The 71511-nt window shown below is 44.3% G+C and overlaps 11 protein-coding genes across 11 annotated transcripts; 4 read left to right on the top strand and 7 right to left on the bottom strand.

The window, feature by feature from the left end:
- Positions 1–23880: 23880 nt before the first annotated feature.
- LOC309564841 (histone H4-like) lies at positions 23881–24193 on the bottom strand (the record flags this gene model as incomplete). Its single annotated transcript, XM_082269526.1, is given in 2 exon segments — positions 23881–24159; positions 24161–24193. Coding segments are annotated over 2 exon segments (312 nt in total).
- A 4069-nt stretch (positions 24194–28262) lies between these two features.
- Positions 28263–28919, top strand: LOC309564733 (uncharacterized protein; the record flags this gene model as incomplete). The annotated part of the gene is made up of 1 exon (XM_082269416.1): positions 28263–28919. The coding sequence occupies one exon, from the start codon at positions 28263–28265 to the stop codon at positions 28917–28919; it is 657 nt and encodes a 218-aa protein (XP_082125542.1).
- Positions 28920–29876: 957 nt separating this feature from the next.
- Positions 29877–30287, bottom strand: LOC309564756 (histone H3.2; the record flags this gene model as incomplete). Its single annotated transcript, XM_082269438.1, has 1 exon — positions 29877–30287. The coding sequence occupies one exon, from the start codon at positions 30285–30287 to the stop codon at positions 29877–29879; it is 411 nt and encodes a 136-aa protein (XP_082125564.1).
- Positions 30288–33455: 3168 nt separating this feature from the next.
- LOC309564807 (histone H2B 1.1) lies at positions 33456–33836 on the bottom strand (the record flags this gene model as incomplete). Its single annotated transcript, XM_082269489.1, has 1 exon — positions 33456–33836. One exon carries the CDS (start codon positions 33834–33836, stop codon positions 33456–33458), a length of 381 nt encoding a protein of 126 aa, XP_082125615.1.
- Positions 33837–34160: 324 nt separating this feature from the next.
- LOC309564779 (histone H2A type 1-like) lies at positions 34161–34553 on the top strand (the record flags this gene model as incomplete). Its single annotated transcript, XM_082269461.1, has 1 exon — positions 34161–34553. One exon carries the CDS (start codon positions 34161–34163, stop codon positions 34551–34553), a length of 393 nt encoding a protein of 130 aa, XP_082125587.1.
- Positions 34554–36069: 1516 nt separating this feature from the next.
- On the bottom strand, positions 36070–36381 carry LOC309564823 (histone H4; the record flags this gene model as incomplete). Its single annotated transcript, XM_082269506.1, has 1 exon — positions 36070–36381. One exon carries the CDS (start codon positions 36379–36381, stop codon positions 36070–36072), a length of 312 nt encoding a protein of 103 aa, XP_082125632.1.
- Positions 36382–49904: 13523 nt separating this feature from the next.
- On the bottom strand, positions 49905–50285 carry LOC309564801 (histone H2B 1.1; the record flags this gene model as incomplete). The annotated part of the gene is made up of 1 exon (XM_082269483.1): positions 49905–50285. One exon carries the CDS (start codon positions 50283–50285, stop codon positions 49905–49907), a length of 381 nt encoding a protein of 126 aa, XP_082125609.1.
- Positions 50286–50609: 324 nt separating this feature from the next.
- On the top strand, positions 50610–51002 carry LOC309564778 (histone H2A type 1-like; the record flags this gene model as incomplete). Its single annotated transcript, XM_082269460.1, has 1 exon — positions 50610–51002. One exon carries the CDS (start codon positions 50610–50612, stop codon positions 51000–51002), a length of 393 nt encoding a protein of 130 aa, XP_082125586.1.
- Positions 51003–52411: 1409 nt separating this feature from the next.
- LOC309564821 (histone H4) lies at positions 52412–52723 on the bottom strand (the record flags this gene model as incomplete). The annotated part of the gene is made up of 1 exon (XM_082269504.1): positions 52412–52723. The coding sequence occupies one exon, from the start codon at positions 52721–52723 to the stop codon at positions 52412–52414; it is 312 nt and encodes a 103-aa protein (XP_082125630.1).
- Positions 52724–55637: 2914 nt separating this feature from the next.
- LOC309564753 (histone H3.2) lies at positions 55638–56053 on the top strand (the record flags this gene model as incomplete). Its single annotated transcript, XM_082269435.1, has 1 exon — positions 55638–56053. Exon 1 carries the CDS (start codon positions 55643–55645, stop codon positions 56051–56053), a length of 411 nt encoding a protein of 136 aa, XP_082125561.1. The 5' UTR covers positions 55638–55642.
- Positions 56054–59985: 3932 nt separating this feature from the next.
- Positions 59986–60630, bottom strand: LOC309564735 (histone H1B-like; the record flags this gene model as incomplete). Its single annotated transcript, XM_082269418.1, has 1 exon — positions 59986–60630. One exon carries the CDS (start codon positions 60628–60630, stop codon positions 59986–59988), a length of 645 nt encoding a protein of 214 aa, XP_082125544.1.
- Positions 60631–71511: the final 10881 nt, after the last annotated feature.

Raw genomic sequence — 71511 nt, 5'->3', positions numbered from 1 at the left:
ATTGTTCCATTTTTGCTCTTTCTCACTCTTTTGGGGTGTACCCTCATTTAAAATTTTTGAAAAGAAGCAGTGTTGGCTACCTCGTCCTCCTCCTCAGGGCCAGATTAATGTAGGGGCTATTGGAGCTGCAGCTCCAGGCCCCTACCTTTTATATAGGCCCCGGGTTGGCCATATTCACTGTTACCGCTCTTCTGTCACTTGTAAACACAGAAGTCTGGCTTCTATGCTCGCTTCCCCAGGCAGCACCCTCAGAACCTCCCCACACAGCGTGAAGGCCGGACAAGGAGGGACAGTTGGCGATGCATGGATGTGTTTATGGGCTTCAGAGACAGCATCCCATGTTGAATTAGGCATGCATGGCTGCACCCTTCCTCCTCTGGGTGCATGGCAAGGCACGGCCCTTAAGGCCCTTCAAAATCCTCAGCACCAAGCCCATGATGCTGTTAATCCGGCCCTGGTCCTCCTCCACCGCCGCTTCCACCTACACCGCCCATAGGTGTGCGCAGCCTATTGCATTAAGGTGTGCACCCCAAAGTTGAAATACACATGCATGTGTTTGCCAGCAGGGAGAGTAATGTATCGGGGCCATGTACCTGTAGGCAAGGAGAAATAGAGCAGAGCAGGTCCCAGGGAGATCTTTCCCATCTCCTCACTGGCAATGCTATGTGCCCTAGGTGATTAGGGTGTGCCCAGGCACACCCAGCACACCCTGTGCGCACGCCTATGTCACCGCTAGGCTTGTGACGGTATCAGATTTTCATGCTGCGATTAATTGATTAAGGTTTTGCCACGGTATACGGTATTATCACGGTATTCTATTATTAAATTTAAATTATTAAATTTCCACCTCACTTCAATTTCATTGCTGAATTTAGGGGCTTTGGTTCACTTATGCACATTATTATATAGTCAGTCAGTACAGACTCTGTGAACCAGGCCTAAAATAGGTCATCAAGCAGTGTCTGGCCTAACTGGTGATAACTGGTTCTGGCGCTCGGCTCCGATCCGATGGCCTGGTCATTAAGAGGGCAAATCCTTGTGGTCAAGAAGTGGTTAAACCTGAAGGAGGTGTTGTTTATAAATTACTTTACTATTGCTTTAGGCCTGGTTCACATGTATGCGGGTTGGTGGTTCACATTTGCACAGGCATAGCAGCCCATTGATTTGAATGGGCTGCTATGCCCTCATTTTCCGCAGAAAAAAGGTGCATGCAGCATTTTTTTAAAATTCAGTGGCCTTGAAATCCATCCTGCTTTTGCACCATGCGACTAACCTGCAGTTCCTGCTCTGGCAAGCTTTCTGCATTTTTTGTATACGTGGGCACGGCATTTAAAAATAAACAGTTTGCGTGTGCAGCAAAGGCAGGTAAGTCGCATGGTGCAAAAGAAGGATGGATTTCATGGCCACTGCATTTTTTTAAATTCTGCATGCACCTTTTTTCAGCTGAAAACGCAGGCATAGCAGCTCAAGCCCATTCACATCAATGGGCTGCTATGCCTGTGCAAATGTGGGCCCCCAACCCGCATACATGTGAACCAGGCCTAAAGCAATAGTAAAGTCATTAATTGGTTAAACCTGCAGGAGGACCGGTGTTTTTATCTATTAATGACTTTACTATTGCTTTAGGCCTGGTTCACATGTATGCGGGTTGGGGGCCCACATTTGCACAGGCATAGCAGCCCATTGATGTGAATGGGCTTGAGCTGCTATGCCTGCGTTTTCAGCTGAAAAAAGGTGCATGCAGAATTTAAAAAAATGCAGTGGCCATGAAATCCATCCTTCTTTTGCACCATGCGACTTACCTGCCGTTGCTGCACACGCAAACTGTTTATTTTTAAATGCCGTGCCCACGTATACAAAAAATGCAGAAAGCTTGCCAGAGCAGGAACTGCAGGTTAGTCGCATGGTGCAAAAGCAGGATGGATTTCAAGGCCACTGAATTTAAAAAAAATGCTGCATGCACCTTTTTTCTGCGGAAAATGAGGGCATAGCAGCCCGTTCAAATCAATGGGCTGCTATGCCTGTGCAAATGTGGGCCGCCAACCCGCATACATGTGAACCGCCAACCCGCATACATGTGAACCACCAACCCGCATACATGTGAACCAGGCCTAAAGCAATAGTAAAGTCATTAATAGATAAAAACACCGGTCCTCCTGCAGGTTTAACCACTACTGGATCGCAAGGATTTGCCCCTTTAAAGACCAGGCCATCGGATCAGAGCGCCAGGACCAGTCATCACCAGGTAGGCCAGACACTGCTTGATGGCTATATAATAATGTAATGTGGGCTGCTAGGCGTGTGTGTGTGTATATATATATTTATTAGAGCTGCACGATTCTGGCCAAAATGAGAATCACGATTTTTTAGCTTGGAATAAAGATCACGATTCTCTCACGATTCTCTGTGTAACAAAAAAAAAAAAAAATTGGGATAACTTTACTGTTACGTTTTTTTTTTTTTTTTTATTCATTAAAGTCTAATCATTGCGTTTGAAAGACTGCTGCGCAAATACAGTGTGACATAAAATATTACAACAATCGCCATTTTATTCTGTAGGGTCTCTGCTAAAAAAATATATAAAATGTTTGGGGGTTCTAAGTACTTTTCTAGCAAAAAAAAAACTGATTTTAACTTGCAAACAGCAAGTGTCAGAAAAAGATCCAGTCTTTAAGAGGTTAAACTTCCTTTCTCCCTGGCAGAGGGAAGGAAAAGATACAAATGTAATCATTTTTGTTTATAGTTAGGAGACTTAATGCTGAAAGGTGTTAGCTGAGTGAGTGAATGAGTCATCCAGCTCACTGAAATGTATCAATTCACAAGTCAGGCAGACTTGACAGAGAAACTCGGTATTTTAAAAATGCCACAATAACAATACCGTGGCTATGCAATACCGCGATATATCGAATTACCGAAAACCGGCATATGTCTAGTCACCGCCACATCCACCACCACCTCAACCTCCCTCCTACTCCATATGGGCCTCGTCCTTCAGAGATGAAGAAGAACATTGTTTTATTTTTCTGTTTTTTTTTGTTGTTTTAAGTTATTTCCCTATCCACATTTGTTTGCAGAGCACTTGCCATGCTCTTAATTACGTTTTGCTGCCATTTGCAGCACTCTAGCCCTTTCCTTTGGTGTTTTAGAGCCATTTTAGTGCCTTAAAGTTCGGGTCCCCATTGACTTCAATGGGGTTCGGTGTCCGGGAAAAGTTCGGTAAAAGTCCGGGACACGGACCCGGACTTTTTTTTAAAGTTCGGCCGAACCCGTCGAACACGGACATCTAGGTGTTCGCTCAACCCTATCCACCATCAAATCAATGTTAAATATGCTGCATACATCACTTCAAGCTAACATTGTCTCTGCTATGACACGCTGCCAGAGGGAGATAGCCGACTTAGGAGACAGGGTCGATACAGTGGAGAACAAGATGTGTGAATTCACAACCTCCTACAATGCATTGGTCGATTCGCACGCAGTATACCAGGAGGATATGCGCCGAGTCCAGGCCAAACTAGCGGACTTGGAGGACAGATCACGGCGCAACAATTTGAAAATTAGGGGGATTCCTGAGTCGGTGACTCCTAATCAACTACCCCACTTTGTCCGTGACCTCTTTAAGAAAGCCGTCCCTGAACTCTCTCCATCTGATCTCACTATCGACAGAATCCATCGTATCCCCAAGCCGTCCTTCCTCCCACAAGAAGTGCCACGCGATGTCCTCATGCGCATCCACTTCTTTCAAGCCAAGGAACGCATCCTGGATGCATTTCGCCGCAAGGAACATCTCCCGGATCAAGCATCTACACTTCAGGTCTTGCCCGACTACTCGCAACACACTCTCCAACTGCGGAGGAATTTGAATTCCATTACGAAGGCTCTGAGGAACAATCGTGTTGTTTACAAATGGAAGTACCCCGCTAAATTATGCATCACTTACCAAGGCTCTACCTCCTACATATCTACCATAGATGAAGGCCTGCATCTCCTCCGTCAGTGGGGGATGGTCCCAGACCCTCCACCAAACCATCGCAATCTCAGTCACCCGCCTCCGAGACATGTTCAACCAGATTGGAACGTTGTCACTAAAAGGTCCGGATCCTCCCACGCTCAATCCTAGAGGACGTTCCCACTCTTCACCGGGATCTCCGGGCCCCTCTCAGGTACCAGAGTACCGCTCATCGTACTCTGACCCCCACAGGCTTTGCAGCCTCAGTTGCCCCTTGGTCTTTTGACCTTTTTTTAGTTTTTTTTTTTTTTTCTCTCTCCTTTTTTGTGCTTTTGATTGCTGTTTATCTCATTGCTGGTTCTCTTTGTCTGTTGGTTTTCCTAACACCTCTTTTGCAGTACCGCTCTTCTATCACAAGGACACGTCACCGATTCTGTACATCTTCCAAGGATCCTCTCCCTCACTTGCTTCACCTGATTGGACTACGCTCCTGAAGGACTGACTCTCTTTCCCACCTCGCTAACCGGATCGTGTGAGTGACTCATTTTGCATTTCAAAGTCTCAGGGAGCCCGATACTCCGGGTAGCTCACTGACATTTTGAATCCTCCCCGTGTCACTGCTTAATAGCCTATTTGCCCTCATCTTACTCGTACTCTTTCATTGTGCCCAAATGCCGTTACAGTGTATGTCTCTTAATGTTAATGGGCTGAACCATCCTGCCAAGAGGTTTTCCTTATGGTCTGAAGCCATACGCTCCAAGGCAGATATCGTAGCCGCCCAAGAAACACACTTTCATATCAAAAAAACCCCAACATGTCGCCATCCCAAATACCCTCATGTTTTCATGTCGTCCACTTCTGCCAAGAAGAGGGGTGTCTTGCTCGCTATAGCCGACTCTGTGTCCTTCACGGCCACTAAGGTGGTGTCGGACACGGAGGGCAGGTATATCATATTGGTTTGCCTCATTGACAATTGTCCCTATACCATTGTTAATCTTTATGCCCCTAACACACACCAATTACGCTTTGTCAAAAAGTTATGGGTCCAAATTAACAAACTTAAACAAGGAAAGCTGATTGTATGCGGGGATTTCAACATGGTGGTGGACCATTCATTAGACTCATCTTCTCCACGCACGTCTCGCCAGCCTAACTTGGCCTCCTTCATTAGCCTAGAGGGGGCTCATGATGTGTGGCGCTACCACCATGTTGAGGAAAGGGATTACACCTATTTCTCCCCACGCCATGGCACATATTCTCGAATAGATTTGTTTCTAGTGGATCTACCAACCCTTCAGGCGGTCACCAACACAAGCATTTCCCCGATTACTTGGTCGGACCATGCAGCTATACACTTGTCCATTAATAATGGCCCTTCTGCCCCGACATCCACTATATGGCGCTGCAACAACTCTGTCCTCACCGACCCCGAGTCTACCTCCGCCATTCAGAAACTCATGCGGGAATTCTTTGAAATCAATAATACACCTGATGTCTCCCCGACCATCCTATGGTTGGCTCACAAGGCTTACATTAGAGGTCTTCTGATCCAACTGGGGTCCAAATTGAAGAAAAGATTCACATCCAAATTGAATGATCTGCTGACGGAAATACAAACCCTAGATGCGCAGCACAAAACATCCTCTTCCCCCTCCCTTCTCTCCAAATTGACATCTTTGAGACTTGACCTTCGTAGACTTTTATGGGAAAAACATGACAAATTCCTGGCTCGACTTCGTACCACCTATTATACATCCCACAATAAAGCGGGGAAATTCCTGGCCTCTAGATTGAAAGCCCGTAGGACGAAATCTATAATCCAATCCCTGACGCACCCACACACTGGTGATTCCCTGCGCCATCCTCAAGCCATTGCGGATGCCTTTGCAGACTACTATGGCTCGCTCTACAATTTACAAACGGATGGGTCTACACAACAACCTACAGACTCCGCCATCTGTGATTTTTTAAAACGCATTAATGTCCCTGCGCTTACCCCTACAGCGAAAGCACTCCTTGACGCCCCGATTTCCCGACATGAACTCTCTCAAATTATCAAATCACTCCCTGTGAACAAATCCCCGGGTCCAGACGGACTTACAAATGAATATTATCGATCATTTTCTGACATCTTATCCCCATATATCCTAACCCTGTTTTCAGATACCATAGACTCAGGCTCCTTCCCCTCGGAAATGCTGCAGGCCCATATCGTGACTCTCCCTAAGCCGGGCAAACCTCCCAGTACCCCCGCCAACTTCCGCCCTATCTCATTGCTAAATACAGACGTTAAAATATACGCCAAACTGCTTGCAACTAGACTAGCCGTAGTTTTACCCGACCTGGTCGGTCCTGACCAAATGGGTTTCATTAAAGGCAGACAAGCCCCTGACGCTACTAGAAGGGTAATAAACTTAATACACCGGGCGGAGCGCGCTCGGGTGCCTTCTCTGCTTCTTTCCATTGATGCAGAGAAGGCATTTGACCGTGTCCATTGGGGATATATGCGAGCAGTACTCACCAAATTTGGGCTTTCAGGCCCCATTGCATCGGCTATCTTAGCGCTATACTCCTCCCCGTCCGCCAAAGTTCTGTCCTCCGGACTGCTTTCGAAAACGTTCAAAATCACGAATGGCACCCGTCAAGGGTGTCCTTTATCCCCCCTAATTTTCAACTTGATGATAGAACCCCTGGCCATCTCCATAAGAGAACACCCCATGATACATGGCTTTAAATTTTCCCACTCGCACCACTCCATCACCCTATTCGCAGATGATGTAATTCTCAGCCTCACTGACCCCATCACGTCCCTTCCCGCAGCTCATTACCTCCTCCAAACCTTTAGCAACATTTCCTATTACAAGGTCAATTTCACGAAATCCCTAGTATTAAGCATGGGAGTCCATCCATCGACTATCACGCACTTGAAATCCACCCTTCCTTACACATGGACGTCTGAGAATGTCCCCTACCTAGGTCTAAAGCTCGTTTACCCCCTGTCCAAAATTGTATCGTCTAACATGCAGCCTCTTATAGAATCAATCTCTGCCGACACACAAACCATAGCCCGTACAGAAATATCGTGGGCGGGTAGGATAGCAGCCTTCAAAATGGTATGTTTGCCTAAGATCCTATATGTCTTTCGCACCCTCCCAATCCATATTCCTGTGACATATATCAACACACTGACTAAGTTACTTCGCACATTGATCTGGCAGAAAAAAAGGGCCAGATGCAACTACTCCCATATGATACGCCACAAATCTGTGGGTGGACTGGGTCTTCCGGACCTACAGGATTACTACAGGGCAGCTCAACTTGCTCCCATTAGACAGTGGGCTCCTCACTCACCCTCCTCACCATGGGTGAAAATCGAGTCCGTAACCTCCAAATCTAGCGACCTTCACCTCCTCCTGATAGCAGACCTCTGGAAACCTATACCCCTCTTATCGCTCTCCATTACCACCCAAACAACACTGAAGGCATGGCGATCTCTGTGCGCCGAGCCCAAATCAGATCTCCCGACTATTCCAATCACTTACCCTTTGCACGTTCTCCAGGTTCTTATGCCTTTCACATCCATCTCCAAATTTATCACAGCTGGGGTCCAAACAGTGTCCCAACTCTACTCACATAACACCTTGAAAAGCTTTCAGCAACTCAAGACTGAATATGATCTCCCAGACTCGGCTAGGTTTCAATACAATTCCATTACTAGCTTCCTCTTGAGACACCCACCTCCCCTAACCTCCCTTCCGTCCCCTATATGGCAATATCTGTTTTCACCTCTCACCAAAATTAAGGGTATATCCCTATTCTACAACCACCTCCAGGGCAAAATGACGTTCCAAAAAACTTCTCATATGACTAAATGGGAAGGGGATCTCCGCACTTCCTTCTCTGCCACTCAATGGCAAACAGCCATTCGTAGCACCTACAGGGCCTCTGGATGTGTAACACATTGGGAGCAATCTCAAAAAATCCTAACCAGGTGGTACCTGACACCATATCGCCTGTCTAAATTTTACCCACAATCTGACCCTCTATGTTGGAGGGGCTGTGGTCAGGTTGGCAACATATACCACATTTTTTGGTCCTGCAAAAGCCTTCTGAGCTTCTGGAGGAGGGTGTCGGAGATCCTCGCAACAGTCACAGGCATTCTTAAACCTATCACCCCTGCCATGGCTCTCTTATCTCTAGGTTTGGATGGCCTCCCTGTCGACTTGCGCATAGTATACACTCATGTCTTGATTGCGGCCAGGTCCACTATTGCGAGAAATTGGAAAAATCCAGACCCCCCCTTCACACTTAGAGGTTATCCGTTTGATTAATTCTCACTACTCTATGGAAAAGGCACACGCTTTCTCTGTGTCCCAGGGGCCTAGGTTTACTCACAACTGGTCCCCTTGGACACATAGCAAATATTATATATCAGTCCTTTAAGCATATATGTTAGTGTTTGCATTCACCACACATGGTGTGGATGCAAGTCTCCTCCATCTATCTCTCTCTTCCCACTTATGTTATTTTTTACAAGGTTAATTCCTCACACCGAGAATGTAGCATTATATGATAACTTTCTAATGTTCTATACAGCTTCTTCTGCCATGAAACCGATCTGTTTCCCTGTTCCAGCTGTTCCATATTCTGTCATATTGCACAATATGTTTGTTTTTTGCAAAACTTAATAAAAATCATTGAAAAGAAAAAAAAAAAAAAAATGCTGTTTGTTGTTGAGGTTTTGCATACCAGAGCTCATGTTTTTACCTATACTTTTGTAGCAATAAAAAACTTTTTTTCTGTTTAAAAAAAAAAAAAATAAAAAAAAAAAAAAAAAAAAAAAGACAGTTGGACATTGGCTGCAGGTGCCAACTCTGACCTTTCTGCAGTAGACTGGGTGGGAGACAATGTGAAGGAACTGGAGGCACTGTCAGCAGCAAACCAATCTACTATCGCCTCTCTGTGTTCTGGCCTCATCACTTCTAGAGGCGTATGATGCCCTACCAAATACTGATGCAGGTTTTGTCGCCTACTAACACTTGAGGAAGGTGTTTCACTTGTGCGTGTAGCTGGCACAGATCGACCACCTCCTCTCCTTGCAACAGGAGCTCTACCAGCAGCACCACGACCCAGGCCACGGCCCCTATTTGACGGTCTCCTCATATTTCTGTAATTTATGATCTTGCCCTAGAAAGGTGTTTATTGAATAGCGGAACAAAACAACAACAGTATTGCACGGGTGTATATGTCAAATATGCAAACTATGCCGCAATTTAATGTTTTTTTACCCCAAAAGGGTGTATATTGAATAGCGGAATAGAAAAAAGGATAAAAAAACGGTGTATCTCACACGTACAAACACAGACTAGGCCCCGATTAAAATTTTTTGTACCCTAAAGGGAGGATGAGGAAGAGGAGTAGGAGGAGTTGGAGACAGGAGGCAAACTGAAGCGCCCTGCAATCCTTGGCGGTGGAAGGAGATGCGAAAAACAAATTTAAAAGGTGTATCTCACACGTACTGATACAGACTATGCCGTAATTTAATTTTCTTACACTCCAAAAGGGTGTATATTGAATAGCGGAATAGGAAAAATGTTATAATACGGTGTATCTCACACGTACAAACACAGACTAGGCCCCGATTACAATTTTTTGTACCCTAAAGGCAGGATGAGGAAGAGGAGTAGGAGGAGTTGGGAACAGGAGGCAAACTGAAGCGTCCTGCAATCCTCGGTGGTAGAAGGAGATGCGCCAAAAAAATTTAAAAAGGTGTATCTCACATGTACCGATACAGACTATCCCGCAATTTCATTTTTTACACTCCAAAAGGGTGTATATTGAATAGCGGAATAGGACAAATTTTACAAAACGGTGTATCTCACACGTACAAACACCAACTAGGCCCCAATTACAATTTTTTGTACCCTAAAGGCAGGATGAGGAGTAGGAGGAGTTCGGAACAGGCAGGAGGCAGACTGAAGCACCCTCAAATCCTCGGCAGTATGAGATGCGCCCCAAAAATTGGAAAGGTGTATCTCACACGTACCGACACAGACTATCACGCAATTTAATTGTTTATACCCAAAGGTTTTGATTACATAGAGGAATAGAAAATATGATCAAAAAAAAAGTGTATGTATATCACACGTACACAACCACACTAGGCCCCAATTACTATTGTTTGTACCCCTAAAGGCAGGATGAGGAGTAGGAGGAGTATGGAACAGGCAGCACTCTCAAATCTTCAGAAGTATGAGATGAACCCCAAAAACTTGGAAAGGTGGATCTCTCTCACACGTACCAACACAGACTATCCCCCAATTTAACTGATCCCCAAAGGTTTTTGATTAAATAGCGGAATAGAGAATATGATCAAAAAAAGTGTATGTTTATCACACGTACACAACCACACTAGGCCCCAATTACTATTGTTTGTACCCCTAAAAGGCTGGATGAGGAGTAGGGGGAGTATGGAACAGGCAGCACCCTCAAATCTTCAGAAGTATGAGATGAACCCCAAAAACCCCAAATATCATTCAGCTCTGCTGCAGGCCACAACTTAATTTTTTTTAACCCAAGGCTGTATATTGAATAGTGGAATAGAAAAAAAGTGTATGATTTTTGAAACCACTCAATATTAGCACATGTGAACTGAACACAGCAGTGTATGATCAGTCACTCAGCACAGCACAGCTGAAGGAAAAAGGCTGCACACAGTGCCTGATAGAAAAATACTTTTCTCCCTCCTCCTCAGTGGGCAAAAAAGATTGTGTTCACTGCACCCCAAAAAGATTGTGTTCACTGTACCCCAAAAAGATTGCGTTCACTGCACCCCAAAAAGATTGTGTTCACTGCACCCCAAAAAGATTGTGTTCACTGCAGCCAACACACAGCAAAATGGATGTGGACCACTGACACCTGCCTACCTCCTATCCCACACCACACAGCAATATCAATTGTAGTTTGTAGAACACACTTTCCCTAAAAATCAGCAGACTCTATCCCTAACAGGATTGATAAGATCGTAGATCAGGTGACTGCAAACCCCACCCCACACAGCAATATCGATTGTAGTTTGTAGAACACACTTTCCCTAAAAATCAGCAGACTCTCTCCCTAACAGGATTTATAAGATCGTAGATCGGGTGACTGCAAACCCCCCCCCACACAGCAATGTCGATTGTAGTTTGTAGAACACACTGTCCCTAAAATCAGCAGACTCTCTCCCTAAATTGCCTACAACTTGCCCTGCCTAACACACTCCGACCTGTCCCTCAATTCTATGCGGACACAAATGAGTTTTGCCTGCCTTTCTGTCCCTAATCAGCAGCCAGCACGTTGATGTGTGCTCTCTCCCTGATCTAAACAGCAGAATGACGCCGCAGCGGTGCTGCCTCGAACTTATAAAGACTTGGTCACATGCTTCAGACGGCCAATCACAGCTACTGATACATTTGCAGGCATGGCTGGGATGGCTTAGGCACACCAGTTAAACGCTTGTTGATTGGCTGTTGAAAGCCCGCCATGAAAAGCGCGCCAAAGCATGTAAAACCCGGAAATAAAACGACCGAACACGGATTTTTACCCGAATATACAGTAAAGTGTTTGTGTCCGTGTTCGGGTAAAAAAATCCAATTATTCGGTACGAACACGAATAATACAGTCCGTGTTCGCTCAACACTAATCGGGAGTGGTATTAGTGTCGAAGAATTCTCGCAATTGGGCCTGTATGTGTGTGAGTGACTCAGGATCAGAGAGGAGAGAATTATTGCATCGCCATACAAAGGAAGAAGGGGTAGTGGGGCTAGTTAGATAGTGACATGAGAACCGCAGCGTGGTCGGACCACGTGATAGGGGATATAGAAGTGTCCAGCACAAGCGGTAACAATGTAGAGTCCACTAGGAACATGTCTATCCTAGTGTACGTATTATGGCAAGGTGAAAAAAAGTAATAGTCCCGCTCTTCCACGTGTTGGTAACGCCACACGTCATGGAGCCCCTCAGCATGTGCCAGAGAAGCTAGAGAAGGCAGTTTTGATGCGCCCCTGGAGGAGGAGTCCATGACATGGTCCATCACCAAGTTGTAATCACCGCACATGATCTGTCTACCCACTTTTAGTTTAGATACCTTCATACAAAGTTTACGTAAGAAGTAGTTGGTGTCTATTGGGGGCATACACGTTAACTAAGGTGTACGGACAATTATCTATGACACAAACAAGAATTATGTATCTGCCCTCTACGTCCTGCACCAGCTTGGAGTAGGAGAAGGATACAGAAGAACGAAGCGCCAGCATCACACCCCTCTTTTTCTCTGTAGAGGAGGCCTGGAAGTTGTGAGGATAGTCCGGGTGTGTGCAACGAGGACTGTGGTCTTGTTTAAAGTGCGTCTCTTGTACCGCTAGTACATCTGCCCTAGCTGTAGTCGCCTCCCGCCACATAGAGTAGCGCTTCACGGGGTGATTTAGCCCCTTAGCGTTCAGAGAGAGAAGTTGAAGGGTCATGGTAGCATTGGGTAAAGGGTATGATTGAAGCAGGAGGTGTTGTGCAAAAGTTCAGGAGGCAGCTCCTCCGGGGATGGGTTGCGGCTGGGATGAATGTCATTCCAGTAACAGATGGAATGTGGGAAGGAGCAGATAAGAGAGAGTACCTGAGGGGCCAGTCGACGTGGGTCTTCGGACAGGATAGTAGCAGTGCATTGCAGGAGCACAAAGAGACGACTCCGGTCCACCCCTGGAGGAAGGCGAAGATGGTGACTCGAGCGAGTGTCAATGAAAGGTTCCAAACCAGGAATCACAGGATGTAACTGCAAAAAATTGGCAAAAACAAAAACGACACACAAAAAACAAGAAAAGAGTAGGGTAGGGTAAAAAATACTTGGCCTTTTACGACCAGGTGTACAACAGGCATTGCAAAGGCATCAGGGGTGAAAAGCACGGTGGTATGTGCTCATTCAGCAAATTGGGGTCTGATCCACCCAGCGAGGGTAAGGAAAACTGCTGTCACTTGTGGCGTGATCTGGATCTAGAGGATCTTGACACGACGTTCCACTCGGGTTGAACATGCCGGGGCGGAAGTGTGGTGGTGTTGCGTTGGGGATCCTGAGGTTCTGGTACAATTCCCCATTGGCGGAGCAATCGGATCCCTTGATCCAGGGAAGTGATATGGGATGTAGTACCTTGGTGAGTCACGCAGAGTCTCGCAGGATATTTCCATTTATAAACAACTTTGTGGTTGCGGAGGGCCTTGGTGACGGTGTTCAAATTGCGCCTAAGTTGCAGAGTGTATAGAGAATAGTCTGGAAGAACCTGCAGTGATCCAATTTGGTCAGGTAGGCGATCTCTGCGCCTGAAAGCTTCCAGATTTTTTTCTTTGGCTTGAAAGAAATGGATCCTGAGCAGCACGTCTCTGGGCACTTCTTGTCGGAGGAAGGATGGCTTGGGGATGCAGTGAATCCGATCTATTGTTAAGTCCGCATTAGTGAGTTCCGGAACCGCTTTTTGAAAAAGGTCCCTCGCGAAAGACGGTAGTTGGTTAGGTAAAAGTGACTCCGGGACGCCACGGATCTTAAGATTGTTGCGTCTGGATCTGTCTTCCAGATCTGCAATTTTTGCTTGGATTTTGTGGATGTCTTCCTGATGGGAGACGTGAGAGTCCACTAATACATTATAGGAGGATGTGAATTCCTCCATCTTGTCTTCCAGATTGTGTACCCGGTCCCCCAAGCCATGCAGCTCTTTCTGGCAGTAGGAGATATATGCAGCAATGTTAGCCTGCATGGAGTTGTTAAGCATGGACATCATCTCCTTGAGCGTGGTGTCTGACACTGGCTGCCCTGTGGTGGTAATGGCAGCAAAGGGGTCTGGAGGCGGTATATAGGCCCAAGGCAGAGGGCTGGTGGATGATTGAGTGCTCTCCTCCATGTCCGGTGTTTCATATGTCGCATGGCTGCTGTCCCATCTAGGCCTGGATTTCGCAGGGCTTTGCGTGGAGGGAGTGGATGGAGAGGAGTCCCCTGTGCAGGATGATCGCATCTGGGTCGGTGAGCCGTGCTGCCCGGGGCTCGCCTGATGCAGGTGCGGCCGCCGCTAGAGGGCTGGCGCGCTGTGGCAATGGCTGGGAGCCGGCACCATTTTTTTTAAGACTGGGAGACGCCGGCCGAAAGAAGTCCGAGAGTTTGCGGACTGTTGGGGCCTCGGTCTTCCGTCTTGCCATCTCTGGGGTGTGCGGGGAGTGATCACGCACTCGTTCCCGAAGAGCTGAGTTGTGAACAGCAGTTGTTGCGGGCCGTAGATCCGGAATTTGCCGGGTGGGATCAGGAGCTCCGGCTCTATGCGGCCATACTAGTTGGCGGTCGCCACGCCCCCCCCCCCCCCCTCTGCCTGTCATGTTTTTTTTTTTTTTTTTATAAATTTTATTGAAAATTTCTTCACAGTACAGTAACCACAATCAAAACAACATGTAATGAATGAAGGTACAGTCGTGTACAGATATATATTTGATAGTCATTTCTTTTGCATGGTTGCGCTATTCTTTTTTAATATACATGTTGCTTGGTCCATAGCTGCACCGGCTTTAGATATACATGTTCAGGGTTTGCTCCCCCAATTTTTTGCTTGTGTACAGACAGTCGCATTATTGCACCAATAATAAACCGAGAACAGGTAAATAGCAGTATTACTGCATGAAGGTGGGGGGGTGGTGGGGTGAAAAGTAGGGAACCTGGGGGGGGGGGGGGGTAAAGACTACGGAGGACAGCCATAAGTAGTTTGAGGACACCTAGAGTAGAGATAAAATATGCAAATATTCAGATAGTAAAGTGGGACCATCAATTCAATAGTGCCATAGGTAACATTGGCAGATGGATGGACTGACAATAATAACTGATGTTACATTGAGCCCGTCCTTTTCAGCTTAGCAAGATGAACAGTATGGTACGCTGGCCGATTGTGAAGGTCCAGTTGTTCCTGATTTGTGAGCGTAGTAAGGATAAAAGCATTCCAGCGGTCGGAGAAGCGATTAAAAGAGGCAACACTCCCAACGTCCATGGACAATCTTTCATTATAGAGACACAGTTTTATGTGTGTGATTTTGGGGCACAAATGGGAGGTCCATTTGTTCAGTATGCATTTCCTGGCTATAAGGATGCAAAGTAAGATCCATTCCTTATGGGGGAGACCGGTGTCCGGGGGTCTGGAAAGAACTTGCGGGTCCCAATATCCGAAGAGCAAAAGGAAGGGATCCTTGGGTATGCGGACTTGCGTGACTCCAAAAATGAAAGAGAGAACGTGGTCCCAGAAGTTGGATATAGCCGTGCATTGCCAAAAGTGGTGGGCCAGGGTGGGGCGTGGAACTTTGCAGTGTGGGCATGTCGCACCCTGTGGGTTATGAGGATCCGTAGAGAACGGCATATAGGCACGGTGCAAAATGCGCAACTGAGTTTCCCTCCAAATTTCATTTGGTGTCAGGCAAAGAGTTGCAATAAGTCCTGTTCGAAGTCGGAGGAAAAGATCTGGATGTGGAAAGGCTGTACCCCAGTTCAGAACTGTTGAGTCAGATAGGGGGGGGCGTGGACTTCAAAAGGATCGGTTTATATATGCCCGAAATAGTGTTTATATTGTCAGCAATAAAATTGTCTAGGATGGAGAGGCGGAAGCGATCAATGTCAGAGCTACACGACTTGCGAATAAAGCTCAAGCATTGTCTGTAGTAGAAATGATGAGAAGGTGGCAGGGAGAAGGCTTTGGCTACAGCAGAAAAATCCAAGGGGGTGCCAGAGGTACTGTCACACAGATCCGAAAATTTTGTGAGGCCGTTGGTTTTCCAGAGGTAAAAGATACCAGAGTCCATGCCCAGTGAGAACATAGGGTTTCCCTGAATCGGGAGGTGCCGAGACATGTGGAGAGGAAGATGTAGAAGCTTTCTGAGTTCCCTCCATGCAATGGCCGTATCACGGAGCAGTACATTATGTTGGAGGACAGGGGCCAAGGTTTTCCATTTGCAGTGTAGCAAGGCAGATAGGGAGACAGGGTACACCATAGCGGCCTCCAATGTATACAAAGAGCAGTGGGTAGACTGAGTTAGCCAATCAATACATATCCTAAGTAAGCATGATAAGTTGTAAACTCTTATGTTGGGGAGACCAATTCACCCCTCTCTCCTGGGCAGCTGCAATTTCTTAAGAGATATCCGTGAACGCCTGCCTCTCCAAATAAAATGAGAGATAGCCTTGTTCAAAAGCTGAACATCTTTATGTTTAAGCAACAGAGGCAGGGTTTGCATTGGATAGAGCAGTTTAGCGAAGCTGACCATCTTGACCAGGTGACATCTGCCAAGGAGAGAGAGAGGCAATTCCATCCAGCTGCCCAATTCCTGTACAATTTTGGTTATCAACGGTGGAAAATTTAGTGTGTAAAGTGAGGAAGGGGTCTTACCAATTTTTATTCCTAAATAGGTTATGTGAGTTTTGGCTATAGAGAATATAGAAGTCTGTGGCCATTGACGGGTTGGACAACAGGTGAGAGGTAGTATTTCGCTTTTTTGATAATTAATGCAGAGACCCGCACATATTTTAAAAGTGTCAAAGATAGATTTTATAGTGGGTAGATCAGAAGCCGGATTGGACGTGAAAATAAGCACGTCATCAGCAAAAAGGGCCGTACGGAGGTCGTGCTCACCCACCTTGATGCCATGTAAAGGGGCTTGTTCTGCTAGGTATCGGGATAAAGGTTCCAAGGCTAAATTAAAGAGTAGGGGTGAGAGGGGGCAACCTTGTCTCGTACCTTTATGCAGGCTAAATTCCCCCGTGAGGAGACCCTCCACCACCAGTCTGGCTGTAGGTGCCTTATACATGGAATCAATCAAATGGGTGAAGACCCCAGAGAAGCCCATGTCGGAAAGGACCATCGACAACCAGTGAAAACCCACGTTGTCGAAGGCTTTCTCGGCATCCAGGGTGATGATTGCCAGGTCTTCCCCAGGGTGGAGCCGGGCCTGTTCCAAAACCACAAGATATTTAGCATGGCCGTTCTACCTTTCACAAAACCTGATTGTGAAAGGATTAAATGGATGGCCGAAGAGGGTAAAAGGTTAGCCAATCTGGTCGCCACTAGTTTTGACAAAATGTTTACATCCAAATTACATCCAAATTAAGTAGGGAAATTGGGCGGTAAGCACCTGGGTCAAGAGGGTCTTTACCTTTTTTAGCTAAGAGTTTAATTAAGGCTTGATTACCGGTCGGCAGATATTCGCCGCCTTCCCAAATGTTGGTGTAAACCCGATGTAGAGTGGGTTGGATCACTTCGCGAAAGGATTTGAAAAATTTGCCGGTAAAGCCGTCAGGGCCAGGGGCTTTATTAGAGGGCAGGGATTTTATGACCGAACTCAGTTCATCTGGTGAAATTGGAGCATTAAGAGTTTCCAGCTGTGAAGGGGTCACCTTAGGCAGCTTAGTGCGTTGCAAGAACTCGCGGGTGGTCGGGGGGTCAATGGGGTCTCTAGAGTAAAGCCTGGAATAGTATTCCAGCATTGCCTCACTGATCCGCTTAGGGGGAAGTTGAGGGAAATTCAGGAGGTGTGCGATGAGTTTCTCGAAAAATGGTTTGTCCGGTGTGTTCAGAGCATAAACATTGGATATTAACAACTCCGTGGAGCCAATCTGGATGTGAGCCGTACAAAAACGACCATGGTCGTCAGATGTGACTGACAAAACATTACAGGATAGATTTTTATGGATCAGTATAATGACCCCAGCCTTGCGACCTAGAGCTGCTGATCTCAGCACCTCACCCACCCAGAGCTTCCTAAGCCGGTGGAAGCCTGAGGGGGCGAGGTGTGTCTCTTGCAGTAGGGCAATGTCTGCATGCAGTCTGTGCAAGTGACGTAAAATTTTCATGCGCTTGAGAGGGGACCGGAGGCCCTTAACATTCCATGATATTAACTTCAGGGAGGGTAATCAGGGGAGAGAACTGGTTGCAGGAGTGGGAATGAACACGCCTTAGCTGGAAGCTCAGAGAGTAAGTATCTGACTCTAGATGGGGTAAGAGCAAAGATATGCAAATAAATTGGGCCAGGGCCTTCACCACAATTAGTGAGGGAAGCGAGGTAAAGGGTGAGATATAAGGAGAAGGGGTAGGGGAATACAAAAAAACAACATACAAAAACCAGTACTAACTTCTCTTTTTTCCACATGGGGTCACAATCGAGGGGGTCTCCCACTCACAACGGCCCACGCAGATGCACACAAAATCGCCCCAAGGGAGTCAAAGAGGATGACTTCTCCTGCTGTAAAAAAAAAAAAAAAACACAGGGGGAGAAATAATGTGTGCCCTGGGAGGGATGGAGCGAGCGGCAGGGCCAACAACCCAGGGGGGAAAAGAAGCATGGCAAAACATAGCAATGTAATCACATGTGAATACATAGAAAAAATAAAACATGTTCCCTAGGGAGCGGAGTCCTGTAAAAAAATGAATAAGGCATGGGAGTGAGGTAATTGAGGGTTTGATCAACAGTCAGGTGAGCGAGTACTCGCGTGAAAGGAGAATGAAGATGGAGGACAAAGTCCAACTACAGTACCTTTAGCTGCAGAACAGGCAGGTCCGAGTCCGAGACCTGGGAAAACATATGTAAAGCATACCACAAAATTACTGCGATTGAAGATTGAACATTGAAGATGCAGGAGAAAGTTCAACGGTGTTTAGTGCGGTAAGACGGATCAGCGAAGCGCTGGCGCTTTGGCGAGTCCTTTCGGGGGCTCCGTTGATCCATAGGTCGCGGGAAAGAGAGAGGCCTAGGGGTAAACTGTTGCTGATTGTCTGGATTCAAAGAGCGCAAATAATCTTCCGCCTCAGAGGGATCCTGGAATGACAGCTGCTCACCAGTAGATGATTTCAGACGCAGAATGGCGGGGTAGGCAAGGGTGAACTTTATGTGTTGTTGGAAAAGCTGGGAGCAGATTTGCTGAAATGCTTTCCGTTTTTTGACACTTCAATGGAGTAATCAGCAAATATTAAAACTTTGACCCCATCCACCTGAAGGGATTTGGATTGTCTGTATTTCTGCAGTAGCAAGTTCTTGTCAGCATAATTAAGAAATTTAGCAATGATGGGCCTAGGGGTCTTGCGGTCCTTAGAATGAGCCCCAATGCGGTGAGCTCGTTCTACCACATGAACACCGGTCAGACCAAGCGCCTCCGGGATGCGGCGGGAGCAGAAGTCAATCAGCTCTGAAGAAAGTAGCGATTCTGGGACTCCCACAAAACGCAAGTTGCTGCGTCTGGCTCGGTTTTCCAAGTCTTCAAGTTTCTGTGACAGGAATACATTCGTCTTTTCCTGCATTTGTTCTTGGGCCTGCATGTGATAAAGTTCATCCTCCAGGCTGGAAATACGCTGCTCAGCCTCGATTAACCTGGTGACATGTTCCCCCAGCTCCTTCTTTATTTGCAGCATGCCAGACTGCACTGCTTTCTCCACAGTGCTTTGTATGGTAGGGGATAGGAGAGAGGCAACAGCCTGTGCGATCCGTTCAATGAACCCCGGATCGATGTGCGGAGTATGGGAGGAGGAGGGGCCGCCCACCTCCATGGCTGGCTCCGAGGCCTCTGCCGGCTGCTGTGAGGAAAGCGCGGCTTGGACAGCGGGCGGTTCCTGGGCTGCCCGCGGACCCGATTTCTCCAGGAAACGATCCATCGTGGTGGCGGGTGAGTGCACGGCCGGGCTGCGGGTCCCCGATGGGTACAATAGCGGGCGAATGGCAGATTTTTAAGCCGGGCGCGGGAGCTGAGGTGGAGTGTGACTACTCCATGCGGCGCCGGAACCGAAAGCCATGTTTTTTAATTACCCTGTGACAAAAGTCTCTAGAGAATTGCAGTATATCTGGAAAAAAGGTATACAACACCTCACTTCAATCTGTGGTATTGGGGGGCCACAGTTTTATCACACCAGTTCTACAAATAATTGGCTAGTAACTGTTGTCACTGTGTGTAGCACAGTTAATACAGCAACAGAGGCCAAAAGTTTACAGGACTAAAATACACTCTTAGAAAAGTATACTGTTAAATAACATGCCACTTCAATATGTGGTATTGGGGGCCACTGGTCTATCACACCAGTTGTTCAAAAAATTGGCCAGGGAGTTTGGCACTGTGTATATCAGATTGAATGCAGCAAAAGAGGCAATATTGTTGCAGGACACAAATACACTCGTAAAAGTATACTCAGATAACACCCCACTGCAATATGTGGTATTGGGGGGGGGGGGGGGGCAATTGGTCTATCACACCAGTTATAATACATTAAAAGTGCTTTTGTCACTGTTTGTAGTCAGGGCTAGCCTTAGGTGTTCAGGCGCCCTGTGCGAGCTAATCCTGTGCACCTTTTTTGCACTTTATTTGACTTTTCTTTTTTATGATCACTAATAACTTAGCCCCCCTTACATCAGAGAACCCCCGCACATCAGAGACCCCCCACACAAAATCCCCTTAATTTAGAGCCCCCCTACATCAGAGAGCCCCCCTCACATCAGCGACCCACCTCACATCAGAGACCCCCACACAGAGCCCCCTCACATCAGAGACCCCACACACAGAGCCCCCCCCTAAGGCCGGCCCTGTTTTTAGTATTGCTGCAGCAACGCTCAGTCACCACACTTGTCACAATGCTGCACAGTGGACAATAATACCACTGATCCACTATAATATGCTTTCTACGAACTATATTATACCGTGGATTACCCTCCCCCCCCCCCCCCTTACATGGTGCACTGCACAGCAATACCAAAAAAATTGCAGCCCTTTAAATGGCTTTTGTGGACATTAACAGAGTGATTTGTGTGACTGTTGCCGATCTCTAACTTCCCCTAAAGCACAGACTGGATACCTGTCCTTAAACTCAAAAGAGACTGTAGTAGACCTATACCGAAATACCAGCCCTGAAAAGGACTTTTGTGGACATTAACAGAGCGTTTTGTGTCACTGCTGCCGATCTCTAACTGCCCCTAAAGCACTGACTGGATACCTGCCCCTAACTTGAAAAAGATACTAGTAGACCTATACCGAAATACCAGCCCTGAAAAGGACTTTTTTGGATCTTAACAGAGCTATTTTTCCCTTACAATCTCTCCCTGATGCATGCAGCAGACCTCTCCCTACGCTGACAAAAAGCAGAATGTGAAATGGCCGCCTGCTCTGGTCTATTTATAGGATAGGAGGCATGTACATGTGCTGAAATGTTTCAATGGCTGTCCCGTTCCACCTGATGGCTGTGTCATGGGTCAAAATTCTCCCCAATGTAAACTAATATGGCCGCCACGAACAACACCATGTGTTCGAAAATTGGCGGGTAGCGAACAAGCAAAATTTGCCGCGAACCAACCGCCGGGCGAACCGCAAGGCCATCTCTAGTGGGCACCCCTCCAATCAGATATGGTCACCTCTGTTGTCATACAGGTACCTCTGCTGTGACATGGGCCATGTCACAGCAGAGGTACCTGTATGACAACAGAAGTGACCATATTTGATTGGAGGTGCCCACATCACATCAGCGTGCCATATTCACACCAGGCCAGCAGTCCTCAAATCACACCAAAAGTGTCCAGACCATATATGGAGCTAAGTGCCTGTAACAAAGCTGTATTAGTCCAGACAAGTAACTGTTATGATTGATCTGTTATGACCATAGACACACATGTTTTCAGCATGGCTCTTTATGATGGAACAGATGGCAGAGCAGGAGGATGACAGCAAAATGAGGAGTTTTTAATACAGTGGCCTGTGGGTGTCAAACTGGTGGCCCTGCAGCTGTTGCGGAACTACAAGTTCTATCATGCTTCTGCCTGTGGGAGTCATGCTTGTAACTGTCAGCCTCGCAATTCCTCATGGGACTTGTAGTTCTGTAACAGCTGGAGGGCCGCCTGTTTGACACCTGTACAAGGAACCACAGAACCCAGCACTGCCCTGCTTCCCTATACTGTATGCTGTAACTAGGGTAGATTTACAAATCTTACAGAGCAGAAGATATGTATGTCTGCAGAAAGATGGTCTGTGGGTGGTACTACTTTGTTCCTCATTGGTTCTAAAATCATCCTAATAGAGACTATTGTATTAATAAACTCAGAATTCTGTAAAAAAAAAAAAAAAAACAGATATAAAAAAATTTGAAAAAAAATGTGTAGATATTAGTAAAGGTGCTACACATGTCCAATGATAAAGGAAACATTTTCTACTTCAAACTTCTATAAAGGACTGTGTGCTGTCCGAGGTGATATTGTGATCAGATTTGTATGTAGCTGATACTTTGTACATATTTTGTGTCATTTACCTATCAGGCAGCTTATGGCTTTATCTATGGACATCAATCTGCTGTTGATGATGGAAATAGATACAAATAGGCTGGGCTGATGGAATAAATACAATGTTTCTTTTATCTTGCTTCTTTTTTCTTGTAAGAATGTGTGAGCGCGGCATAAATGTTTATTCAGCTCTGCCACCTTGTGGTGATTCCTGGTAGAACAGTTGGGTATGTGTGCAGTACGAGGCGATGAATTGGGAATGTATAGAGGCAGAAAGTGGAGATGATCTCCGCAATAAATCTAGAATCAGGACGGTTTGATCCATTCCCCACAGTACTTCTCTACTAAATGTCATTATTATTAGTTTCCCACCCAAGAGCCGGACATAATTGGATTTATTTTCTTTATCAAGTAATATTTTATTGTGATAAATTGTATAATTAAAGTGCACTCTACAGGCAAACACTTTGTCTTCTTATCACACTCAGACTTGTAATACAGGTGAGTAGTAATGAGAGGAAATGTGATCACAGAACTTCATTCTCTCTCATCTCTTTTACTTCCAATCTATCTATGCTGATCGTCTACTCACCGCTAAACTCCTCCAACCAAATCCATTCCTCCTACGTCACATCACATTATAATTCATAGTTCAGGACATTATTTACTCTCTTGGCTATTAATAGACCACGCCTATAATGGATCAGAGTTGCTTCTTTTAAATCTCCCGCCGTTATTCGACTGGCCAATAGGAAGATTGAGCCGCATTATCCCGCTAAACTCGACATTGTAGAAGTTCTATTCATAGATTCGCTCATCTTCCTCCAAATCACATCACTTGTGTCGCCTTTCAGGTTCCAAATATTCAATCAATTATTTTCTATTCCCAAACACCTCCATCCTTTAATTCTGCTGAATAATTTCTGGAGATCAGAGATCATTGAATATTAAATACCAAACAAACATCCCCCATCTGAAAAGGAACACAGATCTCAGATCCCCCTTCACACTCCTTGGAAGAAAAATACATTTTATTATGGGAAGAAACCGCCCAGAACTGTGATTGGTGCAATTTTCACATTTTAAAATTTAAATTTCCCGCCGGAATTCTATGGAACGTTCCAATTATCTCAGATAGAATAATCCGACACTAAAATCTGATATCTTTTCCTCCGGGAACATCGATCATCCGTCCTCTGAATTGTCGGGCAGTTTATCTAACCAAGAATAATAAATACGTTAGAAATATTAGGTTCAGTTTCAACATAAACGATATATTCTCCTCACCCAGCAGCCAGCTCGGAAAATCGGCTCCATCACCCGGAGTGCGGACTCTACAATCAACTATAACAATGCATCAACTGCCCAACCAATGTAATTTGTAATATTGTTCTGTTCTTCCATAGCTTTGTTAAACGTAAAACAGATCGAACAATCAGATCGCAGAGTGTATGGGCAGCTAGACATCGCAGCACTCCATTTCTTAGTGAAAAGAAATGAGCGGCAGTTCCTATGGTTACACAATAAATGTGTAGAAATGAGTGTTGGGAGTTGTGAATGATCAGCCCTTTGTGTGAGAAGGTGGGTGGCCCTGAGAAGGACCTTTGTTGTGATGAAGTGGGGTAAGCGGTGGATGTTGGGGTTTTTTAACCTCCGAATCCGTAGAGAGTGCGCCCCTGGCGTTTGAGAGCATAGACGACATCCATGGCGGTGACGGTCTTCCTCTTGGCGTGCTCGGTGTAGGTGACGGCATCGCGGATGACATTCTCCAGGAAAACCTTCAGCACTCCGCGGGTCTCCTCATAGATGAGTCCGGAGATGCGCTTGACACCCCCTCTGCGGGCCAAACGTCGGATAGCGGGTTTGGTGATGCCTTGGATGTTGTCCCGGAGCACCTTCCTGTGCCGCTTAGCGCCTCCTTTCCCCCAGACCCTTCCCTCCTTTACCGCGACCAGACATGATGATTCTCTGCTACAAAGACAGACTGAGCTCAGCTGTCTGCCCGCCCGCCTTATATACAGCCTGAGCGGACCAGATGGAAACCTTCCTGGGAAAGAGGCGGAGTCACACCATTCATTAAAAAAATAAGACAATTTAATTCATTTATAAGGCACCTAATTATTATATTATATGCCGATACATTAATGCAACAGCAATACATTTCCGGAAGATGCATTTATTCCTTCTTATCATGTATTTCTATTTATAGCTGGAGATTACACGGAGAAAAGGAATCTTTAACACTTCATAACAGAAACACAATCACCAGTTTTAATTGTTCAAAGTAATTTAATATTTATAAAATATTGTTTTGAAAAGGAAACAAGGACACGTTTTCCCGACATCTCACCTTCCTGGGTGTAAGGCTGGGCGGACCTGATGGGAGACATGCTGAGAAGGGGGCGCTGTCAGTCATTTATTACACTGCAGATAATTGCATTTATTTAGAATATTGTAATGAATGGAAACGGATGTAATTTATCAGAAGCGAGATATTTTCTTTATTGATTCATTGTACATTTTTTCTGACATGTCATAATTTGATATATTTATATAAGTTTTTTCTTTCTTCATTTACTAGTTGGAAACATTGTTAACAGTTTGCTGATTTTAAAGTTACAAAGAGGGAGCCGATCAGACATGAAACATTTGTTTCATTGTACATATGTATTTGGCAGTGTCATCATTGCTACATATCTCTACCAGCACTTTCACTTTTTTACTCTAGTTTTAATATGGGGGAAATCTGTAACTGTTACATCTCTGAAAAAGGGAACATTAATTATCGGCCAGTTCCACGATCATATACAGATGTGATGATGAAACGTGTAATACTTTTTATCCCATCATATAGAAAGGTAGAGATCTATGAGAGAAGTCATCTCACTATCATGTTCTCTGTGTAGCAGTGTGTATGTGTGTGTGTGTGTGTGTGGGGGGGGGGGGGGGGTTGGATTCTGCATTCTGAGGACTTGGAATAAAAGAGAACATATGGAAATGTTTTACATTATTCAATCATCTTCACATTCCATTTCTATTCATCTTCTTGATAATAAAGCATTGATGAGATTTCTCGGATAAATGTCTCATCTGATGATCTCAGGTCTCAGTGTCGGATTTGGCGGTATAATAGGGCTGAGTATTTCTCTGTAACGTTCTTCACAATTCAGGCGGCAAATTTAAAAAAGAGCTATGTGAAATCTGGGCCAATTAGAGCCGTGGGCGTTTCCCTCTTAAGCCTCTACTTCATAGAAATCTATTCTGAGATCTTTCTCCGTTTCCCCCCGAGAAAATACTTGTTCAGTAGACTTTTCATTGATCTCTATAGGAAACATTCTCTAGCAGGGCGGATTCTGTATTGTAAAGTAAAAGAAAAGCTTGGAAGAAATGTGACATTTATATTTCTAACGTATTTATTATTCTTGGTTAGATAAACTGTCCGACAATTCAGAGGACCGATGATCGATGTTCCCGGAGGAAGAGATATCAGATTTTAGTGTCTGATTATTCTTTGTGAGATAATTGGAACGTTCCATAGAATTCCGGCGGGAAATCTGAATTTTAGAATGTAAAAATTGCACCAATCACAGTTCTGGACGTTTTCTTCTGATAATAAAATGTATTTTTCGTCCAAGCAGTGTAAAGGAGGATCTGAAATTTTTGTTGCTTTTCAGATGAGGGATGTTTGTTTGGTATTTAATACTGAAAGATCTCTGATCTCCAGAGGATATTCAGCAGAATTAAAGGATGACGGAAAATGAAAACTAACCCCTATAAGGAGATCACATCGTTCCTTATACGATATAAACAATTAGATGATATATATATATATATATATATATATATATATATATATATATATATATATATATATATTTATTCTAATTTGAACAGACAGGTGTCATTATAGCACATTGTCCCCCCACCCGGATCACAATCTTAGGTGTATAAATATACGATCAGATCTCCTAAACATGTATGTCCGGCTCCTTCTTAGGCTCTGGGAAGATCTGTTGGATTTGGAAATAGAAAATAATTGATTCGGATTACTTGGCGCCAGACTTGTGTCAGTAATCATCGAGAATTTAACCGGTTTGGAAGAAATATTTGGAACCTGAAAAGCGACACAAGTGATGTGATTTTGAAGAAGATGAGCAGATCTATGAATAGAACTTCTACAATGTCGAGTTTAGCGGGATAATGCATCTGAATCTTCCTATCGTCCAGAAGGAGCACCTTTACTAATATATACACATTTATAGATGAATCAACATTAGCAGATTAAAAACTTAAAGTGTTAGTAATAAAGGAGCTAAGGAATAAAGGCATCCTCGTAGGGTGGTACTGTAAATGCGAGCATAAAAAGGTGCCACATCCCAAATTGAATAGCAAAATTGATCAGTGAACTCTTATGGCCTGTTTAGGCACCAAACTACACAAAATGTCTTACAAATGATACATTTTATTGCATTTTGTTCTTGAAATAGAAAGAGCAAATAAAATACTTGCGGTATGATACAACCCAAATATTCATAGCCACATGACCTTATATATACAGACCAATAGCTTACATGCCCGTACTTCTTGAATTGTATATTTGTTTGCTCTCTGAGCAATCCAATTTGTATACATGCTATACTTTGAGAATGTATCTTCTCATTTCATTTTTTGTTTCCTTTACATCTTTAAAAAAAAAAAAAAAAAAATCAAATACAAAATTAAAGTAATAATAATAATTTAAAAAAAAAAAAAAAAAAAAAAGATCACTTAAGACACATACTTTTTTCTTTATTTTAGTTGGAGTGGAAAGGGATAGGACCCCCTGACAGGTTTTTAATTCTGCTTGTGTCCCCATTGAGGGGGGTATTTACCCTCTCTATCTGTCCTGTTTACCATTTTCACTGAGCTTGAAAGTAAAAGAAAATCTCAAATGTTGGGTTATCACCGGAACAGTAGTAGAGTGGAATTCTTTCACACTGGACACTAGTTCTGGTGTGAATCAGGGATCCCCTCACTTTGCAAGGATTTCTTCTCACTCCCCGTTTAGCTATGGGACCAAAGATGGTAAAAATACATTTTTCATGGGGTTTATTATAACCCTCCCTTATTTTATATATTGAAATAAAATGGAAAAATAAATAAAAAATGATTATTATTATTAATAATAATAATAATAATAAAGACGATTAACACCAACCTCTGCCTTACTTACATCCTCTTTTTGCCCCGTGTGAAGGAATGTGTAGATGTTACCTCTGATTCTAGATACAAGGAAACATTCTACCTGAGTAGTCTATATAGCTGTGTAGTAATATGTGCTAATAAAGTTACTCAGAATATCCAGTGACAATATATTTGTAATGATGAGCAGAAAATGATACAAAGATGATGAGAACATGTAATGTTTAATGTACTGACACCTTCGAAATCTCTAACAATCTCTCCCATCACATCACACAGGGATCTGATGTCCCCGGCTGATGTTTTTGTTCCAGGCTCCTTCTACTCAGCTATAGACGAGCAGATTTGTGTGTTGGAGGGAAATGTTTCCTGATCTTCTCTCTTCACTCATGTAATGTGAAGATGATTGTAGTTGGAGATGTGAGAAGATTGATTTCTGATAGGAATGTGTGTAGAAAAGCAGGTAGAAGGAAGAATGAGACACACACTCAGGAGGTTGGAGGTGTTTGCAGCCTCTGTGTTCAGCCTCCTGAGCAGATGATGAGAGCGGTAAGTGAGAGATCGATAAGTGACAGTCCAGTGAGCAGATCGGGTCCCCGATAAAGATCGGCCATCCTTCCATTTCATATTAAAATCGTTTATCTCTCTGACGGGGAAACACAAGAAGAGAGAGAAGATTCTCCAACACTGAAATAAGAATTAGTGGGCGTGTTTAAGGTGTAACCAATAGCAGCGCAGAAGACAAATTCTATATCAACCAATAGCGGCGCAGAACGTCTGTATATAAGGCAGAGCGCCATCCCAGAATGATGTTTCTATTATCTGTTTTAAAAACTCCCTGAGAATCATGACGGAGACTGAGAGCGCCCCAGCCGCCGCTCCTCCAGCGGAGCCCGCCGCCAAGAAGAAGGCGACTAAGAAGGCGACAGCCGGAGGAGGGAAGAAAGGCAGCAAGAAGCCGTCCGGTCCCAGCGTGTCCGATCTCATCGTCACAGCCGTGGCCGCTTCCAAGGAGCGCAGCGGGGTCTCCCTGGCCGCCCTCAAGAAGCTCCTGGCCGCCGGAGGATACGATGTGGAGAAGAACAACAGCCGTCTGAAGATCGCCGTCAGGGCGCTGGTGACCAAGGGGAACCTCGTCCAGGTGAAAGGACATGGAGCCTCCGGATCCTTCAAGATCAACAAGAAGCAGCAAGAGGGCGACAAGGCCAAGAAAACCGCCAAGAAGCCATTGGCTGCTGCTAAGAAGCCGGCCAAGTCCCCCAAGAAACCGGCGGCCAAATCACCCAAGAAGCCGGCGAAGTCCCCTAAGAAGAAGGCGGCCAGCAAAGCGGCCAAGAGCCCCAAAAAACCGGCAAAGGCTGCAGCTGCCAAGAAGGCGACAAAGAGCCCCAAGAAGCCCAAAGCTGCAGCCAAACCGAAAAAAGCCGCCAAGAGTCCGGCTAAGAAGGCGGCCAAAGCCAAGACAGCAGCCAAGCCCAAGAAGGCCGCTCCGAAGAAGAAATAAATCCCAGCAGCCGGAGATCTCCATCTACACCCCCCAAAGGCTCTTCTCAGAGCCACCCACCTCCTCCTAACAGAGCTACACATACCTACCTACACCCACCTCCTCCTAACAGAGCTACACATACCTGCCTACACCCCACCTCCTAACAGCTACACCTACCTACACCCATCTCCTCCTATCAGAGCTACACCTACCTACACCCATCTCCTCCTATCAGAGCTACACCTACCTACACCCATCTCCTCCTAACAGAGCTACACTTACCTCCTCCTAACAGAGCCACACATGATATTTCAGTATGTAATGCGGCCATTATGAACGTTCTAAGAAGAATCATTGTAATGATCGTGAGATCTCATCCTCCTCTATGGGCTGATCGATCCTCAGATCTCTAAGCACTATTCCTAGCGATTCTGTTTGGAATAAGAAATGACGTTTCTAGAAAATACAAGAATGTGTCTCCTGAGAGAATCCAAACATTGTTCAATCTGTTCCTAGGAAGTGATTTGTTTTACCGTTAAATATTGTCCCAATGTATCTCTTAGGGAAGATATTGAGGAAGTGTGAATTGTTACTCTGTAATTGTTAGTAATGTTACAGATGAGTTCCATTGTATTTAGGGGACAATAAATCGGTAAAAGGATCTCCTTTATAGATGAGAAATGTGAATTTCTCTGGGATCGGTTTAGAAATGTTACAGATGAGATTTACTTCCACACTGAGGATCGGAGCGGAGAGAAAAGAGAAATGCAGTGAAGCTGATGGCCGGGAAAGTGTAGAAATGTAGTAGCGGGGATTGGCAGCATGTAGTAGGGGTGTAGAAATGTAGTAGCGGGGATTGGCAGCATGTAGTAGGGGTGATGAGGTAGTATGGAGCTCTTTGTGAGGCGGATGTGGTGGCTCTGAAAAGAGCCTTTGTGCTTTGTAGAGATAGTATGGAGGGAGATAAGAATGTATTTAGGCCCTCTCTCCGCGGATGCGGCGTGCCAGCTGTATGTCTTTGGGCATGATGGTGACCCTCTTGGCGTGGATGGCGCAGAGGTTGGTGTCCTCGAAGAGTCCTACGAGATAAGCCTCGGAGGCTTCCTGCAGAGCCATGACGGCGGAGCTCTGGAAGCGCAGGTCGGTCTTGAAGTCCTGGGCGATCTCTCGGACGAGGCGCTGGAAGGGCAACTTGCGGATGAGCAGCTCGGTGGATTTCTGGTAGCGGCGGATCTCCCGGAGAGCCACGGTGCCGGGCCTGTAGCGGTGAGGCTTCTTGACTCCGCCGGTAGCCGGGGCGCTCTTGCGGGCGGCTTTGGTGGCCAGCTGCTTGCGGGGAGCCTTCCCTCCGGTGGACTTACGAGCGGTCTGCTTGGTTCTTGCCATGGCGGAAAAACTCTTCTAATCTCCAGACGGAACAGAAGTGTGAGAATACGGGCTGTGCGGCGTCTATTTATACAGACCGCGCTCCGCGTTTATTGGTTAGTGCTGACCACGCCTTCTTAGGTTTAATTGGACTATTTCTTAGAGCTCTAATCAGCCAATGACTGAGTTGTGTGATTCAGCTTTCAGTAGGGCGGGGCTTTCCCAGCAAGAGGTCACATGGGGCAGATTAACCCGAACCTGCCCGGAAAGCTGTGCGCGCCATTCCTGAAATAGGAGACATTAGAAATATTGTGAAGATGAAATGCTTTGTGAAATCCACTAAAGGACAATTTTACTATAAACTGCCCAGGAAGGATCATCGGGAAATGTTTTATTGAATCGGAAATAATTTCTGGCTTTATAAAGTCGTTTTTTTCTTAGTGATCAGTAAGGTGTCAGAGTTTAGATTTGATTTTCAGGTAAAATCTCTAATGAAGGTTTCTATGAAACGTGTAATACTTCCTATCCCATCATATAGAAAGGTAGAGTTCTATGAGAAAAGTCATCTCACTATCATGTTCTGTATGTAGCAATGGGGGAGGGGATTCTGCATTCTGAGGACTTGGAATAAAAGAGAAGATATGGAAATGTTTTACATTATTCAATCATCTTCACATTCCATTTCTATTCATCTTCTTGATAATAAAGAATTGATGAGATTTCTCGGTTAAATGTCTCATCTGATGATCTCAGGTTTCAGTGTCGGATTTGGCGGTATAATAGGGCTGATTATTTCTCTGTAACGTTCTTTACAATTCAGGCGGCAAATTTAAAAAGGAGCAATTTGAAATCTGAGCCAATCACAGCTGTGGGCGTTTCCTTCTTCAGTCAATAATGTCTTTCTTATAAGGATTTTAAAGAAATGCATTCTGAAATCGTTAATCGTCCCCCCCCCCCCAAAAAAAAAAAAAAAATACTTGTTCAGTAGACTTTTCATTAATTTCTATAGGAAACCTTCTCTAGCAGGGCGAATTCTGGATTGTGAAGTAAAAGAAAAGACTGGAAGAAATGAACATTTATATTTCTAACGTATTTATTATTCTTGGTTAGATAAACTGCCCGACAATTCAGAGGACGGTTGATCGATGTTCCCGAAGGAAGAGATGTCAAATTTTAGTGTCGGATTATTCTATTTGAGATAATTGCAACGTTCCATAGAATTACGGCGGGAAATTTGAATTATATAATGTGAAAATTTCACCAATCACAGTTCTCTGTCTCTAATTCTGCTGAATATCTTCTGGAGATGAAAGGATGGAGGGAAATGTCAGCCAGTCCCTGTAAGGAGATCACATCCTTCCTTCACATTAAATACGATATAAACAAATATAATAACTAAATAAATATATAGCACGTTGTTCCCTCAGCCGGGTCACAATCTTAGGTGAGGAAATCTACAATCAGATCTCCTAAACATCTATATGCCGCACTCACACATTCTTACAATAAAACATCCTCCACAATCTCCCGCCTTACATTGTTACTTTATCTCAAATCACACGTTGGGAAGATCGCGGAGCTTTTATCCCACAACACAATGGAGGAGAGAAGCAAGAGAAACGATACATTGTATCTATTCAATCAGCCCAGCCAAATCTTTGTCTATTTGTATCTATTTCCATCACCAACAGCAGATCGATGTCCATAGATAAAGCCATAAGCTGCCTGATAGGTAAATGACACAAAATATGTACAAAGTATCAGCTACATACAAATCTGATCACAATATCACCTCAGACAGCACACAGTCCTTTATAAAAGTTAGAAATAGAAAAATGTTCCTACGTCATTCCACATGTTTAACACAATTACTAATATCTACACATTTATAGATGAATCATCATTAGCAGATTAAAAACTTAAAGTGTTAGTAATAAAGGAGCTAGGGAATAAAGGCCTCCTCACAGGGTGGTGCTGTGAATGCGAGCATAAAAAGGTGCCACATCCCAAATATAATAGTAAATTGATCAGTGAACTCTTATGGACTTTTTAGGCACCAAACTACACAAAATGTTTTAAAAATTATACCTGTTGTTACATTTTGTTCTTAAAACTAGTGATCGACCGTTATAGTTTTTTTTTTTTTTTTTTTTTTTTTTTTTTTTATTGCCGATACCGATAGTTTGGTCATCGCATATCGGTAAATATCAACCGATATTTTCGTACATTAAAATAAATAAAAAAAAAAAATATATATATATATATATATATATATACATATGTTTTATTATTATTTTTTTTACAGGTACTCTTGTGGAGGGATCTGGGGGTCTAAAAGACCCCAAACCCCTCCTCTGCGCTTGGAAACATTCAAAACGCCACGTTTGGCTGTTTTATATGCTGTAATTTATTAGAATTTTGCGCAGAATGTGGGGAAGTCCCCTCCCCCTCCTTGTAATGGCAGGCTGTCCAATGACTTCATTGGAGAATTGTCTTCTTCTATAAAGGACTGTGTGCTGTCCGAGGTGATATTGTGATCAGATTTTTGTGTAGCTGATACTTTGTACATATTTTGTGTCATTTACCTATCAGGTAGCTTATGGCTTTATCTATGGACATCGATTTGCTGTTGGTGATGGAAATATATACAAATAGACAAAGATTTGGCTGGGCTGATTGAATAGATAAATGTTTCATTTTTCTTGTTTCTCTCCCCCATTGTGTTGTGGGATAAAAGCTCCGCGATCTTCCCAACGTGTGATTTGAGATAAAGTAACAATGTAAGGCGGAGGATGTTTTATTGTAAGAATGTGTGAGTTCGGCATATACATGTTTATTCAGCTCTGCCGCCTTGTGGTGATTCCTGGTAGAACAGTCGGGTGTGTGTGCATTACGAGGCGATGAATAGGGAATGTATAGAGGCAGAAAGTGGAGATAGATCTCCACAATAAATCTAGAATCAGGATGGGAATAGAAGGAAGGTTCGATCCACTCCCCTCCCAGTCTAGGCGATCTACAGTACTTATCTAAAGATAATTTAAAGAGAAAAGTTTTCTATTTTCTAAAAATTAATTAACTTCCTTAATGACAAAACACATAAAGATCGGAGTAGAGCTCTGCTGTGATGTCTGTGGGTGGCTCTTAGAAGAGCCTTTGTGTGTTGTTGGGGTGATGGATGGGGGAAGGGTATTACTTGGCGCTGGTGTACTTGGTGACGGCCTTGGTGCCCTCGGAGACGGCGTGCTTGGCCAGCTCTCCGGGCAGGAGGAGGCGGACAGCCGTCTGTATCTCCCGGGAGGTGATGGTGGAGCGCTTGTTGTAATGAGCCAGGCGGGAAGCTTCGCCGGCGATGCGCTCGAAGATGTCATTGACGAAGGAGTTCATGATGCTCATGGCCTTGGAGGAGATGCCGGTGTCGGGGTGGACCTGCTTGAGCACCTTGTAGACGTAGATGGCATAACTCTCCTTCCTGCTCTTCCTCCGCTTCTTGCCGTCCTTCTTCTGGCTCTTGGTCACGGCTTTCTTGGAGCCCTTCTTGGGCGCCGGGGCGGACTTGGCTGGTTCAGGCATGATCAAGGATAAGAATGTTTTCTCCGCTCTGAGAAGAGAAAGTGTACTGGCGCCGCCCTCATGTGCTGCTTATATAGGCGGTCCTATGCAAATGAGCCTCCTCCCTCCTCACTCTTCTATTGGAGGACTCAGCCATGTGATGGGGAGTGACGTCATGCTTTCCTACCTCTTTTACCGATTGGTCTAGATACAAACCTAGAGGTTATTGGCTGGCTTCAAACGTGGCCAATCACAGGGCGAGACGTCATATCATTCAGAGTATAACAGGAAAGGGAGCGGCTCCAGCCATTCACATCTCTTTGAGAACTCCATTATCACAGAATCATGTCTGGCCGCGGTAAACAAGGAGGAAAGGTTCGGGCTAAGGCCAAGACCCGATCGTCCCGGGCTGGTCTGCAGTTCCCAGTCGGTCGTGTTCACCGCCTGCTCAGGAAGGGTAACTATGCCGAGCGGGTCGGGGCCGGAGCTCCCGTCTATCTGGCCGCTGTTCTCGAGTATCTCACCGCTGAAATCCTCGAGCTGGCCGGCAACGCCGCCCGCGACAACAAGAAGACCCGCATCATCCCCCGACACCTCCAGCTCGCCGTCCGCAACGACGAGGAGCTCAACAAGCTGCTCGGGGGCGTCACCATCGCCCAGGGAGGAGTCCTGCCCAACATCCAGGCCGTGCTGCTGCCCAAGAAGACCGAGAGCCACAAGGCCGCCAAGACCAAGTAATCCCCAACTCCTCTTCCTCACCAAACACAAAGGCTCTTCTCAGAGCCACCCACAACTACATACAAAGAGCCTCATACCTCATTCTGTGTCTTACAACAAATCACATCTATCACTCAGTAGGAAAAGTTTTTCATTCCTACAAATACCTCTAAAAAGCAAACAACTTGCTTATTAACCCTTCTAATACCGGGGACTTGTAGTGAGAACATTTCCTACATCTAAAGAGAGCCTTCCACTCATTATTGGAGAATCTCCTTTCTAAAGTTCTCATCTCCCTCCAGGAACTCCTCGTCATTCCCCATCCTTTATTCCTGCTGAATGGATTCTACAAATCAGCAATTACCAAACAAAACATCTTCCCAAGGATCTCCAATATCATCCAAGTCAGGATTCTCCTGTAAAGGAAGAAAAAACGTTCAGAACTGTGATTGGCTCAAATTTCCCGCAGGAATAGCATGGAAAGTTACAATCCTCCCTGATTGGCTGATCTGACATAAAATCTCCCTTCCGGGGAAAATTCATCAACGGTCACCCTCTGCTTCCAGGCAGTTTTATAAGCATTGAAATGTTACATTGTTTTAGGGTTTGATTTTACTACAGAATCCTCAGCCATTACTGGCGGATGAAAGGAACGCCCACAGCTCTGATTGGCTCAGATTTTAAATTTGCCCGCCTGAATTGTGGAGAACGTTACAGAGAAATAATCAGCCCTATTATACCGCCAAATCCGACATTTATCCGAGAAATATCAACACTTCATAGTTTTATTTTCACCGCTTAGTGAGGAATGACTACAAATGGAATCTGAAGATGAAAGAAAAGAGAACATATGAAAATGTTTTACATTATTTAAAGTCCTCAGAATCCCCCTCCCCCACACACAACATGAGAGGACTTCTCTCATAGATCTCTACCTTTCTATATGATGGGAAATAAAGGATTGCATGTTTCATTATCAGATCTGTGTAGAACTATATCTCCCCTCTGCCTGATATACAATTTGTACATATAGCAGATGCACAGATTTCTTCTTCCTGTATTACAATCGGAATGTTCACAAAAATTCCATCTTTGAAACATTCTATTTCTAGAATCATCTCAGTATTAGTGATCTCCATTCTTTTCATAATGAAATATACATTTTTAGGTTCAGTTCCAGGATAAACTATGATCTATTCTCCTGACTCAGCAATCGGCTCCACCACCCTGAGTGCTGACTGTACAATCTCCTATAGATCTACTGACCGCCCAATAAGATTCCACATATAATATTGTCCTGTTCTAACATCTATTGTTCAATCTGCTTTATGTTTAGCAGAGTGTATGGGCAGCCAGACATCGCTCCATTCAATTTCTTACTGAAACAATTAGCGGAAGTTCTTATTGTTACACGATAAATATATAGAAATTACATTTCTGAGTTATGAATCATCATCAGCCCTTTGTGTGAGAAGGTGGGTGGCCCTGAGAAGGACCTTTGTTGGGGTGAAGTGGGGTAAGCGGTGGGTGTCAGGGTTTAGCCTCCGAATCCGTAGAGAGTGCGGCCCTGGCGTTTTAGGGCATAGACGACATCCATGGCGGTGACGGTCTTCCTCTTGGCGTGCTCGGTGTAGGTGACGGCATCGCGGATGACATTCTCCAGGAAGACTTTGAGCACTCCGCGGGTCTCCTCATAGATGAGTCCGGAGATGCGCTTGACACCCCCTCTGCGGGCCAAACGTCGGATGGCGGGTTTGGTGATGCCCTGGATGTTGTCCCGGAGCACCTTCCTGTGGCGCTTAGCGCCTCCTTTCCCCAGACCCTTTCCTCCTTTACCGCGCCCAGACATGATGATTCTCTGCTACAAAGACAGACTGAGATCAGCTGTCTGCCCGCCCTCCTTATATACAGCCTGAGCGGACCAGATGGAAACCTTCCTGCGAAAGAGGCGGAGTCACACCATTCATACAAAATAAAGATAATCTTATTCATTTATAAGGCTCCTAATCATTATATTATATTCAGATACATTAATGTTGCATTACATACACAGCAATACATTTCCAGAAGATTCATGTATTCCTTCTTCTCATTTATTTTCGATTTATTCCTGGAGATTACACGAACAGGAAACTTAACACTTTATTACCAGAAACAAAGTAACCAGTTTCATGAAATTGTTCATAGTAATTTCATATAATTTAAATTTATAAATATTGTGAAAAGGAAACAAAGACACACATCTTCAGACATTTCACAGGCTGAGCGGACCTGATGGGAGACATGCTGAGAAGGGGGCGGGGTTCAGTCATTTATTACACTGCAGAGAAGTTAATTTATTTAGAAGCTTTTAAATGTTTTACTGAATAGAAACGGGTGTAATTTATCAGAAGCGCAATGTTTCCTTTATTGATCCACTGTACATTTTTTTCTGACATATCATGATGATATATATATATATATATATATATATATATATATATATTTATTTCCCTTACTTAGAAACATTGTCAATATTTTGCTATTTCTATTTACAAAACGGGACCGATAAAATAGAAACATTTGTTTTATTAATTCATTGTACATATGTATCTGGCAGTGTCATTATTACTACATATTTCTACCAACACTTTCACTTTTTTATTCTGGTTTTAATATGAGGGAAATCTGTAACTACTTCATCTCTGAAAGACAGAACACTAATTATCGACCAGTTCCACGATCATATACAGAAGTGTATATGTTAATTTTCTCGGATATATGTCTCATCTGATGATCTCAGTGTCGGATTTGGCGGTACAATAGAGCTGATTATTTCTCTGTAACGTTCTTCACAATTCAGGCGGCAAATTCAAAACAGAGCAATATAAAATCTGAGCCAATCAGAGATGTGGGCGTTTCCTTCTTTAGCCAGTAATGTCTTTCTTATAAGGATTTCAAAGAAATGTATTCTGAGATCTTTCTCCGTTTCCCCCCCAGAAAATACTTGTTCAGTAGACTTTTCTTTGATCTCTATAGGAAACATTCTCTAGCCGGGCGGATTCTGTATTGTGAAGTAAAAGAAAAAAGACTGAAAGAAATGTGACATTTATATTTCTAACGTATTTATTATTCATGGTTAGATAAACTGCCCGACAATTCAGAGGACGGTTGATCGATGTTCCCGGAGGAAGAGATATGAGATTTTAGTGTGGGATTATTCTATCTGAGATAATTGGAACGTTCCATAGAATTCCGGCGGGAAATATGAGTTATACAATGCGAACATTGCACCAATCACAGTTCTGGGCGTTTTCTTCCGATAATAAAATGTATTTTTCCTTCCAAGGAGTGTGAAGGGGGATCTGAGATCTGTGTTCCTTTTCAGATGGGGGATGTTTGTTTGGTATTTAATATTCAATGATCTCTAATGCTGTTGAATATCTTCTGGAGATCAAAGGATGGAGGAAAATGACAGCCAGTCCCTGTAAGGAGACCACATCCTTCCTTCACACATAAATACGATATAAACAAATATAAATAAATAAATATATAGCACGTTGTTCCCTCACCCGGATCACAATAGGAAACCTACAATCAGATCTCCTAAACATCTATATGCCGCACTCACACATTCTTACAATAAAACATCCTCCACAATCTCCCGCCTTACATTGTTACTTTATCTCAAATCACACGTTGGGAAGATCACGGAGCTTTTATCCCACAACACAATGGGGGAGAGAAGCAAGAAAAACTAAACATTGTATCTTTGTCTATTGGTATCTATTTCCATCATCAACAGCAGATCGATGTCCATAGATAAAGGCATAAGCTGCCTGATAGGTAAATGACACAAAATATGTACAAAGTATCAGCTACATACAAATCTGATCACAATATCACCTCGGACAGCACACAGTCCTTTATAGAAGTTAGAAGTAGGAAATTGTCCAATAAAGTCATTTGACATGTTTACTAACATCTACATATCTGCATCTACATGCATTTCTTGTTTTGGATAAAATGTCACTTCTCCTGCAGTGAGATAGTCTTGCGGTCTCACTACTGCTTTATTTTTCTCTGTTCTTGTTATTTTGAATTACCTTTTTATTCACAATAAAATATATTGAGGAGAAAAAAAGGCCTGCATTCTTGCTTATAAGAAAAAACTGACCTGATGGAAGACTGATGGAAGGGGCGGGGTCACAGCCATTCAATGATCTGCAGAGAATTTAATTTACTTAGACACATTGTTAAAATGTTTCCGATTTCTATTTACAAATAAGAGACTGAAATGAAACAACTGTGTTTATTGATTCGTTGTATATATATTTATCTGGCAGTGTCATGATTACTACAGATTTCTACCAGCCCTTTCACTTTTTGTTTATTTTAGGATGTAGGGGGGAATCCGTAACGGCTACATGTCATGTCTGAAAGATGAAACATTAATTATCGGTCAGTTCCCCGATCATATACAGATCTGATAATGAAACATGTAATACTTTATTTCCCATCATATAGAAAGGTAGAGATCTATGAGAGGAGTCATCTCACTATCATGTTCTGTATGTAGCAGTGGAAGGGGGGGGGGGGGGGTTCTGCATTCTGAGATCATATGGAAATGCTTTACACTATTCAATAATCTTCCAATTTTATTTCTGTTTATTCCGTACTAATCAATTAATCTGCCTGAAAATAAAGTGTTACAGATATTTATTGGATACATATCTCATCTGATTATCTCAGTTCTCAGTGTGGGATTTGGTGTTATAATGGGACTGGTTATTTGTCTGTAACGTTTTTCACAATTCAAGCGGGAAGATTTGAAAATGGCTAATTCAGATCTGAGCCAATCAGAACTGTGAGCGGTTTCATTATCAGCCTTCATTGGTCAGCGATGTCTTTATGAGGAATCCAAAGAATTGTATTCAGAGATTTTTCTCGGTTTTCAGCCCAGAAAAGATTTGTTCCATAGACTTTTTATAGATCTCTATAACAAACTATCTCTATAACAGAGCAAATTCTGTATTCTGATGTGCAAAATCAAACCTTAAAACAGAACAATAATATTTCTACATATATATTTCCTGGAAGTGAAGGGACAGTCCCGGAAAGAGTGATATTTTCTATGAATAATTTTCAGTGTCGGATTAGCCGATCTGAGATGATTGAGCAGATACAATGTTTCACTTTTCTTGCTTCTATCCTCCATTGTGTTGTGGAATAAAAGCTCCTTTTCAAAAAAGTTTTTTTTCAGCAAAAACATGCCCCCCTTCTCCTGGGCACCCAGTTCTTCCATGACATATTTGGGCATTCAACTCACCTCCCAGTCCTGGGCAGCACCCTCAAATCTTCAGAAGTATGAGATGAACCCCAAAAACTTGGAAAGGTGGATCTCACACGTACCAACACAGACTATCCCCCAATTTATCTGATCCCCAAAGGTTTTTGATTAAATAGCGGAATAGAAAATATAATCCAAAAAAGTGTATGTATCTCACACGTACACAACCACACTAGGCCCCAATTACTATTGTTTGTACCCCTAAAAGGCTGGATGAGGAGTAGGGGGAGTATGGAACAGGCAGCACCCTCAAATCTTCAGAAGTATGAGATGAACCCCAAAAACTTGGAAAGGTGGATCTCACACGTACCAACACAGACTATCCCCCAATTTAACTGATCCCCAAAGGTTTTTGATTAAATAGCGGAATAGAAAATATAATCCAAAAAAGTGTATGTATCTCACACGTACACAACCACACTAGGCCCCAATTACTATTGTTTGTACCCCTAAAAGGCTGGATGAGGAGTAGGGGGAGTATGGAACAGGCAGCACCCTCAAATCTTCAGAAGTATGAGATGAACCCCAAAAACTTGGAAAGGTGGATCTCACACGTACCAACACAGACTATCCCCCAATTTAACTGATCCCAAAAGGTTTTTGATTAAATAGCGGAATAGAAAATATGATCCAAAAAAGTGTATGTATCTCACACGTACACAACCACACTAGGCCCCAATTACTATTGTTTGTACCCCTAAAAGGCTGGATGAGGAGTAGGGGGAGTATGGAACAGGCAGCACCCTCAAATCTTCAGAAGTATGAGATGAACCCCAAAAACTTGGAAAGGTGGATCTCACACGTACCAAAACAGACTATCCCCCAATTTAACTGATCTCCAAAGGTTTTTGATTAAATAGCGGAATAGAAAATATGATCCAAAAAAGTGTATGTATCTCACACGTACACAACCACACTAGGCCCCAATTACTATTGTTTGTACCCCTAAAACGCTGGATGAGGAGTAGGGGGAGTATGGAACAGGCAGCACCCTCAAATCTTCAGAAGTATGAGATGAACCCCAAAAACTTGGAAAGGTGGATCTCACACGTACCAACACAGACTATCCCCCAATTTAGGGGAAAAAATATATAATAGACAGATAGAGGGAGAGCCGAGACTCAGGAGGATTAGCACAATGTATTTTGGGGTGTCATTTTTGCTATGTGCATACTATGTGTTTGAAATATCTTATAAATCAGGGGTCTTCAAACTATGGCCATCCAGTTGTTTAGGAACTACAATTCCCATCATGCCTAGTCATGTCTGTGAATATCAGAGTTTTACAATGCTTCATGGGACATGTAGTTCCGCAACAGCTGGAGGGCCATCGTTTGAGGATCCCTGTTATAAATGAACAACTTTGTGTAAAAAAAATGCACTTTAATTTTCTTTTCATATTTTCCAAAAACTTGAAAAGAAATTACATGTTCAAAAGACTCATTATGCTTAACAGAATATACGTTTGGGTGTTTACTTTGCTAAATGGGGTAATTTTGTGGGCGTTTCATTTGCACTGGTGCTCAAGGGCCTTCTTTTTTTTTTAAACATCAATTTTTATTGAAAGTTTTTCAGATAATACAGTAATAACAAAGTATTGGGTAAGGCCGTGATTACATAAACAGAAGCATTAACATCAGCTTCAAATGTGCAAATACAGGAAAAATTGTCAATGAGCAAAAAAAGGCATGTTGAGAGCCCCTAACATAGGGAACCCCCAACCATAATTGCATTATAGGCATACCAGTAAGAGTAGTACCTCAATAAACCATGGGCGAGGGCGGACCTAGAACCCGAACGGAGTGGGAAGATGAAAAGAGGAGTACCTGTCCCCCCCAATGGGAACACACTGTGAACAGGTAGTCCCCAGCGTCGCTTACTGGACAAAGCGGGCTTCCACTACCCGCCCCCTCACTCCGGGGTCCAGGCCGCCAGCGTGTGGTGAGCCCATTACGAAGCAAATGGTGAGCACCATTTACTACTAGCAGACAATTGGAAACCTCAAAACATGCCAGACTTGTTGATTACAATGAGAATCGCCATCGCAGCCTGGAGGGAACTACATAAACACACAAATGTAGGAGATGCCCATTGTAAACAAAGACTACCTATCCGACTACTAGACATCTTGATCCCATGTCTATCTACCCTAAAATGGAAGGACAGTGACATCCACTGGATTGACGACCTCTTTAGCGACATCGACTGAAACCATTTACTTCCCTCACTCAACAATACCAAATCCCTCGTTCGGAACTATAGACTTACACTCGTATCTCCACGTTCCTGACTAAAAACCCACCAGCACCCATCACTATTCCATACCCAGTATACCAGTTCCTCACAACCCCTCCTGGGTCGATAAAAGGCATCACCTTCTTCTATAACATATTCCATGACAAAAAAAACTTTTCAAAAATGAAATCCCATGATTAAGTGGGAGGGCGACCTCCAACGACCTTTCTCACCACAACAGTGGACCCACACCTTCCGGCACTCGTACGGGGTGTCGAAATGCACCAACCACTGGGAACTGTCGTAGAAAATTCTCTCCCGCTGGTACCTTACACCATATAGGCTGTCTCAATTCTACCCAGCACACTCCCCGCTCTGCTGGCGAGGGTGTGGCCAGGTTGGCAACTTATACCACATCTTGTGGACATGTAAAAACCTTACAAGCTTCTGGAACCAGGTCTTTGGCCTCATCTCCTCTGTAACACAATCGCCCATTAAGCTAAATCCGGCTTTGGCACTCAATACCCTGGCCATCGATCTGCTTCCTAGTAAGGTCAGATGGGTTGTTTCACACATTTTGCTGGCCGCTAGGGCCACCATTACTAGGAGATGGAAAAAAAAAAAGAAGCACCAAACCTATTGGAGGTTGTAGCCTCAGTGACACTCACGTTTGAATTTAAGAAATCACTAGCATTACAGTCCCATTCTCTTAGGACACATACCAAACACTGGGAACCATGGATCACTTGGAATGATAAATGAGTGTTAATTGTTTCTGACTATATCTCTCGAATAACAATACCTTGTATTACTTGTTGTTTATGTAAATTTATTTTTTCTGTTGTGTCTTTTGACACCTTGAATGCATTTCTTGTATCTGCTGTTTAAAACCAATAAAAATCTGTTTGGAAAAAAAAAAAGAAGTAAGTGTCGGCCATAAAAGGCCCCAAAAATTAGCCCACATGGGTTTAACTGACAGCAAAGAACTTAGTATTTGATGGCTAGAGGTACAGTAGGCATTCACAGTATACAGAAGTAAGTGTCGGCCTGTATAGGCTCCAAAAAAATTAGCTCACATGGTTTGAACTGACAGCAAATAACTTAGTATTTGATGGCTAGAGGTACAGTAGGCATGCACAGTATACAGAAGTAAGTGTTGGCCTGTATAGGCTCCAAAAATTAGCTCACATGGGTTTAACTGACAGACCATTGTTAGACCATGTGTCTGTGGTCAGATGTATCTTGGCACCAACACTGTGTGCCAGAGATATATTCACTTGCCGCTGAACATGGCCATACAGCTCTGGAATGCCCTTTTGCGAGAAATATTTCCTGCTTGGGACCTCCCATTGTGTTGTTCCAATGGCCACAAATTTACAAAAGGCCTCCGAGTCCCACAGTTGATATGGCAGTAGTTTGCGGGCTATCAGTTCCGACAAGCCAGCAGTCAAACGTTGGGCAAGAGGGTTATCCGGCATCATTATTTATTTCCGCTCCAACATTTGGACCACAGAAGCCTGCCTTTTTCCAGAACAACGTGATGACGGCATCATGGAAGGGGGAGTGGAGGGCAAATGTGAGGAGAGATGAGAAGGAGAAGGGGCTGGACGATGAGAGCCTGGAGTGTTGCTTTGTGGGTTCTGATGGTGTTGCTCCCACTGGGCTCGGTTATGGGAGTTCAGGTGCCTTCTTAAGGCGGTGGTCCCTAGGTGAGTGTTGGGCTTACCGCGACTTATGCATGGACTGCAAAGGCTGCAGATGACAACACTGTTGTCAGCAACGGACACATTAAAAAAAACCCACACTGCGGAGCCATGTGCCGGCGTCCTGCTAATGCCAGATGTGACTGTACATGGTTGATGGCTCACTCCTGATACATTTGCAGTCTGCTTTCTACCTCTTGTGCAATGCAAATTCTGCCTGCCTCTCCTCCCTATCTGCCGGCCCGTCTCCCCCTCTGAACTCCCTTCCTCTTTCTCTCTTGTGGACTCCCACGTGATGTCCATAGGCTCGTCATCATCCACGTCACCTTCCCCACTACTAACATTCAAGATCTCTGAGTAGGCAGCAACAGCGGGGACCAACCTCCTTGGGCTGATCTGGGTACTGTCGTCAGACTGCTGAGTGGCGGCTGTTGCTACCTCCTCTTCCTGATCCAATGCCAACAATGGCTGTGCATCGCAAACGTCTTGTGATGGATTGGAAAATAATTCCAGTGACTCAAGTGGAGGGTATGTGGTGGTGGTGTCTTTGGGGGTGCACACAGCAGAGCGTGAAGAGGGTGCAGATAGAGAGGATGAGGAGGGTGCAGAAGAGGAAGGCTGAGTGACCCACTCAACCAAGTCTGGTGCGTCCTTTGCCGTAATTGCACGCGCCTTTTGAAACTTCACAGTTAGGCTCCGGCCTATTGCTCCTGCCCTACCACTACCACCCCTGCATACATCTCTGTCTCTTCCTCTGCCTGTCATGTTTTTTAATTACCCTGTGACAAAAGTCTCTAGAGAATTGCATTATATCTGGAAAAAGGTAGATAACACCCCACTTCAATATGTGGTATTGGGGTATCTATCACACCAGTTCTACAAATAATTGGCCAGTAACTGTTGTCACTTTGTGTAGCACAGTCAACACAGCAAGAGAGGACAATTTTTTGCAGGACTAAAGTACACTCTTAGAAAAGTATACTGTTAAAAAACACCCCACTTCAATATGTGGTATTGTGGGGCCACTGGTCTATCACACCAGTTGTTGAAAAAAATGGTCAGGGAGTTTATCGCTGTGTGTATCAGACTTAACTCAGCAAAAGAGGCAATATTGTTGCAGGACACAAATGCACTTGTAAAAGTATACTCAGATAACACCCCACTTCAATATGTGGTATTGGGGGGCCACTGGTCTATCACACCAGTTCTACAAATAATTGGCTAGGGAGTTTGTCACTGTGTGTAGTATTGCTGCAGCAATGCTCAGTCAGCACACCTGTCACAATGCTGCACAGTGCACAATACTACTACTAATCCACTATAATATGCTTTCTACAAAGTATATTATACTGTAGATTAACCCCCCTCCCCCACCCCCTTTTTAGTGCACTGCACAGCAATACCAAAAAAATTGCAGCCCTTTAAATGACTGTTGTGGACATTAACAGAGCAATTTGTGTCACTGCTGACGATCTCTAACTGCCCCTACAGCACAGACTGGATACCTGCCCCCAATACTAAAGAGACTGTAATAGACCCTATACCGACATTGCAGCACTTTAAATGACTTTTGTGGACATTAACAGAGCGATTTGTGTCACTGCAGATGACGATCTCTAACTGCCCCTACAGCACAGACTGGATAACATGTCCCTATACTGAAGAAAGACTGGACCTATACCGATATACCAGCCCTGAAAAGCACTATTGTGGACATTAACATAGCAATTTGTGTGACTGCAGCCAATCTCTAACTACCCCTAAAGCAACCCCTGGATACCTGTCCCTAACCTGAAAAGAGACTGTAGAAGGCCTATACGGAAATACCAGCCCTGAAAAGGACTTTTGTGGATCTTCACAGTGCTATATGTGTCTAGCAAACTCTCACTGATGAGCACAGCAGACCTCTCCCTACACTGGCAAAAAGAGGAACGTGAAATGGCCGCCAGGTCAGGTCTATTTATAGGGTAGGGGGACTGTCCATGTGCTGAAATGTTTCAATTGGCTGTCCTGTTCCACCTGACGGCTGTGTCATGGGTCAAAGTTCTCCCCAATGTAAACTAATATGGCCGTCGCAAACTACGCCATGTGTTTGCAAATTTGTCGGGTAGCGAACAAGCAAAATTTGCCGTGAACCGACCGCCGGGCGAACCGCAAGGCCATCTCTATTAAGTGGTTAATGTTAGCAGCAATATACTGTTTGAACCAATAATGTGTTAGTTTATAGACAATATTTGAGCAGCAAACACCACTTGTTGAAGATTTCATTGCTTGGTGGGTGAACCTTCTCGAAAGGGGCAAACTTGATCTTTGGACACATTTGTGTGTGTGTGTGTGTGTGTGGGGGGGGGGGGGGGGGGTGATTTTTGTATAATTTTCAGGTCATTAATCTCTTTTCTTGTGCTTTTCGGGGGTTTTATTGCTCTAGTTGACTAAATTCAAATTTCCATATTTACTCTGTAACACTTAAAACCCTAACTAAAAAAAAAACAAAAACAAAAAAACAAAAAAACATAAATTATAATACATTTAAAAAAGAGCACTTTTTATTTTTTTTATTTTCCCAGCCTTGTTCCCAGAGACTTTAATGACGTTCGTTTTTCAGCTCCGAAGTTATGTGATGTTCGGAAGTTATGGAACGATGGGGGGGTCCAGGATTGGAGATTATATGTAACTTCACCAATAAATGAGCTAAACATTTCAGTGAAACAATTTTCTACTTCTAACTTATATAAAGGACTGTTATCCGAGGTGATATTATTGTAATCAGATTTGTATGTAGCAGATACTTTGTACATATTTTTGTCATTTACATATCAGGCAGCTCATTGATTTAGCTATGTACAATGATCTGTTGCTTATTCATTAAATAGATACAGATAGACAAAGATTTGACTGGGCTGACCGAGTAGATACAATGTTTCGTTTTTCTTGCTTCTATTCCCCATTGTGTTGCGAGTTAAAAGCTCCACGATCTTCCTAAATACAAAGTAACAAATTTATGGCGGTAGATTGTTGAGAATCTGTTATTGTAACAATGTTTGAGTGAGGCATAAAAGTTTAGTAACCTCTGCCACCTTGTGGTCATTCCAGGTACAACACCTCGGTGTGTGCAGTACAAGGAGATGAATAGGAAATGGCTAGAAAGTGGAGATGATCTCCGCAAAAAAATATAGAATATATAGAAATAAATTATTATGACTATTATATATTTATTGAAGCCTCACAAACATGTCACCCACATCTCTGTACAAAGAGCCGGACATACGCAGCATTTATTCCTATTCTTAAATAAGGATATATTTTATTAATGTGATAAATTGTATTATTACTGTCAGATGAAGTGCACTCTAAAGGCAAACACTTTGTCTTCTTATCGCACTCAGACTTGTAATACAGGTGAATAGTAATGAGGGGAAATGTGATCACAGGACATCATTCTCTCATCTCTTTTACTTCCAATCTTTTCTATGCTGATCGTCTACTCACCGCTAAACTCTTCCAACCAAAACCATGCACACCTACATAGAGCTCCAATGTCAGAACACATTGTACTCCATATTTCCAGAAATTATTTCCCCAATTTGCTATTAATAGACCACGCCTATGATGGCTCCGAGTTGCTATATTTAAATCTCCCGCCATAATTCTACTGGCCGTTAGGAAGATTCAGCCGCATTATACCGCTAAAGCCGACATTGTAGAAGTTCTATTCATAGATCTGTTCATCTTCCTCCAAAATGACGTCACTTGTGTCGGTTTTCAGCTTTCAAATATTTTCTCCAAAGCGGTAAAATCATCGAATATTACTGCCACAAGCCCGCCAAGTAAACCCAATCTTTTTTTTTTTTTTTTTTTTTTAATTACCAAACCCAACGGATCTTCTCAGAGTCACCCACTTCTATCTAAGAAGGAGCCGGACATACATGTGTGGGAGATCTGATTGTATAATTAGACACCGAAAATTGTGATCCGGGTGGGGGGACAATGTGCTATAATGACACCTGTCAGTCCTAACAGCAATTAAGTTTTTTTTTTTTATATGATTTTAAAGTCTAATATAACACATTGAATTGATGTGAGTTTAGATAAGCAGGTGATCTCCTTGGTGTCCATTGCCCTCCATCCTTTAGATTAGACACATTGTTGGGATATGGGACCCATAATCCAATGATAAGGTGCAGAGAACCGTTTGATGGATCAGTAGATGACTCCGGGGTGACATAGTCGGAGCTCAGCACTAACTGCAATACATTTTGCTGTTTTTAAACATATTTGTGATGATCTGATAGAGACAACATTGATTGATTTTCCTTCCACCTATTCTGGAGCTGTTGTAGGGTCAGGAAAATTTGCATTACCCTAATTCTATTTTTCACATTATATGGGGGAGGGGGTGGGACTACAACAATAAATAGAAGACTTTACTTGCACAAGTAATAGAAATGAAGGAAACAGTGAATTGTACAGAAATCCTCTCTTCATCCATTCCCTGTTCATATTTGGCGCTATTCTTCCTTTACTGCGGTTTCCTCGTTCTTCCTTGGAGATTACACAGAAAACATTCATCTGTCACACATCATAACAATTTCATATTTATACAATATTACTGTAAAAAAAAAAAAAAAAAGGCCTGCATTCTTGCTTATAAGAAAAAGCTGACCTGATGGAAGACTGATGGAAGGGGCGGGGTCACAGCCATTCAATACTCTGCAGAGAATTTCACTTACTTAGACACATTGTTAACATTTTTCTGATATCTAGTTACAAAAACTGTGTTTATTGATTATTTGTATATATTTATCTGGCAGTGTTGTGATAACTACAGATTTTTACCAGCCCTTTCACTTTTCCTTTATTTTAGGATGTAGGGGGGAAATCCGTAACGGCTACATGTCATGTCTGAAAAATGAAACATTAATTATCGGCCAGTTCCCCGATCATATACAGATCTGATAATGAAACATGTAATACTTTATTTCCAATCACATAGAAAGGTAGAGATCTATGAGAGAAGTAATCTCACTATCATGTTCTGTATGTAGCAGTGTGTGTGTGTGGGGGGGGGGGGTAGGGATTCTGCATTTTGAACATATGGAAATGTTTTACATTATTTAATAATCTTTCATTTCTATTTCTGTTTATTCCATATTAATCGAATCTGCCTGAAAATAAAGTGTTAAAGATATTTATCGGATAAATATCTCCTCTGATGATCTCAGTGTGGGATTTGGTGTTATAATGGGGTTGATTATTTCTCTGTAACGTTTTCACAATTCAGGCGGGAAATTTGAAAATAGCTATTTCAGATCTGAGCCAATCAGAACTGTGAGCGGTTTCATTATCAGTCTTATTTAGGCAGCGATGTCTTTATGAGGAATCCAAAGAATTTTATTAGGAGATTTATCTCCGTTTTCAGCCTAGAAAATATTTGTTCCGTAGACTTCTCATAGTTCTCTATAACAAACATCCAATAACAGAGCAACTTCTGTATTCTGATGTGCAAAATCAAACCTTAAAACAGAACAATAATATTTCTACATATATATTTCCTGGAATTGAAGGGACTGTCCGGGAAAGAGTGATATTTTCTATGAATAATTGTCAGTGTCGGATTAGCCGATCTGAGATGACTGAGCAGATATAATGTTTCACTTTTCTTGCTTCTATCCCCCATTGTGTTGCGGAATAAAAGCTTCACGATCTTCCCAGATAAAGGAACAATGTAAGGCGGGAGATTGCGGAGAATCTCTCATTGTAACAATGCAGCAGAGGTGATTAGAGCAGTTGGGTGTGTGCAGTACAAGGCGAGGAATAGGAAATGTATAGAGCCAGAAAGGGGAGACGATCTCCGCAATAAAGAAGGATGAGATTAGAAGGAAGGTTTTATTCATTCCCCTTCCAGTCTGACCGACCTACTTCTCATCTCAAGATTATTAATGATGCTATTTTGAGTTCATTTTAAATTATCCGAAGAGCTAAAACTTGTAAAAGTAATAAATTGTACGATACATAAAAATTGTATGACAGCTCGGTTGTGTAGTATGTGGGTGGCTCTTAGAAGAGCCTTTGTGTGTTGTTGGGGTGATGGATGGGGGAGGGGTATTACTTGGCGCTGGTGTACTTGGTGACAGCCTTGGTGCCCTCGGAGACGGCGTGCTTGGCCAGCTCTCCGGGCAGGAGGAGGCGGACAGCGGTCTGTATCTCCCGGGAGGTGATGGTGGAGCGCTTGTTGTAATGAGCCAGGCGGGAAGCTTCGCCGGCGATGCGCTCGAAGATGTCATTGACGAAGGAGTTCATGATGCTCATGGCCTTGGAGGAGATGCCGGTGTCGGGGTGGACCTGCTTGAGCACCTTGTAGACGTAGATGGCATAACTCTCCTTCCTGCTCTTCCTCCGCTTCTTGCCGTCCTTCTTCTGGCTCTTGGTCACGGCTTTCTTGGAGCCCTTCTTGGGCGCCGGGGCGGACTTGGCTGGTTCAGGCATGATAAGGGATAAGAATGTTTTCTCCGCTCTGAGAAGAGAAAGTGTACTGGCGCCGCCCTCATGTGCTGCTTATATAGGCTGTCCTATGCAAATGAGCTTCCTTCCTCCTCACTCTTCTATTGGAAGACATGGTCATGTGATGGGGAGTGACGTCATGCTTTCCTTCCTCGTTTACCGATTGGTCTAGATGCAAACCTAGAGAGCATTGGCTGGCTTCAAACGTGGCCAATCATAGAGCGAGACGTCATATCATTCAAAGTATAACAGGAAAGGGAGCGGCTGCAGCCATTCATATCTCTTTGAGAACTCCAATATCACAGAGACATGTCTGGCCGCGGCAAACAAGGAGGAAAGGTTCGGGCTAAGGCCAAGACCCGATCATCCCGGGCTGGTCTGCAGTTCCCAGTCGGTCGTGTTCACCGTCTGCTCAGGAAGGGTAACTATGCCGAGCGGGTTGGGGCCGGAGCTCCCGTTTATCTGGCCGCCGTCCTCGAGTATCTCACCGCTGAGATCCTCGAGCTGGCCGGTAACGCCGCCCGCGACAACAAGAAAACCCGCATCATCCCCCGACACCTCCAGCTGGCAGTCCGCAACGACGAGGAGCTCAACAAGCTGCTCGGGGGCGTCACCATCGCCCAGGGAGGAGTCCTACCCAACATCCAGGCCGTGCTGCTGCCCAAGAAGACCGAGAGCCACAAGGCCGCCAAGACCAAGTAATCCCCACCGGTTCATCCACGTCACCCAACACAACGGCTCTTTTCAGAGCCACCCACCCATCCATACATAGAGCTGCATACATCTACATTGTTATTCGGAGATCTAATTGTAACAATGAAAGATTGCATTTATTTTCCAGGTAGGAAATAAAATACTTACTATGACTAGAAGGTGTGATTCCCCATGGGGGGGAACAATGTCTTAGGATGACACGTGGCAGTAATAAGAAATGATGATAGATGTTTATATTGGAACGCTTTCAGTGTCCCTTTTTATAGAGCAATGTCCTCTCATTACAGGGACTCCTCTTCATTCTCCTCCATCCTTTACTTCAAATCATTCTAGAAATAACAATCCCCCCCCCCCCCCTCCTTCACTCTCACCGCAACACAAATATACATTGTCATGTCATCTCTCATGGAATCTCACAGTTCTGATTGCTGCAATCTTCATGTTTCCCGCCACAATTCTCTTTACACTTCCCATCTACCATCACGATAATACAGCAGCTTCTATTGTGGAACATTCATCAACGGTCCCTTTATTTCACAACGATAATCCATACATTGATAAACGTCCGTTTTGTTGTTTGATACTTCAGAGTCCGCCCTGCTGTAGAGATGATTAGAAAGTCACTGAACACGTGACCTCTACTCTGAGAAAGGAGAGGGAGCGCACACTTTCTTTGTACTCATAGGAAAGACATTAGTGGCTGGCTGTGGGATCTCCCACAACTCTGATTGGCCAATATTTCAAATTTCACCCGCCTGAATTGTGTAAATCGTTACACAAAAATCCATTTCTTTTATACCGCCAAATCCGACCCTGAATACTGAGATCAGCAGAGGAGAACTTTGATTGGAAAAACATCAACACTTTAATTTCAATCAGATTAGAGAGGGGTGACCGGATTATTACTGACCAAAAAATGTCCTTTATTGCAAGTGCTCGGAATCCACCGCTATACACAGAACACGACAGTCACATGACTTCTACCTTTCTTTATGATGAGAAAATAGAGTAATGATCATCTAGAAATGTCACTGAGCGATATTTATTGTCCCCTTATCCCACCCCGAATTTTTCTATAAAGAAATGTGAGGTGACTGGAAATAATGCCTAAGAAAGGGGTTTATCGGTGTCTCAACAAGCTAGCTGAAAAATAATAAAGTGATCTAACGATATTGTAAGCGGAGAGAATATAAACACTAGATCGCTTCGATCTGTTGTATTCCAAGTAAAATAAAGTTGTACAATCGGATTAATATGTGTTTAGCTAAAAAGCTTTCATTCCGACGTGATAAAAGTTGATCTAAGAGAAATAAATGGTTACAGCTCTTTGTAGGAGAAGGTGGGTGGCCCTGAGAAGGACCTTTGTTGGGGTGAAGTGGGTCGGTGGATGTTGGGGTTTAGCCTCCGAATCCGTAGAGAGTGCGGCCCTGGCGTTTGAGCGCATAGACGACATCCATGGCGGTGACGGTCTTCCTCTTGGCGTGCTCGGTGTAGGTGACGGCATCGCGGATGACATTCTCTAGGAAGACTTTGAGCACTCCACGGGTCTCCTCATAGATGAGACCGGAGATGCGCTTGACACCCCCTCTGCGGGCCAAACGTCGGATGGCGGGTTTGGTGATGCCCTGGATGTTGTCCCGGAGCACCTTCCTGTGGCGCTTAGCGCCTCCTTTCCCCAGACCCTTTCCTCCTTTACCGCGACCAGACATCTCCAAGCTCTTCCTGTATCAGACGAATGTGAAGTAAAAGCACCCAGCCTCGCTTTATATGCAGCATATGCGGACCTGATGGAGAATAAGGGGGAGGGGTTGGAGGAGGGCGCGTCCAGACGTCACAATAAGTCCGCCTCTCTGTGCTCTCAATCATCCAATCCTCAGCAGTTCCGTGATTTGAATTTCCCGCTCGATGATGCTCTTTGTTCAATAGAAAGAACAACATTTCACTCCTTTTGGGTGACCATTGGATGTTACCTGATCATCATTACTGGTGAGGTCATGTCTCTGACGTCACCCAGGATCCTCCAAATAAATGTCCTCACTACATACTCAGACATCGGAATATTCACATTCAGTGAATAAAATATAATAGTATCCTAATATAAAAAAAGAATATATAAAATAATATATTATGAAGTACATAGAAATCGCAAAAATACCATAAAATGCAGCATTTGTAACACCCCCACCCCACCCAAAACGAGACATAATACCTCCCAGCTTTTAGTAGAGTGCAGATCTCCTAGATAAATGACCCCAACCGGAAAAAAGAAAGAAGAATACCAGAGATGTGAGCGCACTCAAATGTCCATACAACTGCCCTCCCCCTTTTTTTTCCATCAATATGGAAACTAAAATTCTTCCAACCACCCCAACATTTAGCCAATTGTCTTATGAAGAATTATCAGTTTTCCAATATTTTCTAGAAATCCATTTCCTTCCCAATAAGTATCACAATCGTTTAGCCGACTTTTTATTACATATTTTGACCAGAGAAGACTTCATAGACCATTAACGCTTCCTGCATATAAAGTTCTCCCCTCAATCCATCCTCCTGTTTATAACAGATGTTCTAACACCTTCCACTGGTGACCTTCCTATCCAGATTACTATATAAAGTCCCCACAATGAACGCTCGGCTCTGGGTTCCTTCAGGTCATACACTGCACGGATAGATTGTGACATCTAGAACCCTTTGCTGATCTCTCACAAGTCATGTTCCCCCAGAGTCCTGGAACAGATGAGATGTCACACAATGTATTATGTCTCCAGAATCCCGGATCTCTCATCATCTTCTATTAGAATGGGATAGGACCCTGCACAGCTGCTGCACATAACCAGAGGGGTACAAACCAATTCCATCCCTCAGTGCTCATACACCAACCAATCTCACCACATCATTGCACTGTATCAGTTAATGTGTTATTCTGCAGCAATACACCCTGGATCAAACATGCCCCATTCTCAGCAATCAGATCTTTTAGCCTACTTGTTTAATTAGAGGTGTACCACTGTATAGACAAATTGATCATTCATTACAGATCGATCTTAGATCCACATAAGATGATAGACAGATAGATAGATAGATAGATAGATAGATAGATAGATAGATAGATAGATAGATAGATAGATAGATAGATAGAAAATCTATCTATCTATGTGTGAAAGGTGCAGTAGCGGCACACCTATTATAATTATTACACAGGGATTTGATTGAAAGGGGAATTCAGCAATAGGTGTTAGGATTTAATACTGATCCACATGGGACATCTAGAAATAATGATCGCACCGAGCGATCCCTCATCTGCCGACTTCTAAAGGTTTTATCTGACACAAAAAAAACATGCAAAATAATCCGATAAATTTTGCAGTCTGGATGCCATTTCCTCAGATCTTCAGCTATGAATTGTAATTCTGTTATCAAACTGCACACACTAATCCGTTTTATTCTGTTCCTATGGATTCGGAAAGGAAGCCATGAAATTACATTGTATCTCTTCACAGATCCCCGCACGGAAGTCATTCCTCTTTTTACCAGCAGGTGTCAGTGTTTCTCCTCCATAGAGAATACATTGGAGCAGTTTAGTTCAATTTCATTCAAATGGATCTGATAGAAAACTTCCTGAGCGCTGATCCATCTGGAAACAATGACACCGACTGATCCCAGATCTGCCCGGAGCAGGGAGGGCAATGCTGGGGGGACGATTCATTGTCTGCTCAGAGATCTGTCCCTCCATGTTAGTACAGAATTGTGCTGGATGGAATAAGCTGTGCAAGTCAACTTTCTACTTGTTATTCACTAAGAACGGAATAATCAGATCAGTGAGATCGGAGGAGGATTTTCTGTCATCTCATTTACTGTATTATGGAGAAAAACTGTCCAATCTCAGATCTTCTAATTCTTACACCGATTAGGAATCTCCGATCTTTTTTATTTTATATCATATTTCTGATGAATATTTTCTCATTTGGCAGGAAGGAAACTGATAGAAAGGACCCTCAGCCATTCAATACTCCGAAGAGAATTTCATTTACTTTGTAACTAGAAACCAGCAACATGTTTACAATGTTTCTAAGAGGGGACAGATCTGCTTCTTCAGACATGAAATATTTGTGTTATTGATTCATTGTACATATCTGGCAGTGCCATGATTTCTACCAGTCATTTCACTTTTTTCTTATTCTAGTTTTAATATGAGGAAATCTATAACTGCTACATGTCTGATAGAGGTCAGTTCCATGATCCTACACAGATCTGATAATGAAACATGGAATCCTTTATTTCCCATCATATAGAAAGGTAGAGATCTACCGCCAGTCCATTCTCACAGTCTATAATTCCTAAATCTATAAAGATATGTCTGATGAATGTTTTCTCTTTTTGAGAATAGAGATCGCTTGTATGATGTAAAGTAACTCCCCTCCCCCATCCCACACAAAGATGGTGACTCTACTTACAAAGATAACGTGCAGATTTTGGCGGGCATTTTAAAAATGCCGCTTTTTTTAAGAAAACCAATCATTGAAAGGCGTGTGAGTTACTTGTCCAATCGGAAGGCAGTGCTGTGTATAAATGGCTCCGCAGAGCGGCAATGCCTCACATTCACTGTTCCAGCAGAGAGTTGAGTAAAGATGGCGAGAACCAAGCAGACCGCCCGGAAGTCCACCGGAGGGAAAGCTCCCCGCAAGCAGCTGGCCACCAAAGCCGCCCGCAAGAGCGCCCCGGCCACCGGCGGAGTCAAGAAGCCTCACCGCTACAGGCCCGGCACCGTGGCTCTCCGAGAGATCCGCCGCTACCAGAAATCCACCGAGCTGCTCATCCGCAAGCTGCCCTTCCAGCGCCTCGTCCGAGAGATCGCCCAGGACTTCAAGACCGACCTGCGCTTCCAGAGCTCCGCCGTCATGGCTCTGCAAGAGGCTTCAGAGGCTTATCTCGTCGGACTCTTCGAGGACACCAACCTCTGCGCCATCCACGCCAAGAGAGTCACCATCATGCCCAAAGACATACAGCTGGCACGCCGCATCCGCGGAGAGAGGGCATAGAAGGGGAGGGCACCACCACTCCTACTACTACTCCCATCATCCCAACACAAAGGCTCTTTTCAGAGCCACCACATCCTCCTATATACAGAGCTCTATATATATATACTACCTCATCACACCGACTACATGCTGGAAAATACCGGCTACTACATTCCTATACATTCCCCGGGATCACCTTCACCACATCTTTCTTTTCTCTCCCTTCTCTGCGCTCCGAAGCTCAGTGTGGAAGTAAAGCTCACCTCTAATATAATTACACAGAAAACATTCCCATTTCTCATCTAGAAGGGACATCCTTTCTCTTGCCGATTTATTGTAATAAATACAATTGAACTCATCTGTAACACAATTCACACTTCCTCTATATCTTCCCTAATAGATACAATGTTACAATATTTAACGGTAAAACACACTTTCCTAGGAACAGATTAAACAATCTTTGTCTCTTTGGTTCCCATTCTCTCAGGAGACACATAGTTGCATTTTCTAGAAACGTAATAATTTCTTATTTCAAACAATGGAATCGATTTCGAGTCATTAGGAATCGTGCTTAGAGAGCTGATGACCAATCAGCCCATTTAATTTGTGGGGGGAGGGGGGTAAACCTTACACAGTCCACATGGAGATGTCACTATGGGGATCAGGAGGGATTTTCCTCTATCTCCCCTCCCCCCATACTAGAACTGTGTCATCACAGGAGATCACACACGGACACATTACAGGGAAGAATACATCCGGGATTGGAGAGGAAAACAATTCATCTGTATGGAGATTCATTTTCCTGCCCATCCCTCACTCAGCACTATTGTGTACGGATATGAGGATAGGGGGGGGGGGGGGGGGGGATTACGAGCAGTAGTTTCTCTTTACTTATTATCGCACGACGCCCATGTTGGGGGTTCCACTGTTACTGCAAATATTTTAAACCATTAAAATATTGGCAGGCAATTGAATATAAATTATATATATATCAGCCAATAGGAGCTTTTAGGTAATCATACAGATTTATCTTCTCAAAAAGTTATAACATTCTCAACACAGGAGACTTCCTAATCATTGTAAGATGAGCGGAGGATGAGATCTCCCGATCATTAGAATGATTCTCCTTTAAACTTTTACATACTAAAACAAGTGAATGATCTAGAAGAGGAAATATTGATCAGCGCCCATCTCTGATGTCTGTGTGCTATTAGATGTGTAGAAGAGATGCGGAGCACTGTGTGCCGTGGGTGTAGGTAGGTATGTGTGGCTCTGTTAGGATGATGTGGGTGTAGGTAGGTATGTGTGGCTCTGTTAGGAGGAGGTGAGTGTAGGTAGGTATGTGTGGCTCTGTTAGGAGGAGGTGGGTGTAGGTAGGTATGTGTGGCTCTGTTAGGAGGAGGTGGGTGTAGGTAGGTATGTGTGGCTCTGTTAGGAGGAGGTGGGTGTAGGTAGGTATGTGTGGCTCTGTTAGGAGGAGGTGAGTGTAGGTAGGTATGTGTGGCTCTGTTAGGAGGAGGTGGGTGTAGGTAGGTATGTGTGGCTCTGTTAGGAGGAGGTGGGTGTAGGTAGGTATGTGTGGCTCTGTTAGGAGGAGGTGGGTGTAGGTATGTGTGGCTCTGTTAGGAGGAGGTGAGTGTAGGTAGGTATGTGTAGCTCTGTTAGGAGGAGGTGGGTGTAGGTAGGTATGTGTGGCTCTGTTAGGAGGAGGTGGGTGTAGGTAGGTATGTGTGGCTCTGTTAGGAGGAGGTGGGTGTAGGCAGGTATGTGTAGCTCTGTTAGGAGGAGGTGGGTGTAGGTAGGTATGTGTGGCTCTGTTAGGAGGAGGTGGGTGTAGGTAGGTATGTGTGGCTCAGTTAGGAGGAGGTGGGTGTAGGTAGGTATGTGTGGCTCTGTTAGGAGGAGGTGGGTGTAGGCAGGTATGTGTAGCTCTGTTAGGAGGAGGTGGGTGTAGGTAGGTATGTGTGGCTCTGTTAGGAGGAGGTGGGTGTAGGTAGGTATGTGTGGCTCTGTTAGGAGGAGGTGGGTGTAGGTAGGTAGGTGTGGCTCTGTTAGGAGGAGGTGGGTGTAGGTAGGTATGTGTGGCTCAGTTAGGAGGAGGTGGGTGTAGGTAGGTAGGTGTGGCTCTGTTAGGAGGAGGTGGGTGTAGGTAGGTATGTGTGGCTCTGTTAGGAGGAGGTGGGTGTAGGTAGGTATGTGTGGCTCTGTTAGGAGGAGGTGGGTGTAGGTAGGTAGGTGTGGCTCTGTTAGGAGGAGGTGGGTGTAGGTAGGTATGTGTGGCTCAGTTAGGAGGAGGTGGGTGTAGGTAGGTATGTGTGGCTCTGTTAGGAGGAGGTGGGTGTAGGCAGGTATGTGTAGCTCTGTTAGGAGGAGGTGGGTGTAGGTAGGTATGTGTGGCTCTGTTAGGAGGAGGTGGGTGTAGGTAGGTATGTGTGGCTCAGTTAGGAGGAGGTGGGTGTAGGTAGGTATGTGTGGCTCAGTTAGGAGGAGGTGGGTGTAGGTAGGTATGTGTGGCTCAGTTAGGAGGAGGTGGGTGTAGGTAGGTATGTGTGGCTCAGTTAGGAGGAGGTGGGTGTAGGTAGGTATGTGTGGCTCAGTTAGGAGGAGGTGGGTGTAGGTAGGTATGTGTGGCTCAGTTAGGAGGAGGTGGGTGTAGGTAGGTATGTGTAGCTCTGTTAGGAGGAGGTGGGTGTAGGTAGGTATGTGTGGCTCTGTTAGGAGGAGGTGGGTGTAGGCAGGTATGTGTAGCTCTGTTAGGAGGAGGTGGGTGTAGGTAGGTATGTGTGGCTCTGTTAGGAGGAGGTGGGTGTAGGTAGGTATGTGTAGCTCTGTTAGGAGGAGGTGGGTGTAGGTAGGTATGTGTGGCTCAGTTAGGAGGAGGTGGGTGTAGGTAGGTATGTGTGGCTCAGTTAGGAGGAGGTGGGTGTAGGTAGGTATGTGTGGCTCAGTTAGGAGGAGGTGGGTGTAGGTAGGTATGTGTGGCTCTGTTAGGAGGAGGTGGGTGTAGGTATGTGTGGCTCTGTTAGGAGGAGGTGAGTGTAGGTAGGTATGTGTAGCTCTGTTAGGAGGAGGTGGGTGTAGGTAGGTATGTGTGGCTCTGTTAGGAGGAGGTGGGTGTAGGTAGGTATGTGTGGCTCTGTTAGGATGATGTGGGTGTAGGTAGGTATGTGTGGCTCTGTTAGGAGGAGGTGGGTGTAGGCAGGTATGTGTAGCTCTGTTAGGAGGAGGTGGGTGTAGGTAGGTATGTGTGGCTCTGTTAGGAGGAGGTGGGTGTAGGTAGGTATGTGTGGCTCAGTTAGGAGGAGGTGGGTGTAGGTAGGTATGTGTGGCTCAGTTAGGAGGAGGTGGGTGTAGGTAGGTATGTGTGGCTCAGTTAGGAGGAGGTGGGTGTAGGTAGGTATGTGTGGCTCAGTTAGGAGGAGGTGGGTGTAGGTAGGTATGTGTGGCTCAGTTAGGAGGAGGTGGGTGTAGGTAGGTATGTGTGGCTCAGTTAGGAGGAGGTGGGTGTAGGTAGGTATGTGTGGCTCAGTTAGGAGGAGGTGGGTGTAGGTAGGTATGTGTGGCTCAGTTAGGAGGAGGTGGGTGTAGGTAGGTATGTGTGGCTCAGTTAGGAGGAGGTGGGTGTAGGTAGGTATGTGTAGCTCTGTTAGGAGGAGGTGGGTGTAGGTAGGTATGTGTGGCTCTGTTAGGAGGAGGTGGGTGTAGGTAGGTATGTGTAGCTCTGTTAGGAGGAGGTGGGTGTAGGTAGGTATGTGTGGCTCAGTTAGGAGGAGGTGGGTGTAGGTAGGTATGTGTGGCTCAGTTAGGAGGAGGTGGGTGTAGGTAGGTATGTGTGGCTCAGTTAGGAGGAGGTGGGTGTAGGTAGGTATGTGTAGCTCTGTTAGGAGGAGGTGGGTGGCTCTGAGAAGAGCCTTTGGGGGGTGTAGATGAAGGAGGCCTCCGGCTGCTTGGATTTATTTCTTCTTCGGAGCGGCCTTCTTGGGCTTGGCTGCTGCCTTGGGTTTGGCCGCCTTCTTAGCCGGACTCTTGGCGGCTTTTTTGGGCTTGGGTGCAGCTTTGGGCTTCTTGGGGCTCTTTGTCACCTTCTTGGCAGCTGCAGCCTTTGCCGGTTTCTTGGGGCTCTTGGCCGACTTCTTGGGGGATTTTACTGCCTTCTTGGGGGACTTGGCCGCCGGTTTCTTAGGGGACTTGGCTGGCTTTTTGGCCGCAGCTGATGGCTTCTTTTTGGGGGCTTTCTTGGCCTTGTCGCCCTCTTGCTGCTTCTTGTTGATCTTGAAGGATCCAGAGGCTCCATGTCCTTTCACCTGGACGAGGCTCCCCTTAGTCACCAGCGCCCTGATGGCGACCTTGAGGCGGTTGTTGTTCTTCTCCACATCGTATCCTGAGGCGGCCAGGAGCTTCTTGAGGGCGGCCAGGGAGACCCCGCTGCGCTCCTTGGAAGCGGCCACGGCTGTGACGATGAGATCGGACACGCTGGGACCGGACGGCTTCTTGCTGCCTTTCTTCCCTCCTCCGGCTGCCGCCTTCTTAGTCGCCTTCTTCTTGGCGGCGGGCTCCGCTGGAGGAGCGGCGGCTGGGGCGCTCTCAGTCTCAGACATGATTCTAGAAAGTCTATTGGACAGATAAACTTCCCCACTCACCTCTTCTGGGATTATATAGTTAAACGTCCTGCACTGCTATTGGTCGGTACACAACAATCCTCCTGCTCTGCTATTGGTTACACATCAGACACGCCCACTCAGTATCATGGAGTAGTTGGAGAATCTTCTCTCTCTTGTTGTGTTTCCCCAGTAGATAGAAAACCGACTTTTATGTGAAATAGAACGCTGTCCGATCTTCATCGGGGACCCGATCTGCTCACTGGACTGTCACTTATCGGGGGTCACTTACAGCTGTCAGGAGCTGCTGAGGAGGCTGAACACAGAGGCTGCAAACACCTCCATCCTCCTGAGTGTGTGTCCCATTCTTCCTTCTATCTTCTTTTCTACACAAATTCTACACAGAAAACAATCTTCTCACATCTCCCTCTAGAATGATCTTCACATTAGATGAGTAAAGAGTGACCACCAGGAAACATTTCCCTCTAATACAGAACTCTGCTCATTTATAGCTGAGTAGAAGGAGCCTGGAAGAAAAACATCAGCCGGTGACATGAGATCCTTGTGTGATGTGATGGGAGAGATTGTTATACATACAAATGTCTCAGCTGATTACACAATGTCATGTTTAATATACAATGTATCATTATCTGCTCACCATGATAAACATGTTTTTATACAAATACTCTGAGTATGTTTATTGTCACATATTGCTGCAAATCTATACTGGCGGCTACTCAGGTATAATGTCATATAGAGGTAAAGAAGTCACTCTGGAAGACCTCGCCTCTATTAAAATGTCATCTGCCCCCCTCCATTCCAAGCACCGCTCTTCTAGTGTTAATCAATTCCGGCTAATCCGGAAAATATACAGCGCCAAGAAAAAAGCTTTCCATGATCCTAATCACATCAAAAGTCCATGTATCTCATAATTCAACAAATTTCCAAATTTACAGTGAAAGGAGGAAAATAGTCAAATACGATATATTTATCGAAGCATCACAAACGTGTCACCCACATCTCTGTACAAAGAGCCGGACATACGCAGTTTTTATTCCTATTCTTCAAAAAGGATATATTTTATCAATGTGATAAATTGTATTATTACTGTCAGATGAAGTGCACTCTAAAGGCAAACACTTTGTCTTCTTATCGCACTCAGACTTGTAATGCAGGTGAATAGTAATGAGGGGAAATGTGATCACAGGACATCATTCTCTCATCTCTTTTCATTCCAATCTTTCTATGCTGATCGTCTACTCCCCGCTAAACTCATCCAACCAAAACCATGCACACCTACATAGAGCTCCAATGTCAGAACACATTGTACTCCATATTTCCAGAAATTATTTTCCCTCTTGGCTATTAATAGACCACGTCTATGATGGCTCCTAGTTGCTATATTTAAATCTCCCGCCATAATTCTACTGGCCGTTAGGAAGATTCAGCCGCATTATACCGCTAAATCCGACATTGTAGAAGTTCTATTCATAAATCTGTTCATCTTCCTCCAAATGACATCACTTGTGTCGGTTTTCAGCTTCCAAATATTTCCTCCAAAGCGGTAAAATCCTCGAAGATTCCTTCCACAAGCCCGCCAAGTAAACCCAATCAATTATTTTCTATTACCAAACCCAATGGATCTTCTCAGAGCCACCCACTTCTATCTAAGAAGGAGCCGGACATGCATGTTTGGGAGATCTGATTGTATAATTAGACACCGAAGATTGTGATCCGGGTGGGGGCAATGTGTTATAATGACACCTGTCTGTCCTAACAGCAATTATGAGTCTCTATGATTTTATTGTCTAATATAACACATTGAATTGATGTGAATTTAGATAAGCAGATGATCTCCTTATAGGGACTGGTTTCCATTGTCCTCCATCCTTTGGATTAGACACATTGCTAGGATATGGGACCCAAATCCAGGTTCAGGATTCAGAGTAAAGCTGGATACACACTATCCAACTTTTGTGGTTAGATTTCCTTCAGATTCACCTTTTCTATGTAGTGCAAGGGCCTGCCAGATTGCATACAAATTGAAAGTGTATAGGTATGACCTCATATTATATGGTTTTGGTAAGTCTGAAGGAAAAAAGTCTTCAGAAAATCTTATAGTGTGTATGGCCCTTTAGACGCTGTGCATGCAGATCTTAATTTATATATATATAATTGTCATTGCAGGTGAGAAGGAAATAGTGAGAGAGGGTCGGAAAGCATTGGATCAGATTCCTCTTTCTGCATTTTGATGAAAATGCATCCAATCAATGGGAGGAAAGGAGAGTAAGAGTATCCAGGAGACACCTTCATACCTCAGAAAGGGACTTTGCCACCTCTCCCTCGTCCTCCTGCACAGTGCTGGATGGAGGGCCCAGTCTGGATCCTCACTGCAAATGGCTTCTGAAAAGATAAGTGTGCCTTTATTTGCAGGTTAAGGAAATCTTAACCAACGGAAATCTGCTGCCATTCTAAACACTGGCCACATACTATGCAATCTTTTTTAAAAATCGTCGGTTAGCTATAAAGTGCCTTTTAGTTTTGTACTAAAGAAAAATGTACAATCGGATCTTTTAGTGTATGTTCAGCTAAAAAGAACCTTCTTTCTCCACAAATTTGTTCTAAAATTGCTAGAAACTCACATAACTCCGGTAGCAATGTATAAATATCAACATAGACAGCCCTTTGTATGAGAAGGTGGGTGGCCCTGAGAAGGACCTTTGTTGGGGTGAAGTGGGTAGGTGTTGGCGTTTATCCTCCGAATCACCAGATATTATTGTCAAAAACGATGTCATATTTATAGAATATTACTCTAAAAAAGAAATTATATATACGAATAACACCTCTTCCCTGATTAAACCTGAGCGGACCTGATAGGAGACTAATCGAAAGGGGCGTGGCCACAACATATTCGTATTCTGTAGAGAATTTTACGTTCTTAGAACCTTGTAACTTTGGCGGATTGTGTGATACAAAGAGGAAACCGATCTGGTTCTTAAGGCATGAAATAGTTTCTTTATTCATTCATTGTACATATTTATGTGTCATGGTTACTACCAGACATTTCTTGTTATACATATTCTGCTTGTGATATGAGGACAATCTTTCACTGATAAATGTCTGAAAGAGACATAAATTGATGATCAGATCTGTATGTGATGATTTCCCCATCATATATAGAAAAGTAGAGATCTATAATAGAATACATTTCTCTATCATGCTGTGTGTGTAGCAGTGGTGAGATCCTGGATTCTGAGAACATATTGAAGTGTTTTCTCATGGTTTAGTAACAGAGAATCCTTCTGTACGAATGGCATTGGAGTAATAATGGGATTTAGCCGATAAATGTCTCATCTGATGATCTCCTCCGTGTCGGATTTGGCGGTATAAAAGGGCTGAATATTTCTATGTAACGATCTACACAATTCTGGCGGGCAAATTTGAAAACTGCTATTGGAAATCTGAGCCAATCACAGCTGTGGGCGTCTCCTTCATCAGCCAGTAATAATGTCTTCTTATGAGGAATCCAAAGAAATGTATTGTGAGATCTCTCTGTTCTCAGCCCAGAAAATACTTGTTCTGTAGACTTTCTATTGATCTCTATAGCAGGGCGGATTCTGTATTGTGAAATGAAACATCCTGAAATTATTATTTCCAACGTATTTCTTATTCTCGGTTCATGAATCCCCCTGAGTTGATCAATGTTCCCGGTAAGGTCGGCTGAGTGGATCGGAGATGACTGTAACGGTCTATGGAATTCCTGGGATCCATTTATAGGAAGGAATTGGAAAGTTGATCCAATCGCAGTTGTGGGAGATTCCTTCAGATAGGATTTTGTCTTCTGATGAGTGTGAAGGAGGTGATGAGATTTGTGTTCCTTTTCAGTTGGAAGGATTCTTGTTTGGAATGTATAGAATATGTAATCATCCATCAGAAGTAAAGGATGGAGAGCAATGAGGATCAGTCCCTGTAATGTTGTACAATAAGAAGATCCAATCCCATCCCCCAACAACAATGCTGATATATTGTAATGAAAAGAGATGAGAGATTTTCCCTCATTACTATTCACCTGTATTACAAGTCTGACTGTGAATAAGAAGACAAAGTGTTTGCCTTTAGAGTGCCCTTTTCCTGACAGTAATAATACAATTTATCACATTAATAAAGAATGAGAGAAACATGTATTGTGGTCGTACTGTTTATTTTTTTTGTTTTTTTATAAAAGAGAAGGAAAACTTTTCAATAAAATGATATTTGAAAAAAAAAAAAAAAAGAATGAGACAAAAAAAAAAACACATATGTGGGGCTCTTTGTATGGTTGGGTGGAAATACATTCTCCTAAAGACTCTTCTAAGCCGATATTTCTACTATCACAGCTCTCATCCCATCCCCATGCACTATAACATTCACTAACTTTCATTGTATGCACATTTGGTAATAATAAATATATTAAATCACTCATCACGATCAGAAAATGACATTCCTGCTAGGAAAAAAAAAAAAAAATAATAATGATGAACAAATGTGTAGACACACACTTAAAGGGGGTTGAAACAATCAGATTTTTTTTAATTTTTAAATGGTTTGATCCAATGATTTTTATGTATTTCCTTTGGAGCCGCATTTATTGTCTTTGTTCTACGATTACAGCGTAAAAAAATAAATCATCCTGTTGCTGTTTGATGAAATGGCCGCACGGTGGCAGTGTTGTGTTGATCTTTTGTGCCAGTATTTCCCCTAAATACTGTAACTGTCCGATCAGAACAATATGGAGCTCAGTATTAGAATTGAGGTATGTTTGGGGGAATAAAAAAAAAAAAAAATAATTAAGTTTTTTTTTTTATGACATTTAAGTCATTTATTTTTATGGTACGTTTGTGATTTCTGCCTCTTTCACGCCTCAGCTGTGTCCTCTCCTCTGCAGGGCTCTGGATGCCTCCAGATTTTCTTCTAGTCGCATCCTGATTCTCTCTGGATTGTGGAGATCATCTCCACATTCTGACTGTATATATTCCTCTATTCTACTGCAAACACACCAAAGTGTTATACCCCGACTGACCACTAGGTGTCAGCACTGAGTGAACATTTATGATGCACTCAGAAACATTGTTACAATTTTAAATCCCACAATCACCCACCTTACATTGTTACTTTATATGAAATCACAACCTGGAAAAGATACAAGAGTAGACTAGAGAATACCCCAGGAAGAATGAAGAACAAGAGGACACTTCTCTTTCTCCTAGGCAGTCTCTGTACACTAGAGCAGAAGATTATAACTGAAACAATCCATGTACGAGAACACCACAAAGCCAGCAAATATAAGGGCCTTCTGGAGTAAAGAGAATCTGCATGTATTCACTGGGGCACAGAATTCTGGTCAGTACTCACAATGTTTTAGGGTCAGCGGTTGCCTCCTTCCAATTTTCAACGGGCACTCTTTAGTCAGGGAGAAACCAAGCTCACAATACTACAAGAGGATAGAGACAGGAAGGAGAGGAGTGAACAGAGTGGACACATCAATATGTGCCCCAAAGATGGGGCACTATTCATTTCACTAACACAAGTGATGGAGCACTATTCCTCTCACTAACACAAGTGATGGATTGGAGGCACTATTCCTTTCATTGATACCAATGATGGGACACTATTCCTCCTACTGATACCAATGATCGGACACTATTCCTCTCATTGATACCAATGATGGGGCATTATTCCTCCCATTGATGTCAATGATGGGGCACTATTCCTCACACTGATACCAATGATGGGGCACTATTCCTCCTGCTGAGACCAAGAATAGAGTACTATTCCTCCCACTGATGTCAATGATGGGGCACTATTCCTCCCACCGATAGCAATGATGGGACACTATTCCTCCTGCTGAGACCAAGAATAGAGTACTATTCCTCCCACTGATGCCAATGACGGGGCACTATTCCTTTCATTGATACCAATGATAGGACACTATTCCTCCCACTGATACCAATGATGGGGCACTATTGCTCTCATTGATACCAATGATGTGGCACTATTTCCTTCCACTCCACTGATACCAATGATGGGGCACTATTTCCCCCACTGATACCAATGATGGGACACTATTCCTCCCACTGATGCCAATGATGGGACACTATTCCTCCCACTGATACCAATGATGGGGCTCTATTCCTCCCACTGACAACAATGATGGGACACTATTCCTCCCACCTACACCAATGATGGGGCACTATTCCTCCAACTGATAAAAATAATGGGGCACTATTGATCTTTTATTGAAAAGAATCAAGCAACATATTTTATACAAAAGTAAAAAACATAACTATAGTACAATATTCCAACAGAAAACAAAGGAATACACATCCATGTGCAGAATATATACAATATATACATAATCCACTTCCAACATTTTTAGAAAACTATTTACATAAAGCAGCAGAGAGGGCCTAAGAGGCACAACCCATCACCTATGTATGCAGCCATTTATCAAAAACTGAGCATTAAGAAAAAATCTAGGGTGATAAGAGACAGAAAGCCACACCCAGGACAGAGACTCCTGGCAGTCAGGGAGGCTTGAAACCCCTCCACGCCTTCAACCAAGCCCTCTGACCCCACTTGTCTCTCTCAAGCGCCCGAATCTTCCCCACCTCATGCAGAATGTCACACACCACCACCTGAACAGGAAGGATTTTACGCCGAAGGGTGACCTGACACCGTGCGTTCCAGGTGTAATAACGGACTACTAAGCTAACTAAAAAAAGTGTATCCAAAAAAAAGCCCCCACCAGTATTGAATGCTCCATACACCCACTCAGCATAACCCAGCCTGGAGAGGAAAGGAACACCGAGGGCCCGCCCAACCTGTTTGTATACCTCTATGTTAAAAGGGCAACGAAGCAGAAAATGGTCCATAGTCTCCTCCTCACCTGAACATTCCTCCCGAGGACAACCACGATCCATCCCACTGCGGAATTTCAAATTGCCCCGAACATAGAGCCTCCCATGGAAGCACAACCAGGCCAGATCCCTGAATTTAAGGGGGACTCTAGCCAAATTAATCAATCTTAACCCTTCCCTCAAAATTGGGCCTGGGCAATCCCTTAAGGCCAGTGGGTCATGAAAGACTTCGCTCAAGACTCGGCTCATAAGGACTTTCCTCGGAGCAGATCTGAGATCTTCAGCCGACAGTCGCCACTGCCGCAGCAACTTCAGACACGGAGCGACATAGGCTGGGAGCTGACCACGATGACCCCTGAGATTCTTCACTTGGCCACCTTCTTCCCAAAGTAGCAGAAAAGGCCTAAACCAAGATCTAAACATGCCTGCCCATCCAGGAGGTTCCACTGCAAGCATACTACCAATGTTAAACTTAAGAAATAGCAGTGAAAAGAAAAGAACGGGGTTGACCATACCTAAGCCACCCTCCCTCCTGGATAGATAGGTGACATTCCTCTTGATGGGGTTCAGTCTGTTCCCCCATAGCATCTGGAAGAACACACTATAGATCCTAGCATAGAGAGACACTGGCAAGATGCAGACAGGGCTGACATACAAGAAGATCGGTATCAGGTAAGTCTTAATCAGATCAACCCTTTCCCTCAGAGATAACTTCCATCTCTTCCAGCTGACCACCTTAGTATTGGCAACTTCCAGCCTGCCTTCCCAGTTTTTAAGGCCATAATCGCCAGGTCCGAATTCAATGCCTAATATCTTAATTTTTTCCTGGGGCACTGGAAAGGTGTCCGGAAGATCAAACCCCTCACCTTCCTTTCCCATCCAAAAAACTTCACTCTTTTCCTGATTGATCTTGGAGCCTGATGCTTCAGAGTACCGTGATGTCAGAGAGACCACCTCCTCTGCTTCATCTGTCCCAGTGACAATCACTGACACATCATCCGCATAGGCAACAACCCTCAAAGGCGGCTCACCCGGGATTCCCACTGGTACCCCACACAACATGCTGCTCTCTAGCCTCCTGATGAAGGGGTCGATTGCAAACACATAGAGCAGGGGACTCAGGGGACAACCCTGGCGCACCCCAGAACCAACCTCAAAGGACTGTCCAACCCAACCATTAACAAGAGGGAAGCTTTCTGCCCCCTTATACAAGACTTTTAACCAATCGACAAAACCACCCGGCAGACCGTACTTACTAAAGAGCAACCACAGGTACTCATGGTTGACACGATCGAAAGCCTTTGCCTGATCCAATGCCAGTAAATACTTTCCCCAGCCTGCAGCCCTGCACTGCTCCAAGGCCTCCCGGACAGCTAAAACCGCTGTGAAGGTGCTCCTACCCTGGATCGAACAGTGCTGATGGCGAGAAAGCAAAGACTCTGCTACTGCCGATAGGCGCCAGAAAAGTATCTTCGCCAGCACCTTTCTATCGACATTGAGAAGGCTGATGGGGCGCCAATTCTCAATCATCGAAGGATCTTTACCTTTTGAAAGAAGAATCACAGCTGAGTGTCTCATGGAAGGGGGAAGCACCCCCTCAGCAAGACAACTGTTAAAAATCTCTACCAAATGTGGGGCCAGAATAGACTTAAAGGCTTTGTAAAACTCAGCCGTCAGACCATCCGGTCCAGGTGACTTCTTGATGGCAAGCTGTTCAATTGCCCTCGTCACCTCTTCAACTGTGATCTCTTCTGTCAAATTCATCAAAGGGACATCTCCACCATTTAGACCTGGAGTAGAGTCCAAAAAGCTTTCCATCTTGTCTCGGTCAAGCTCTTTCCTCCCAAGAAGTTCAGCATAAAAAGACCTCACGACCTCCAGGATCCCTGACCTGGACTTTGTCAAGGAACCTGTACTATCCTTAAGGCCAACGACCATCTTAACAGCTACACCCTGTTTGCAGTTCTGGTAAGGGTCAGGCGAGTGGTATTTCCCATAGTCCCGCTCCAGAACCAAAGAGGTATGCCGATCATATTGACACTTCCTGAGGAGGATTTTCACTTCAGAGATTGCCCCAGGATCTCCTCCTCTCGAGACAAGAATATCCAGCTTCCTCCGCAAACGTTGGTAGGTCATGTATCTATTAAACTGTTTTTTATTGGCTAGGCCCCTGAAGAATCCAGCAATCCTCTTTTTGGTCAGCTCCCACCACTCAGCCTTGCTGCTACAAAAGTCCAGGATGGTCACCTGTGCCTGAAAGAATTCCTCAAAGGATTGTCTAATATGTTCTTCCTCAAGGAGAGTCGAATTCAATCTCCAGATGCCTTTGCCCCTCTGAGGGAAGTCTGAAGCATTCAAGACCACAGATAGCATACAGTGATCAGAGAACTCCACTGCCTGCACCACTGGGGGTGAGAAAGCAGAGGCCTCCTTCAAAAAAAACCTATCTATCCTACTCTGACTATTACCTCGATGAAAGGTGAACCCTGTGTCATCCGGAAGGTGCTTAATGTGCACATCCACAAGACCAGCATCCCTAACCATACTATTTAAAAAAACGCTATCATATCCCAGCCTGTCATTGAAGTCCTTCCTGTCCTTGGGCCTAGTCACAGTATTAAAGTCACCTCCAAAAACCACTTGCCGGGATGTAAAAAGAAATGGCTTGATCCTTGTAAAAAGGCATTTCCTGTCCCACTTTGTGTGCGGCCCATAAATATTAATTAGGCGCAGGTCCTGCCCTCCCACAAGGACGTCTAAGACCATACATCTCCCAATCTCCACCTCAATAACCCGCCGGACAGTTACCATGCCGGTTTTAAACAACACCGCCACCCCGCTGTAAGGCTCGGCCGCAAGAGACCAGTAAGATGGACCATACCTCCACTCTCTCTTGGCCATATGAATATCTGCCAAGGAGGTGAGCCTAGTCTCCTGCAAAAATAAAATTTCAGCATCTAATTGGCTGAACAAAAAGAAGGCCATAGAACGAGCTCTTACCGACTTAATACTGGCGACATTTATTGTCACCACTTTTAACGGAGGGGGAACCGCCATTTGGGTTATTGGGTGGATTGCTTCTTAGCTCCCCTCTGCTGCTCATCACCAGAAGCCTCTCTTTTTCTTGAGGCCTCCTCCAACTCCATTTCTGAATCTGAATTTTGTTCAGAGGAAGCTCCAGATGAGGAAATATCCCAAGCGGAAGCCCTAGAACGGTTGGGGACAGACACTGGTTCTTCCTGTCCCTGTTCCGTCCTCACCGCCTGTCTCTTCCGCCTCACAACCCTCCTTCTCTCCTCCAGGTACTGCAGGTCAGACTCCGAGATGTTTTCATCTCTTGTTTTTTTCTTCAAAGTCTTCGCAGAAGACTTCTTTACAGAAGAAGCAGCAGCACCCTTTTTGGCACATGCCACCGCTCCAGGTGGGGGGGGACCTTCCCTTAAGTCAGACCTAGGAGACTCATGGGGCAAGACTGACTCGGGGGGCACAGACTTAGAAGGTTCTGACACAAGAGGAGCGGGTACAGTAGGCTGGGGGGACACAGAGACAGCCACAGAAGGAATACCTACAGACACAGGAGGGTTGGCCACAGAAACTGGGGAGGGATCCTGAACAGGACCTGGGGGGTCAGTCACCGCAGAGGAGGATGGTACACCAGGGGCCTCATCCTCCATCCTGTCCAGCCTCAACAGCTCATCTACTACCTCCTTCTCCATATTGTGCCAGGCCTCCGGACATCGGCTGTAGGGGTGGCCAAGGCGCAAGCACAGGTTGCACCTTATCGCCTGGGTGCAGTCCCTGGCCACATGACCCTGTCCCCGACATACCGAACATATTAAGGCTGAACAGGAGGAGCTAAAATGCCCCTTTTCTCCACAGCGGTGACACAGCTTTGGCTGACCAGGATAAAAAACAGTCATCCTATCCCTCCCTATGAAAGCCGAGGAGGGCAGGTGACGGACAACATTCCCATCCCTGGCCAACC

The sequence above is a fragment of the Pelophylax lessonae genome (genome assembly GCF_965119305.1).
Source record: "Pelophylax lessonae genome assembly, chromosome: 9".
In the NCBI taxonomy this organism is placed as follows: domain Eukaryota; kingdom Metazoa; phylum Chordata; class Amphibia; order Anura; family Ranidae; genus Pelophylax; species Pelophylax lessonae.
Note: the sequence above shows the minus strand (reverse complement) of the source record. Positions and strands in the feature narration are given on the sequence as shown.